This window comes from Nicotiana tabacum, chromosome 20 (assembly GCF_000715075.1).
Source record: "Nicotiana tabacum cultivar K326 chromosome 20, ASM71507v2, whole genome shotgun sequence".
NCBI classification, from domain to species: Eukaryota; Viridiplantae; Streptophyta; class Magnoliopsida; order Solanales; family Solanaceae; genus Nicotiana; species Nicotiana tabacum.
In genome coordinates, this window is record NC_134099.1 from 163,247,124 (window position 1) to 163,319,212 (window position 72,089).

The 72,089-nt window shown below is 39.4% G+C and overlaps 3 protein-coding genes across 3 annotated transcripts; 1 reads left to right on the plus strand and 2 right to left on the minus strand.

Annotated features, from left to right (window-relative positions):
* The first annotated feature begins 27,556 nt into the window (after positions 1-27,556).
* Positions 27,557-29,531, plus strand: LOC107775540 (cell wall / vacuolar inhibitor of fructosidase 1). Its single transcript, XM_016595288.2, has 2 exons — positions 27,557-28,073; positions 29,251-29,531. The coding sequence occupies exons 1-2, from the start codon at positions 27,783-27,785 to the stop codon at positions 29,458-29,460; spliced, it is 501 nt and encodes a 166-aa protein (XP_016450774.1). The 5' UTR covers positions 27,557-27,782; the 3' UTR covers positions 29,461-29,531.
* A 4,888-nt stretch (positions 29,532-34,419) lies between these two features.
* On the minus strand, positions 34,420-36,039 carry LOC107775541 (scarecrow-like protein 18). Its single transcript, XM_016595289.1, has one exon. The coding sequence runs from the start codon at positions 36,037-36,039 to the stop codon at positions 34,420-34,422; it is 1,620 nt and encodes a 539-aa protein (XP_016450775.1).
* Positions 36,040-36,967: 928 nt separating this feature from the next.
* Positions 36,968-39,646, minus strand: LOC107775542 (putative ubiquitin-conjugating enzyme E2 39). Its single transcript, XM_016595290.2, has 2 exons — positions 39,425-39,646; positions 36,968-38,063 (listed from the first exon to the last, which is right to left on the minus strand). The coding sequence occupies exons 1-2, from the start codon at positions 39,438-39,440 to the stop codon at positions 37,054-37,056; spliced, it is 1,026 nt and encodes a 341-aa protein (XP_016450776.1). The 5' UTR covers positions 39,441-39,646; the 3' UTR covers positions 36,968-37,053.
* Between the last annotated feature and the right edge of the window lie 32,443 nt (positions 39,647-72,089).

A 72,089-nucleotide genomic window follows, 5' to 3' on the forward strand; every position in this document is an offset into this window, starting at 1 on the left:
AAGGCACAAGACTACTCAATTATAGAGCAGTTGAGGAAGACCCCGGCCCAGATTTCGTTGCTATCTTTATTAATCCATTCAAGCGATCATTGTCAGGCTTTAATGAAGATTCTGAACGAAGCCTATGTCCCGGACAAGCTCTCAGTGAACCATTTGGAGAAAATAGCGCACAAAATCTTCGAAGTAAACCGAGTGACATTCTCTGACGATGAGTTACCGATAGAGGGTACTGAACACAACATATCACTCTACCTAACGGTAAAATGCGAAGAATCGGTGGTCACTCGAGCACTAATTGATAATGGGTCAAGTGCCAATATCTGTCCTTTGGCCACTCTGAACAAACTAAAGGTTGCTGATGATAGGATCCACAAGAACAGCGTCTGCGTCCGAGGTTTTGATGGGGGCGGTACTGACACAGTGGGTGATATCGTACTGGAATTAACCATTGGTCCAGTCGAGTTCACCATGGAATTTCAAGTGATAGAGATGGTGGTATCGTAAAATCTTTTGTTGGGACGACCCTGGATCCACGCAGCTAAAGCAGTGCCTTCTACACTGCATCAAATGATCAAATTTGAATGGGATAGACAAGAGATTGTGGTACACGGGGATGACGGTACACATGCCGTTAGCGATGCCATTGTGCCCTTCATAGAAACCAACGATAACAAGGGCCCATGGGTTTATCAGGTTTTCGATGCAGTCTCAGTAGACAAAATTCCTGAGGGTGGGGGCCTTCCACTTCCCAGAATCACAGCTGCAACCTTCATGATAGCCTCAGAGATGTTGAACAGTGGGTTTATACCAGGGAAAGGTCTGGGGATTGATCTGCAGGGAATGATCCAGCCAGTTTCCTTGCCTAAGAACTTGGATACTTTTGGGTTGGGATTCAAACCTACCGCAACGGATGTAAAACGGGCCCGTAAATTGAAGAAAAGAGTCTGGGTCCTTCCTAAGCCAATCCCACGCCTGTCCAGATCATTTGTCAAAGCAGGGTGCAGAAAGTTGCCAGTCCCGGAAGTCCTTGGACCCTTGACAGGGCCAGATGGAGATTTAAATGAGGGCTTTGAAAGAATATTCGCAGATGTCAACATGATAGAAGCTGGAGAGGGTTCCAGTAAGGCAGACATACAGTTTGTGGGTCCTAAGGCCAAGGTCAACAATTGGATAGCTACTTCTCTTCCTACTCGGAGGGAGTCCTGGTAGTTGGCTCTGATTTTCCTTTTTGTTTTCTGGATTATTCTACGGTTGTAATCCAGATTCCTTTTTATTGTGTTCAATAAAGTGTGAAACCTTTTTATCCTATAATTCAATAAAACGAAAAGTTTCTTCTTTATTTCTTATTTTATATGTTATTTTTAATTTTGTTTCCTTCGTTTCTTTTTCTGAACAGTTCTTTTCATACTGGTTCTAACGACATGGCATGCACAACGGATCTTCAACCTAGTCTAAAAGATCAATCTGATTCCGAACTAACTATACAAGAGGTCGATTATGATAATGAATCGGAATACGATGAGGATGAAGTCTTCGAGGAGATAAACAGGGAGTTAAGCCAGTTTGAAGAAAAATCCAAGCCCAACTTAAATGACACAGAAGCCATCAATTTAGGGGATGTCGGCGATATCCGAAAAACTAAAATAAGCATCCACATTGCACCAAATATCAGGGAGGAATTGATCAAAACACTTATTGAGTTCAAAGATGTTTTTGCATGGTCATATGATGACATGCCGGGGTTAAGCACAGATTTAGTGGTTCATAAATTGCCCACTGACCCGGCATGCCCTCCCGTCAAGCAGAAATTGGGGAAGTTCAAAACGGATATGAGTGTGAAGATTAAAGACGAAATAACCAAGCATCTGCAAGCAAAGGTTATCCGTGTCACTCGATATCCTGATTGGTTGGCTAATGTGGTGCCGGGGCCAAAGAAAGATGGAAAGATCAGGGTGTGTGTCGATTACCGCAATCTGAACAGGGCAAGCCCAAAGGACAACTTTCCTTTACCCAACATTCATATCTTGATCGACAATTGCGCCGGACATGAGATTGGATCCTTTGTAGATTGCTATGCTGGGTACCATCAGATTCTGATGGATGAAGAAAATGCGGAAAAGACAGCATTTATCACGCCATAGGGAACTTATTGCTACCGGGTGATGCCATTTGGTTTGCAGGATGCTGGGGAAACGTACATGAGAGCAATGACTACTGTGTTTCATGACATGATCCACAAAGAATTCGAGGTGTACGTAGACGATGTGATCATAAAGTCTAAGCGTCAGGAAAACCATGTAGCAGACCTAAGGAAGTTTTTTCAAAGACTTCGAAGGTATGATATTAAGCTCAACCCGACCAAATGTGCATTCGGTGTTCCATCTGGAAAGCTGTTGGGATTCATCGTCAGTCGGCGAGGTATTGAACTGGACCCGTCAAAGATCAAATCTATCCAAGATTTGCCCCCGCCGAAGAACAAGACAGAAGTAATAAGTCTGTTGGGAAGGTTGAATTACATCAGCAAATTTATTGCACAACTCACAGCAACCTGTGAACCCATCTTTCGGCTTTTGAAGAAGGATGCCGCGGTAGAATGGACGGCGGAATGTCAGGAGGCATTTGACCAGATCAAAGGATATTTATCAAATCCACCTGTATTGGTTCCACCTGAGCTAGGGAGACCGTTAATTGTTTATCTAACGGTCCTGGAGAATTCGTTTGGCTGTGTGTTGGGGCAACACGACATTACAGGAAGGAAGGAGCAAGCCATCTATTATCTTAGCAAGAAATTTACAGTATATGAGGTTAAGTACACTTAACTCGAGAAGACATGTTGCGCCCTAACTTGGGTGGCCCAGAAATTAAAGCATTATTTGTCTTCATATACTACTTATCTCATTTCCCGCTTGGATCCGTTAAAGTATATTTTTCAGAAGCTTATACCCACAGGGAGGTTAGCGAAATGGCAAATATTACTAACGGAGTTTGACATCGTCTATGTGACGAGGACAGCCATGAAGGCCCAAGCGCTGGCGGATCACTTGGCTGAGAATCCTATTGATGAAGAATACGAGCCATTGAGGACGTATTTTCCTGATGAGGAAGTAATGAATATAGATGAGTTGGAATTACTTGAGGAACCAGGTTGGAAGCTTTTCTTTGATGGGGCCGCAAATGTGAAGGGTGTTGGAATAGGAGCGGTACTTATTTCTGAAACAGGACGTCATTATCCTGTTACAGCTCAGCTGCGTTTCTATTGTACCAACAACATGGCTGAGTATGAGGCATGCATTTTGGGTCTACGACTGGCTGCAGACATGGATGTCCAGGATGTTTTGGTCTTGGGAGACTCGGACCTCCTGGTGCATCAGATTCAGGGTGAATGGGAAACACGGAATTTGAAACTCATACCATAGCATCTGAGCAAGCGATTTCGGTCAGTGGAGTTCAGACACATCCCTAGAATTCACAATGAGGTTGCTGATGCATTGGCCACTCTAGCATCAATGTTGCACCACCCAGACATAATTTATGTTGACCCGTTGCACATCCAGGTTCGTGATCAACATGCTTATTGCAATATGATAGAGGAAGAAGTGGATGGCGAGCCATGGTTTTATGACATTAAGGAGTACCTCAGGACGGGGATATACCCGGAGCAGGCCACCGGAGATCAAAAAAGAGCCATTCGGTTATTGTCAAATGGATTCTTCCTTAGTGGAGGAGTGTTGTACAAGAACCCCAGATTTGGGATTGCTGAGATGTATAGATGCCAGTCAAGCCACGACAGTTATGACAGAGGTACATGTTGGAGTTTGTGGGCCACATATGAGCGGATATGTATTGGCGAAGAATATTCTTAGAGCAGGGTATTATTGGCTCACTGTGGAGCGTGATTGTATCAATTACATGCGGAAATGCCATCAATGTCAGATACACGGAGATTTAATTCATTCTCCGCTGACAGAATTGCATACAATGTCAGCGCCATGGCCATTTGTTGCGTGGGGCATGGATGTCATTGGACCTATTGAGCCGGCAGCTACCAACGGTCATAGGTTCATTCTGGTGGCCATCGACTATTTTACTAAGTGGGTTGAAGCTAAAATTTTCTAATCAGTAACCAAGAAGGCAGTGGTGGAATTTGTTCACTCCCATATCATCTGTAGATTTAGGGTCCCAAAATTGATCATCACGGATAATGGTGCTAATCTTAACAGCAATTTGATGAAATAAGTATGTCAACAGTTTAAGATTACACACCGCAATTCCACCCCATATCGTCCCAAGGCGAATGGAGCAGTTAAGCAGCCAACAAGAACATCAAGAAGATACTGAGGAAGATGGTAGAAGGGTCCAGACAATGGCATGAAAAATTATCATTTGCATTGTTGGGTTATCGCACCACTGTCCGGACTTCAGTAGGGGTAACCCCTTATTTGTTGGTATATGGAACTGAAGCAGTAATACCGGCAGAAGTTGAAATTCCATCCCTTCGGATTGTCGCTGAGGCTGAGATTGATGATGACGAGTGGGTCAAAACCCATTTGGAACAGTTAAACTTGATTGATGAAAAGAGATTGGCAGTTGTGTGTCATGGCTAGTTATATCAAAAGAGGATGGCGAGAGCCTACAACAAGAAGGTGCGCCCCAGAAAATTTGAGGTGGGGCAGCAGGTGTTGAAACAAATCCTGCCACATCAGGCCGAAGCAAAAGGCAAGTTCTCCCCGAATTGGCAAGGACCGTTCATTATAACCAGAGTATTGTCCAATGGCGCTTTATGTTTAACAGATATCGACGGGAAATGCGTCGACATGGCCATCAATTCCGACCCAGTTAAGAGATATTATGTATGATTTCTTTTGATTGTAATTGTTGTTTGTTTGTGGTTGGCATTTATCGGAGAATGAAATGACGGAGGCAATTCTTTCATATATCCAAACACTTTATCCTTTGCTTCCCTTTTTGAACCTTATTTATTCTTTCATATCCCTCTTTTGGAATCAGTAATTAAAATAAAAGAAAAAGAAAAAGAGAAAAACAATGATAATAAAGACAAAAGAAAAGTCACAAGAAAACAAAGGAATTAGGAATTACGTTTGACCTGATTCCTCAAAGAAGGATACGTAGGCACCTCACGGCTCGGTCATAGTGTAACAAAAAATAAAAATCCCCCAAGCAAGAAAACTGGGGCAGAAGTTATGTTTTAAAGTTTCAAAAGAGGTTTGATTCCAAGAGTTGTAATGTTTCACCCATCAAAGATATTTTTGAATTTTGATAGCCTTTTCTTTTAGCCAGACACGAAAACCCATATTGATGTCTAAAAAAGACCTTCCGATCAGTATCCGAGAAGTTCCAAGTCATGCAAACGGAAGTCGGGAACAAGACTCTCATACCCAGCAAAGAAGAGGATCATAAACCGGAAATGAATTGATAGCCGAAAGAATCCCCAACAGAGAGAGTCATATCGGCAGCGCTCCAATCCCCAGCTGAAAAAAAATAAAATAAAATGAGAGAGTCTTATCGGTGAAAACCTTCACAGGCACCATAAGGCGATGGGAGTTGAGAGAAACGAGAGAGTCTTATTAGTGAAAACCCCTCGAAGGGCACTATGAGGCGACAAGACAAGATTGGCGGAAAGGATCCGCATTTGGTAAAAAGTTGAATGCCTGTTTATCCCCAGCAAAATGAGGCCATCCGAAAGATTGACTAATACAAATAGACTGGGTTGATCAATCCGAAATGCATGACATGATCATTAGGATCGGTTATATCATTCAGATAAGTTTTTTTCTTTCTTTTTTCCCAGCATTTGTTCAGAAAGACTTCTTCTTTTTCTATTTTGAAATCATCACTTTTTCATTTCTTGGTTTAAAGACTTTACCTCCCCAGCAGTTTGTTTTTGAAAAGGATTTCCAGAGCTTACTACCAGTTGCCAAAATGGCGCAAAGCAAAATACAAATAGGACATGCCAAAGATAAGGCGACAAAGCAAAAAGAAGTTGGTCGCAAGACCAAATGATGAATAAGTCTAGATCCCAAGAGGACCAAATTTCCAGGGAAAGTTGGAGAAAAACGGAAAAGCAACAGTTAAAAGGTTATGAGGATCCCCAGCAGATTTGCGAGATACAGGAACAACTCTGACAGATTCTCGACAAAGTTCCGCAATGGTCGGACAACACAGAGCAGGGAAGGAAGAGAAAAGAAAAACCATCCCCAGCAGGAGTATTATCCCCAGCAAATACATGTCCCCAGCAAGTTTTGTAGCAAAAGCAGGAAAAGAAAAAAAAAAGGAAAAACCATCCCCAGCAGAAGTGGCACGACCACTTGCCCCGTTTTAAACTAACAAATTTTTCTTGATTTAAAACAGGGAAAGGAAATATTATTGACAGCAGGAAGCCGGGTCACAAAGAAGATTATTAAACTGGGGCAGAAAATTTTCTCTCCTCACGAAAATTTTCTTGAAATCAGATAACCATTTGGAAAAAGAGAAGATAACACAATTTTCGAAGGAAATAAAATCCCCAGCAGTATACAAGAAGGGAGATACAAGTTTTGAAAGGAGAACAATCTTGGAAGAATCAAGACAACCCAAAGTTGTAAAAGCAATGACTTGTGAATCAATATCATCCCCACCATTATTAAAAGGAGGAAGATAATTCCCCAGCAGTGTTATTCCCGGCAGGGTTCAGGGAAGTGGAAGCACTAATCTTTAAAGAAAATAGTCTTTGAAGAAGGAAGATGACATATTTGTGAAATAGAATATCGGTGTTATTCCCAGCAGTTTTCAGAGGAACAAAACACCAGTTTGGAAGGAAGCAGTTGAAGAAGTCAGGAGCCCGCCTGGAGAATGGAGGTGTTAAAATTTAAGCAATTGTTGAAGTCAGGAGCCCGCCTGGAGAATGGAGGCTGAATTATTTTGAGGAGATTGAAGAAATCAGGAGCCCGCCTGGAGAATGGAGGTGTTACATTTAAAAAGTTGGAGAAATCAGGGGCCCGCCTAGAGAATGGAGATTGAATTATTTTGAAAAGGTTGTCGAAGTCAGGAGCCCGCCTGGAGAATGGAGGCTGAATTATTTTAAGTTGTGGTTAAAGTCAGGAGCCCGCCTGGAGAATGGAGGCTGAATTATTTTAAGTTGAAGAAGGTCAGGAGCCCGCCTGGAGAATGGAGGCTGAATTATTTTTAAGTTAAAGAAGTCAGGAGCCCGCCTGTAGAACGGAGGTTGTTATATTTTTAAGTTGTTGAAGTCAGGAGCCCGCCTGTACAACGGAGGTTGTTATATTTTAAAGTTGAAGAAGTCAGGAGCCCGCCTGGAGAATGGAGGCTGAATTATTTTTAAGTTGAAGAAATCAGGAGCCCGCCTGGAGAATGAAGGTGTTATATTTTTAAGTTGTTGAAGTCAGGAGCCCGCCTGGAGAATGAAGGCTGAATTATTTTCAAGAAGCTATTAAGGTTAGGAGCCCGCCTGTAGAATGGAGGTTGTGTCATCTTTCAAAAGTTAAGATTAAAGTCAGGAGCCCGTCTGCAGAACAGAGGAATACATTTCAAGATCAAACAGAAGTCAGTAATGAGGAGGGGTACAACAAAAATCCCCAGCATAACAAGCTTTAATGTAGGAAGCAATATCCCAGCAGACAGAACAGAATAATAAAACTTGTACTCAGAAAGGCAAAAGGCCAGTGTCATCCCCAACAGTTTTCGAAAGAAAAGTACCAGAGGAGACACAAGCCGACAAGAAAGCAAGGCAACCAGAGCAAGTGGAAGATAGATAAGATTTTGTACTTCCTAGCTTAGTCTAGCTTCTTATTTTCTTTTGGCACGGTGTAATAAGGAGATCGGTAAGCAGTAGCAACAGCGTGCAACAGCACTAATAGCAAAAAAGCAATCCCATGGTAGTCCCAGCTACCAAAACTTCCCGAACTACATTAACCCGATTCCCTTTTAGCCAGGGATATGTAGGAAACTTTTGAAGCAAAGGTTCGGTTAAGTCATTTTCAAAAAAATGCTTCACACGGAGTATTCCAACGGGCAAAAATCGCTCGTATCTGCTCACTTTATCTTTGCCCAAAAACCCTTCGTATTTTCGGACAAAGAGGGGCAGTTGTGAGCACATGATTTTTGCTTCACGAAAACTACTCCAAAAGAAACCAAAAAATAAAACAAAATTCTCTTGATGTACAATTGTTTTAGGATTTACGTGGCAATTTTGGATAATTATTTGTGTTTTGTCCGTAAATATTTACCTTGTTGTAGTTAATTGAAAAATACGAAAACAAAAATATAAAAATACATGTTGTATGCATATTTAGGATTTAATTATGCATTTAGGAATTAATTAAAATCGTCAGTTTGCTCTATAAAAGAAAATCACAAAAATATGCGTTTTATTTTATCTGTTGTCATTGTGTGATTTTATTTAAGGTTTTAATTTGTGTGTTAATTGTGGTAAATATTAATAAATATTTGTGTAGTGTTATTTTTTATTTTTTATTTATTTTTTACAATTTAATTAGGAATTGTTAATTAAAAGAAGAAAATGAAAAGAGTTAAAATATATGGCCAATCAGATCTGGGCCAAAAATTTAGACCCAAAAATCAGGCCCAAACATTCCAAAAGACCTGGTCAAATCCAGTCCGCCTGCAATTAATCCAAACGACGTCGTATTGACGTCTCAAATCTGAGCCGTTTATTTGTTTCAATCAAACGGTCCAGTTCAGCCCCTGCATAATTGAAACGACGCCGTTTTAGGTGTGTTTGATCAGGACCGTTCAATGCTTTTGATCTGATGGCTCCCAGGCCTTCCTTCATGACCCGACCCACTTCCATCTGAGACCGACCCAAACCCCCTGTTTAAACAAAACGGCACCGTTGCCTTAAGTGAAGAGATCCTGGCTATCAATCTCACCTGATCCAACGGCCAGGATCCATTCCCCCCTTTTATATATAAGCCCTCAATCTCACCCCACGCCCCAAACCAAACACCCCCCGGTCTTCCTGTTCATCATCGTCTCTGAAGACGATGCCCCCACCCCAAAAAACCCTACCCGCCCTAACTCCCCTTTGCCTGAAACCCGGCGGCAACGACACCGCCGGCCACCAAAATAACACCTCTGAACCTCCTAACCACCCCCAATCCAAATCCAGTATCCGTTTGTTTCGAATCATCACCAACCTTCTCGAATCTTCAATCGAAGAGTTCGTCTGAAAACTCCACATGTTCCGATGACCACCAAATTAACACCACAGCATCCCCTGACCACCCTCATCATGGATCTGTTAACCTTTTACTTCGAATCTCCCTACAACCTCTCGAATCTTCAATCGAAGATTCGAGCATAACCTAAACCTACCCCAACCCACCCCAAATTGATACCTAACACTCCCCTGACCCCCCTTAGGCCTAAACCAACGAAGGTTGGGTTCGAATCTAACCAGAAACCCTCGAATCCCAAAAACACCTGTGTGAACCCTAGAAATCCAAAAGTTGGGGGTTTGTCCGAATTAGCGGGAGATTGAGGTCAAATAGACCTTAATATAGGTGTTCTCAACTGAGAACACCCTGATTAATGTCCATTCGGCCTAAAATGGTCGAGTCCACTTGAGCCCTAGGTCCTTTATTCATAAGCTTTCAAATATAAGTTTTTCTTTTCCTTCTATTCATATTTTATATATTATTTGTTGTTTGTTTGTTAGTTTAATTGATGTGATTTTATATTTTTCTTTCAGTTTTGTTCATCTCCCACAGATCTTTTATTTGGTCGATTTTTCTGTTTGACTGTTAAACATATCTGTATGATGAACTATGTGTTCAACTGGATTAAAACTCATTAAATGTTCCATGCTAAGTGTCCAAAAAGTTGAAGTCATTTGGTGACTTGTTTAGTCTGTGTTGTTTGTTGATTAGTTGTTACATGTAATAGTTCGTATAGTCGATTAAATAAGTGTCGTCAATTAAAATCGATTAAAAAAATTAGTGAAGCATGATTTTGTTCGTTTCAGTGTAATTACCAGCATGTTTTTCTTCTCTGTGTTTAGAGCTTGTATTGAAAGAAGCTTGCTTCATTGTTTTCTCCCTCTTGATCATCTGATATGAGCTGATCAGGATTGGTTTCCAATTTGATCAACTCATGTCATTTGATTGACACCCCTTATGATCTGATTTTGAGTTGAGCTTAGGATATGAATTGGGATATAACTGTAAACAATTAGGAGATAGTTAGAAATCAGTTTTGGGTTTGAACTTTTTAATTCCAGACTAGTAAACTTAGGGCAATGCAGTAATATCAGGGGTAGTTTGGGAATTAGGATACCTACTAATTAAACTAGGGCTCTATTAGACTAAGTGGAAACATCTCTTAATGGGAATGACATTTATTGCTGATTTTAAGGGGCTGAAAGGTGCACTAATTGTTAAAATAATTAGCACTAGTATAATGGGTTAATTAAGAAATGAAAAGTAGAATATTAAGTGGAGGATGCACTAACTGAAATGCTTATTGAAGAAGCTGTGAATCTGACATAAAAGGGGGAATAATTTTTTTTGGTTAGAGATTGAGAGGAATAATTTTTTTTGGTTAGAGATTGAGAGTTGAAGTGGAGATATAAGCTGAAATTTTCAGAAGGAAATAGGGGAGAGCAGATTTTCAGAAATAAAACAAAAACAGAAATAGGGGCTTTTTGAACCTTAAAAATTCCAGAGTTCGAGAGTTTAAACTGAGGAGATCTACTTTCTTTCACTATTGAAAGTCAAAATCGGTTTGTTATTGTTTAAATTGAGGGTCTAGTGTCTTTATTTGGGAGCTGAAAGAACAGAAATCAGAAAATCTACTGTCATATCTCATTTCTGAATACATTCCGTTTTTGCTTGTGATACTGTCGGGGTTTTGGTATCATTCCTGGGTTTCTGGTATATCTGTTGGGTTTTTCTGAAAATCACAAGTTGGTTTTCCAGTACTACTGAGATTTCTGATTATTGGTTTAGCGATTACAGTTGTGGCTGTTGCGTTGTTGTTTGTTGCACACTTCCTGCTGATCTTCCTCTTTTCTTCTTGTGTCCATACCAGGTACACTTCTACAAACCATTTTGATGTACGCTTTGAAGATGAAATGAGATGGCAGAATTTTAGCATGTTTAGTTATAGAAGTTTTGTATCTTAGATAGACTTCAATTATGTGTTTTATGTTAAATGAATGTTAGACATTTGTATAAGTATGACTGTTTCTTTTATAAGATCATTTTATTAGCAATAAGTGATAAGTAACATTAAATTGTGGACTGAATTCCTTGAAAAGATATGAGCATCAATTAGTATAATATGTGTGTTCAATTTGAGTAAGATGTAGGTTTTTGAACTTTTAAGTCTCGCGTGAGTTTCATAGTTAAATAATGTCAGTTTTGTTAATGCGTGTTATCAAATACCTTAGTTCGGAATCATTTTGGCACATAATCCATGTAGGATATCAATTTAATATTGGTTAGCTAACAAAAATCTAGCTTTGAACTCACGAACATTAGAATAGAAGTAATTCGCAATTTTGTAATGGTTGAATCTTTAAGTAACAAAGACCCGCAAATTTAGGCAAACATAGGGACCCTTAACTTGTAGAATTAGCGGGTTTAGTATATTTGAAGAGTGAATCAATATAGCAAGGCTAAGAACATTAATACAATAGACATGAGTCGAGTACAAAATGAGTTAATATTGAAGTTCAATATTTTTTCGAGAGAGCATTAGCAATTAAAGTTAATTCTAGTTGCCAATATTTGTAAGTAGTTAATACCCATGGTTTGTTCATTTAACAAAATGGGCTTAGGATAGTTATAAGATGTTTAGTTTCTTTTGAAAAATACTACTTGTCAATTTTGTACTTTATTTACAATTTCAATTTTGGTGATGTTTACTTTTCAACAATGGTCGTAAGTTGGTAAATAATAAACAACGGCCCGATTAAGCATGTAATTAATTAGGACTTTTTCTCTTTCATCTTTAGAGACGAACTTAATTAGTAGAATGTAGTCACTCTAGGATTACCCTTCAAAATAAATGAGGCGTGCCTCGCCAAAAAAATAAATTACAAATTGCGGGGCCCTCACAAATGTATATATTAATTGCTTAGAACTCGGGATCGGCCGCTTAGCGAATTTCATGGCCTTTTTCCCAAAATAATAACACGATAGTCTTTTAGGCGCGTGCTTAATAATCTTACCTTCTTAAAATCGGGTGTGCATTTATGCGACCCAAACCCAAATCTCAACGGAGTCAAAATGTGTCAACAACCACGGGTGCATTGATTGCGACATGGTTCGAAATGCATTTTCACGACGTAGCAATTCTCTAATAATAAAAGCGGTTTAAAGTTGATAAAAGCACATGAATTATAATATGTATTAAAATCGGATATCTAGCCATTACAACAGTTTAAGCGACCGTGCTAGAACCACGGGATTCGGGGGTGCCTAACACCTTCCCTCGGGTCAACAGAATTCCTTACTTAGAATTTCTGGTTCGCAGACTTCATTTGGAAAGTCGAATATTTTCCTTGATTCGGGATACAATCGGTGACTTGGGACACCACAAATCTCCCAAGTGGCGACTCTGAATTAAATAAACAAATCCCGTTTCGATTGTCCTTTAATTGAAAAAACTCCCATATACCCTTACTGGGTAGGAAAAAGGAGGTGTAACAATGAGGATAACGGTTTCGCATATTGGACTCAGACTCCTAGGTCACTGCCTCAATAGGCTGACCTCTCCACTGCACACAAACTGAAGGGAAATTCTTCGATCTCAACTGACGAACCTGCCGTTCTAGAATAGTTACCGGCTCTTCCTCATAGGTCAAGTCCTTGTCCAACTGGACAGTGCTGAAGTCTAACACATGAGATGGATCACCGTGATACTTCCGAAGCATGGACACATGAAACACTGGGTGCACAGCTAATAAACTCGGCAGCAATGCAAGTCTGTAAGCCACCTCTCCCACTCGATCAAGAATTTCAAAAGGACCGATGAATCTAGGGCTTAGCTTGCCCTTCTTCCCAAATCTTATCACGCCCTTCATGGGTGACACCCGAAGCAACACTCGCTCTCCGACCATGAATGACACATCACGAACCTTGCGATCGGCATAACTCTTCTGCCTGGATTGAGCTATATGAAGCTTATCCTGAATGATCTTAACCTTGTCCAAGGCATCATGTTCTAGATCTATACCCAACAACCGAGCCTCACCCGGCTCAAACCATCCAACCACCAACCGACACTGCCTACCATAAAAAGGCCTCATAGGGAGCTATCTAGATGCTCGACTAGTAACTGTTGTTGTAGGCAAACTCTGCTAATGGAAAGAACTAATCCCAAGAACCTCCAAAGTCGATAACACATGCTCAGAGCATATCCTCCAAAATCTGAATAGTACGCTCGGACTGCCCGTCCATCTGAGGATGAAATGTTATGCTCAACTCGACCCGTATACACAATTCACGCTGTAATGCGCTCCAGAAATGCGAGGTAAACCACGTATCTCAGTGAGAAATAATAGACACGAGCATACCATGAAGATAAATAATCTCCCGTATATAGATCTCGGCTAACCTCTATGAAGAATAGGAAACTTCCACAAGAATGAAATGCGCCGACTTGGTTAGCCTATCCACAATAACCCATACTGCATCGAACTTCCTCTGAGTCCGTGGGAGTCCAACAATAAAATCCATAGTGATACGCTCCCACTTCCACTGAGGAATCTTGATCTTCTGAAACAAACCACCAGGTCTCTGATGCTCGTACTTTACCTGCTGACAATTCAAACACCCGAGCTACATACGCAACAATATCCTTCTTCATTCTCCTCCACTAATAATGCTGTTGCAAGTCCTGATACATCTTAGCGGCGTGCGGATGAATGGAATACCGAGAACTATGGGCCTCCTCTAGAATCAACTCACGAAGTCCATCCACATTATGCACACAAATATGACCCTGCATCCTCAAAACTCCATCATCTCCAACTGTAACCTGCTTGGTACCCCCCTGCTACACCGTGTCCCTAAGGACAAGCAAATGAGGATCATCATATTGCCAATCTCGGATACACTCAAATAATAAAGAGCGAGCGACTGTGCAAGCTAGCACATGACTGGGCTTAGAAACATCCAACCTCATGAACTGATTGGCTAGGGCTTGAACATCCAAAGCAAGCGATCTCTCACCGACCAGAATATACGCAAGACTACCCATACTAGCTGACTTTCTACTCAAAGCATTGACCACTAAATTGGCCATCCCTGAATGATACAAGATGGTGATATCATAGTCTTTCAATAGCTCCAACCACCTCCTTTTTCTTCAAATTGAGCTCCTTTTTCTTGAACAAATATTGCAAACTCTTGTGATCTGTGAACACATCACATGACACGTCATATAAATGATGCCTCCAAATCTTCAGCGCGTGAACAATGGTTGCTAGCTCCAAATCATGAACTGGATAATTCTTCTCGTGGATCTTCAACTGTCGCAAAGCATATGCAATAACCTTGCCATTTTGCACCAACACTGCACTAAGTCCAATATGAGATGCATCAGAATATACTGTATATGGCCCTGAACCTGTGGGCAAAACCAAAACCAGCGCCGTAGTCAAAGTTGTCTTGAGCTTCTGAAAGCTCGCCTAACACTCGTCTGACCATCTGAATCGGGCGCCCTTCTGGGTCAACCTGGTTATTGGGGCTGCAATAAATGAAAGCCCATCCACAAACCGGGGGTAATAACCCGCCAAACCCAAGAAACTCTGGATCTCTATAGTTGTCGTGGGTCTAGGCCAGTCCTTGACTACCGCATTCTTTTTAGGATCCATCTGAATACCCTCTACTGATACAACATGATCCAAGAATGCAATTGAACTCAACCAAAACTCACATTTTGAAAACTTAACATATAACTGACTGTCCCTCAGAGTCTGGAGAACGACTCAAAGATGTTGCTCGTGCTCCTTCCGATTACGGGAATAGATCAAAATATCATCAATGAAGACAATCACGAAGGAATCCAAATAAGGCTTGAACACTCGGTTCATCAAATCCATGAAAGTTGCTGGGGCATTTGTCAACCCAAATGACATTACTAAGAACTCATAATGCTCGTACCGAGTGTGAAAAGCTGTCTTAGGGATATCGGATGCCCTAATCCTCAATTGATGGTAGCCAGATCTCAAATCAATCTTCGAAAACACTTTGGCACCCTGAAGCTAATCAAACAAATCATCAATCCTCGGCAATGGATACTTATTCTTGATTGTGGCCTTCTTCAACTGCCGATAGTCTATGCATATCCTCATCGATCCATCCTTCTTATTAACAAACAACACCGGCGTACCCCAAGGCGAGACACTAGACCTAATAAAGCCTTTATCAAGTAGGTCTTGCAACTGTTCTTTCAATTCTTTCAACTCTGGCAAGGCCATATGATATGGCAGAATAGAAATGGGCTGAGTGCCTGGAGCCAAACCAATGCAAAAGTCAATATTCCTGTCGGGTGGCATCCCCGACAGGTCTGAAGGAAATACCTCTGGAAACTCACGAACAACAGCTACAAAATCCATAGAAGGAACCTCAACACTAAAATCACGAACATACGCCAAATAAGCCAAACACCCTTTGTCAATCATACGCCGAGCCTTTATATAAGAAACAACCCTGCTGATAGAATGATTGGTAGTCCCTCTCCACTTCAATCGAGGAAAACCCGGCAAGCGCAAAGTCACAGTCTTGGCGTGATAGTCCAATATAGCATGATAAGGGGATAACCAGTCCATCCTTAAAATGACATCGAAGTCTACCATATCGAGAAGTAGGAGATCTACACGGGTATCAAGACCCCCAATAATAACCACACACGAGCGATAGACTCGATATAAAATAATAGAATCACCCACCAGTGTAGACACATATAATGTGCACTCAAAGAATTATGAGGCACAACCAGATAAGGGGCAAAATAAGATGATACATAGGAATATGTAGACCCTGAATAAAACAGAACTGAGGCCTCTCTACTGCAAACTGAAACTATACCTGTGATAACTGCATCGGAAGCCTCAGCCTCAAGTCTGGCTGGAATAGCATAACATCGGGGTTGGGCACCACCACTCTGAATTATATTCCAAGGATGGCCTCCTGCTGGCTGGCCTCCACCTCTAGCTGTCTGACCTCCACCTCTAATGGTCTGACCTCCACCTCTAACACCTCGACCCCTACCTCTGGCTGGCTGAGCGGGTAGTGGAACACTCGGTGCCTGAACCATGGCACAGGAACCCTGATGCTGTGAACTGCTCGGTGATCGAGGGCAAAATCTAGCAATATGCCTCGTATCGCCACAAGTATAACAAACCCTCAGCTATTGAGACTACTGACCCTGACGACCTGAGTAACCACCCTGAAAACTCTGGAGCAGCGGTGTATTGATAGGAGATGGTGGTTCACTGTAGGGAAACTGATCAGAATACTGCATATGAGAACCACGGCCACCTGGAGCACCATAAGAAGCCTGAAGTGCTGAATGAAACGGCCCGGAAAGATGGCCCCTACCAAAAGAATCCCTGCCTCCAGATGAGGAACCACTGAACCTGCCCGAATGACGGGGCCTCTTATCAGACCCCTGACCGCTCCCCTATGATAGAACCATATCAACTCTCCTAGCCACATTGGCCGCATCCTGAAAAGAAATCTCGCTTCCTGTTTCATTAGCCATCTGCAATCGAATCGGTTGAGTGAGTCCCTCAATGAACCTCCTCACCCTCTCTATCTAGGTGGAAAGTATGATAAGAGCATGACGGGCCAAGGTGATAAATCTGGTCTCGTACTGCGTGACGGTCATAGAACCCTGCTGGAGGCGCTCAAACTGCCTCCGATAGTCCTCCCTCTGAGTGATAGGTAGAAAATTCTCTAGAAAGAGCTGAGAGAACTGATCCCAAGTCAAAGCCGGTGACCTAGCTGGTCTAGCCAAACAATAATCCCTTCACCAAGTCTTGGCAGAACCTGACAGACGAAAAATAACAAAGTCAACCCCATTGGTCTCTACTATCCCCATGTTCCGAAAAATTTCATGACAGTTGTCCAAATAGTCTTGGGGATCCTCTGAAGATGTACCGCCATAAGTAGTAGTGAAGAGCTTGGTGAACCTATCCAACCTCCATAAAGCATCAGCAGACATAGCTGCTCCATCACCGATCTGAGCCATAACACCCGACTGAACTACCCTAACTGGCTGAGCTGCTGGAGTCTGAAATTGGGGAGCCATTTGCTCCAGAGTGCGATTAGCGGGAATATGTGCTCCTCCCCCAGCCTGAGAGACGACTGGTGCTACAGGAAGTAAGCCTGCCTAGGCAACACTCTCCATAAGGCCCACTAGATGGACAAAAGCATCCTGGAGTACCAGAGTGGCGATGAACCCCTCTAGGACCTGAGCTGGCCCCGTTGGAACGTTTTGGGCTGGAACCTCCTCCTCGAACTCTACCTAAGGCTCCGTCGATGGTGTTGCTGCTCTAGGCTGAGTCCTGTCCCTGCCTCGGCCTCTGGCACGGCCTCGACCTCATCCTCTGCCCATCGTAGGAGCTGCCACTGGGGGCTCGGGCTACTGATCATCGGATGAAGAAGAACGTGTTCTCGCCATTTGCGAAAAAATAGAGTAGAAGTTCAATTAGCATTGAGAAGTCAAATCGCACAACAGAGAAGAATAGATGTGAAATTATTCCTAGACTCTGTAGCCTCTAGGGTATAAGCACAAACGTCTCCGTACCGATCTCTCAAACGCTACCCAGCTTGTTCGTGAATTGTGAGACCTAAGAAACCTAGATCTCTAATACCAACTTGTCAAGACATGTATTCTCCACCCCCGGGAGTCGTGATGGCGCCTACTCGTGAAAGCTAGGCAAGCCAACCATTACAATTAATTACCTTTTCCCATTTTTAATTTTTTCTTAAATTTCACATAAAAGCTTTCCGAAAACATGCCCGAACTACGCACGCAAATTGAGGTGAGACAAAAATAGGTTTCAAGGCATCGGAATACAGTTTTGACTTCTAAAACAAGAGATGACCTTTAGGGTCATCACAGATAATAAGGGGCATACCTCTATCGTTCTGATGAGTTCCTATCCTTGGTCTAGATGGACCTTCTTTATAGCGGGGGGAGGGCGCGGCGACCAACCTGATATATGGTTGATGCCATTCCCTGTTAGGTCGCGAAATTGAATGATCTTTTCTGGCGTTGTCTTTTAGATCCTTTGTTGATTCGGCTTGTACCAAAGTCAGTTGGTGAGTTGGCCTGTTGAGTTTGTCCCAAGTCGTTGGGAGATACTTCATAAACCGACTCAACAACTTTCTAGTTTCTCTTGAACTATCTCTACTCAGCCGGTTCTGAAAGACTGCCACTGTCATCCCTTCTGATACGTTTGGCAGAGTCATCCTTATTTGGTTGAACCGCGCGAGAAAGTCCCTCAATCCTTCTCCTAGAGACTGTTTAATAGCAAATATGTCAATCGTTCTCGCCTCGGCCTTCTTGGCTCCGGCATGAGCCGTTACGAACTTGTCGGCCATTTCTTCAAAAGTTTCTATGGAACGGGCTGGTAGCTGCGAATACCATGTTAATGCCACTCTAGTGAGGGTTTCACCAAACTTCTTCAGCAAGAAGGAAGACATTTGTTCTTTGGAGAGGTTATTGCCTTTCACGACAGTGACATAATGAATCATATGATCTTCAGGGTCAGTTGTGCCTATGTATATCTTGAGGTAGGGCGGCATTTTGAAAGTTTTTGGTATAGCATGCAGGGTTACACCGTCACTGCATGGCCGTTCTACGAACCTACTGGCGTCCCTTTTCGGCAGCAACTTAGGAGCTCCCAGTACCTTGCCAACCTATTCTTAGTGTTCTTTCATCTAATTTCGGAGCGTCTTGTTTTTATTCTCCATTTCGTCCATCCTTTTCAAGATAGTTGCGAGGGCATTGTCATCTGCATTATCGACGACATTGTGAGTTATACCTGTAGTTGGAGGAGAGGGTTGGTTGCACTGCTCGTCTATTTGTTGTGTTGTGCCAGTCCTTGTGATTTCTGCAGTCGAGCCTGGAGCGGGTTTGTTGAGGATGCTTGTTAGTGTGTCAGTCAGCCATGCCTCGAGGAGTTTTTGTACAGCTAGAGGTGCCACTTCCTCTACAAACATGGAGGCTCCTTTACTATGGGGTTTCATTATGCTACAGTGTGTGGGTGGTGACCCATCCCACCTAGGGGACGCACTGGGAGTCGTGTCCTCACCCATCGTTTCATAGGTTTCTTTGATGACATTCATGAGATTGGTTAGGAGGTCACTTGTTATTCTCGTCCTTTCTTCTCGGTTACCTGCGATGTAGGGTTTTGTATATGCAAAAAAAAAAGATCTTGGGTTTTGTGACGTTAGTGACCTGTTTAATTGTAGATCTAGAGAAAACTAAAATTTTAACTAGGAAAACTCCACATACAGCGCCAAATTATTTGACCAAAAATTATAAATCTTGGTTCAAATAATTAAATTTCTATAAATAAGAGTTAATCTTAGCTTACAATAATATCCTTAGATCTTAGTTTTGAAAAGAGCAACTGATGTCATACAGATTTGGACGAACAGTGGTAATATTGTGTAATAAATGTTCTAGAAATTAGTGGCAATAATGTAGCATTCAATAATAATGAACAATAATAAATGACATTCAAGTAAATAAGAGGAATTTTAACCCAATAAAGGATGGAATACGTGGATCTTTCTCTTGATAGCGAATGATAGACAGATCTTTGAATATTCGAGTTATTTTTGGATATGATGGAATAATCTCGACCAAAATCATAGAGTAAAAGGTAATGTTTGTATGCTAGTAAGTGAGTGCCGAATCTTTTAGTCAAAGTGTCTTTTTTACAATGAATCTCACATGCCCCTCTAATTGTCTTTTTTTCTATTTATATTGGACATATTCCTAAAAAAACCCTAATAGTACAAATGCAGAGAATATCTACTAGAATATTCTCTTTAGTATCCTATCTTGAAAACCAGCCGTTACAGCTCTGTTAATGGTATCCGACCTCGACCTCGGCCTCAACCCTTGCTGACATCTCAACTACGGCTCACGTGGACTTTTCGACCACAAATTCGCTGCTTCTTGGGATATCTCGTCCAAAGACGACTTGGGAACATACTCTAATGACATATTTTGACCCATACAGGGATCAAAATCATAATTTATCAACAATTAAGGGATTAAAAGTGAAAACATACTCATAATAATATGGGCAAAATATAAAATTTGTTGGTCGGACGAAACTAATTACATTCGCTAACAAAGAAGTGTGTGTGGATATATATATAGAGAGAGAGAGTCGTTTAACCCATAACAAGTATAATGAGTTACGTAAGTTGAACAGTTCGGGGTATTATTACTTTTAGCTCACATCAGAAACTATATGTTTGGCAGTCAAAAAATATATATAAAATTTATATAATTTTTGTGTATATATATATATTTGTTATTATTTTGAGATCGGCTATACAATGTCATTTTCTCTTAACAATATGTAATGATTAATGAATACTCATACAATACAATCATACTTTGGGATAATCATGTAAGATTAGATACTAATTCCTTTAATCTTTACCTAATTATTAGCATAAAATATGCTTATTTTAAGTTAACGAGTAACAATCGAAGAGGTTTTGCTTACTAATATTCAATTAGGGAAATAAAAAACGTTTTCCACCTGTAACAATGCATCTTTTGAAATGATGGTTAACAATCAAATTATGTAAAAGTACTTAAAATCAACTTACTTAAGTGTCTAATAAACGTGAATCTATGATCTAGAAGATTTGATATATTATCTATTATCTACTATATATAAGCCACTAAACACTAGTATTATATAAATTATTTATCTGGTTTGTATATAGTTTAAATTTTTCTAATTGTAAATAAAATTAGAATACTAAAGTTTGTGGTTAATTAGTAAATACATCTTCATACTAACCAGATGTTTTATATTCGTACCTCGGAAATGAAATTTCTTTTAGTACGAAGCATTTTACCTCCAAAGTAAAGTGAGACTTTCCGATGTAAAATTAAATTAATCAGACCCTCCGAGAACATTGAATGACCCAGAATTATCTAAAACTTAATTTGTTTCAAGTCCAAAAACGTTCAAGGAATGTACGCTAAAGAGATGCAGGATCTTCAACGATTAACTAGAAGGTGTTTGGAGAGTCAATTTGAGGATTCGTACGAAGAATATCATATTCTGATGCTTGGGAAGGATGTTGCGAGCGAAGCAGTTCGAGAACGCACTTGAGTGCGCGCCCAAAGGGTAGAACCACTGAAGTCATGGCTTCACGGTGCGCGAAGCGCGCAAGATATTGGAACTTTGCTTATTTTACGTATTTCTAAGTCTAGGGTTATTTTATTAAGCAGTTAGCGTATTTTGACATACGAAAACTCCTCGAGGGAGAATTAGACCTCTTGGTTTGTGTTCGGGAATTACGTACTTTCAAGAATTAGGTTCTTGAGGATAATCTTTTTCTCATTTTCTTTATATTTAGGATTGTAGTTCATCGTTCTTTGGAAGCGGTTGGATTAGCCTTGATTGTTGTCTAAAATGTTCAACAATAACAATAATAACCCAGAAAAATCTTACAAGTGAAGTCGGGCAGAGTGTATGTAGACTTTACCCATATCTCAAGAGCTAGAGAGGCCGTTTCCGATAGACCCTCGACTCAAGAAGACGGGTATTTAAGTTTTCTTTTCTACTTGATTATTCAGACTACCTTCGATTATGTTGATTAATTTTATTTTATTTTTAGTTATCGTTCTCTATTATTTTCGCTGCTTGTTTATTTTGAACCGTAACAAATAACAATGCATAGATAAATTTCATTTCCAGCAACCACAAAATCGAGAGAATTCATCTTTCAAATCAAACAGTTATTTGTTACTCTTAATTGGAACAGATGTGAGAGATTGGAGGAACAGGTGTCACTTATGGTGCTCTGCTAGGTATGCTGACACTGACTTTTCTATACAATGTAAACGTTGATTCAATTACTTTGGTGGATAAGACATGTCCACTTGGCCTATTTTCTTATGTCCCAGCGCCGATATGGGAGTATTATGTGAATCTCAGGGGCGAAGTTAGAGTCGGGTTCCGCTGAACTTAATAATTTTTATTTAGATTTTATATTTATTTTAATAAATTTATTAAATATATATAAAATTATTAATTTATAATTTATTAATTTAAAAGAATTACAGTCCCGAACTTATAATGTTCAAATTTTTGTTCCGCCAGAGGCGTATCTAGCACAATGACGGACCTAGAATTTTATGCAAGCGGGTTCAATCTTAAAAGTACATAAATTTAATTATAAAATAGTAGTTGTCAAGTGGGTTCAAATAAAATATTTATACAAAACTTACGCTGCTTTAATCGTAATTTATACATATATACAGTATTATTTTTCGGTAAAGCGGGTTCAGTTGAACCCGCTTGCCACCACGTGCGTCTGCCACTGATCTAGCATTATAGTTACGGGTTCAACTAAACTCATAACTTTCGAGACGGGGCATAAATTTCTACGATTGGAAATAATTTAGTTTTAAATTCTTTATTTTACTCATTTTACTTTTAATGAGAAGTTTTTTTAATCAAAATATCATGGCGTAACAAAGATTTTACCTTTAACCTTTTAAGATCACAAATTTCAAAAATCTTTTTTTTTTAAATTCCGTACCGAATCAAACTACATCACCTAAATTGAAGCGGAGGGAGTATTAGATTTCTTCTCTTAAACCAAAACCAGCGGCCGCTTTAGACAAATTGCGCAGCTCTCAGCACATGGGTGTGGGGCACGATAACAGATTATTGTTATTTATTGAGTAATATTTGTATTTTTCCATCCTGAAAACGACACTAGTTTCACATTGGTGTATTTTGAAATTTGCTAGATAGTAAATTATTACTAGTTACTAGTAGATAATAAAAGATATAACGCAAAATGTCAAAAAAGTATGTATAGTGCAAAACGCTTTTTAATCAAAATTGGGCCACGACAACTTCAAGGTCCTGATATGATCATGCATGAAAGGGAAATGTGTTAGTTCCCATTTATGTGATGATTTTTTAATGTAAATAAGAAATTTAACTTTAAATATTTTGAAACTTATTTCATCAAAAGTTTTAAAAATATTCCATTCTTTTCTAAATTCCATGCCTGGTCAAAAAAAAATATGATACAATCGAGAACATTTGTTGTTTTCCATTACAAGAGGAGCCTTGACATAATTGGTAAAGTTATTGTCATCTTACCAAGGGATTACTGGTTCGAGTCATGAAAACAACATTTTACAGAAATACAGAGTAGAGTGCGGAGTATTAGATCATTTCGAAAAATAAAGACAAATGCCATGTAACTAAACCCGACAAAATCGAACCAATCCAAACCGATATATTTGGTTTGGTTTGATTTTGATAAAATTTGAACCAACTCGGTCCATGTATACCCCTAATTCCAGGAGAAATTTTTGATAATATGTTTAGTAAAAATTAGAAAAATTGACAATATATGAGCTATTTAAATATCTTATGGAAGAATTTTCTTAGTAACACATGATAGGTATTTTTTAGTCTTTTGACAATAATATTACATTGATGTACACTTTTAAGGCTAACCGAATTAATAATTAAACATAAAAATAGATACGAACCTATATAGTGATATGTTCTATTTAATTTTAAATTATTGAAATACCTTTTCAAATTCAAAAAAGATAGAAAAATTTAATAGATCTTGACATATGAATATGGAAGAACAAAAAGATTGACGCATTTCACTAACACTTGATAAGAAAGTGATCATACAACCCATTATTTAAAGTTAATAAATATGGAGCACTTCATATTTAATTAAATATTACATCCCATAAGAGAATCGCAAATATTTCTTGACATTTTTAAAGAAATACTATAAATAGTGTTAAAAGTATATATAAAATTATATATTTATATGGCGGTTTGGTTCGATTTTTTTTACTCAATACCAAACCAAATCAAACCAAATATAATCGATATTTTAATGAAAAAATAATATTGTATAGCCGTTGTAAAAATTATAACCAAAAAAATGTATAAACTTTGTATATTTTTGCATATATATACATTCTGTAGGTGTTATATACAAAAATTATATAAATTTTATACACTTTTTTGATTATCAGATATATATAATTTTTGATGCAGGCTAAAAATAATAATATCTCTTTTTTAATCGAGTTGGTTCGACTTTTCGATTTGATGATCTGGTTTAGTTTGTACACTTCTGCCTAAAAAGGTAATAGAACTCAATATACTTCCCCATGTGCGTGTTTTCAGAAGTTTTAATTGGCCGTCTTACGTTCTATATACGTTTCATGTTAAAGATCTAGCATGTTGCAAATACAAGAAATTTGAAAAAAAAAAAAAGAATAAAATATACATGAGAAATTTACCTCGTACGATTGAATAAGTTTGACGAACAATCTACAAAAAAAAAAAAAACAGAAATTTCCGATGAACAAATTTTGTCGTTAAACAAGAAAAATCTAATTAATTTTAGAGCAACGATAAAGTAGTTTTCATGTAACCTATATGTTGCAGGTTCAAGATGTAAAAGCAGTCACTAATACTTGCATTAGAGTAGTCTATCTACATTACATCCTTTAGGGTGCGGCTCTTTCCTGAAGCCTTCGTGCATCAGAATGCGCTGTGCACCGATCTGTTCATTTTAAGCAATGAAAATTTGGTTAATCTTATTCAAAGACGGATTAGCAAAAAAATGTTGCTATCCCTAAATCCTTTTTTTTTTTTTTTTTTGTTTATTGTCATCTTTAGAAAACAGATAGTGAAGGATAATACGCAAGCATTGCAAAGAAAGAAATGCATTGCACAAAGAAATGCATCGCCAATAATATTACGCAATTTTATCGACCACTAGATGTATTGCATCACTCCATTATCTAATTATTTCATTCAATCAAACAACAAGAGAAAATAATTCAGAGCTTCCAATAAATCAACCCAAAAAGAAGAGATAAGAAAAAGGCAATAAAATGATGCATCCCACTATCATGATCACGATAACGAAAGGAATCATGCACTATCTCTATTTCTATGTTCTATATTATATGATTTTAGCCTTAATGCTATGTTCTTATAACTTTAAAAATATCAAATTTAATATCACACCTTTCAAGTTTCAAGAGTATTTTTAGTATGTTTCAAGAATCTTTCTTTTATTTCTTAAAAAACCTAATGTCTAGTTAAATATTATCGTATGCATAAACAACAATGGATATCTCCACTCTCGCATCAATGAAGAACGTAGCGAAATAGGATATTTGGTTTGAATTGCATAATCAAGTAAATTATCGAGTCTTTAAGCATAAGTTGCGCTCGAAATCATTAGGCTGAGGGCACATCAACCTGGACGTCACACATCACTATATATACAGGGGCGTATGTAGAAATTTTTATAAGTGGTGTCGAAAGTTTTAAAAGAACGAAAATAAATAACTTTAGTTATCATATTTTTAAACAAAAAATAACCCTAGACCATTGATTTTAATCTTAAGTTAGAAAAGGTCCTAGTTCAATTCTACATAATCAGTTGAGGTTTGAACCTCTGACCTATTAGAGCAAAATCAAATACTTAACCAACATGCCAAGAGGCAATTTGTATCAAGTGGTGTCATTTTTTTCTACTTATTCGTTTTCTCACGGTATTGATGCATATATTTAGCCGACGAAGCGGTGTCGCGTGACACCGCTTCGTTGAAGGTGCATCCGCCCCTGCGTCTTGACACGACATGGGTGTGGGATCCGTAGCGGATTTGGTCAACTGCTTTTAGGTACTTTGACCAAAATCTACACTTCACTAACTTTAAATTATTGGATCCACACCTTTTGAAATAGAAGGGCAAGTGATATGTTTTTGGTTTGTGTACAAGTGATATGCTTTTTGGTTTGTGTACACTTTGGTAGTTCCAAGTCTTATCATATAGAGTCTGATTTAATGATCCAAAGATGTTCAGAAGCAGCGTGTCTTCTTTAGAAACTATCTCTCCCCACAAGCCCCACCGAAAAGGAGAAACAGATATGCACACAACGAGGCAGACCTAAGATTTAATTAACGCGTCAGAGGTACCAATATTCTGTTCAATCAGTATTATTTAAAGATTTTTAGTGTTTAGAATGCCGAGTAATTTGAATTAACCATTTTTAAGGTATACAAATATATATACAATCAAACATTTTTATAGCAGCCTCGTTTGTTCTGATATTTTTTGATTGCTATAGTAAACAGGGCCGGGTGGATGCAGCGTAGAGCTACCTTGTACAACTGAATCCAATACTTTTGATGCGGGGCATAAATTTATATGTAAAAATCACTAAAATTGTAATAAATAGTAGATATGAACCCATAACTTTAAAATATAATGCGTTCAATGTTAAAAACTTTAAATATTTAATCCATAGAATGAAAATATAGATACGCCTCTGATAGTGAAATGTTGTTATAGAGAACATATATTATAACATAATATTTAACAGTTATAGTAAAGTGTTATTATATATATGAGTTATTATATAGAGGTTTGAATGTATAAGATTTCTTCTGAAGTTTACGGATCCGGTGACCCTTCATGATTACACGTAGGTCTGCCTCTGCACCCTTATCATAATGTAGCTTGGCCCATGGACCTCATCATTCTTTCACTCATTTCATTGGTCAATAGACTACTCCCTTGAGTATGGGAGTTCATAAAAATCCGAAAAATCAAACCAAACCGACCAAAAAAATTGATACTTTTTAGGTTTGGTTTGGTTATGGTTTTGAAATTTAAAAACCGATCAAATTTGGTTTGGTTTTGGTTTTAATAAAAAAAACGAACCAAACCGAATATAGGAGTAGCTATTTTAAATTTATTATTACATCTATATATATGTATACTTTTATACAAAAATTTTAAAAATTTATATCAAAGTTTCAAAAGTTTTATAGTAAATGTTAATCATTTGCACTTTTAGTACAGTTTTTTACATTTAAATTCTAGTTTGATTGGTAATTTTCTTTTGTTATGTGCAAGAATCTATTTCACGTTAAAAATAATATATTTTTAATTGAGTTCTTAAATTATTCATCACTATTTGATTCAATTATCATCAATATATCTTGTTAAATAATAGATCTCTCAAAGGGCAATTGATTTGATAGTGTTACGTTAAAAATGTGGTCGCCGAAATATGTATTTGGTAGTGTATGTCTTATATTTAAGAAAAAACCCGACAAATAATCCGAAAAACCGAAAAACCGACATAAACCGAATCGAGAAAAAACCGACTTAATTTGTTTTGTTTGATTTTAATATTTGAAAACTAACTTACTTGATTTGTTTTTTTTAGGAAAAAACAGATCAAAACCGAACTATAAACACTCATATTGACCGTTATAGTAAAATGCTATTACAAAATATGACTATTATAGATAGGTCTGAATATACAAAAGTTTTATCGAAGTTTACGAATCCGGTGAACCCTTCGTGATTACACATAGGTCTGCCTCCGTAAGCTGATCTATATAAAAACCAAACCCCTCTACAAAACACACTCCAACCTTAAATTTCTCCATAAAAAAAATCCAACTTTGGTTCTCTCTCTTCTCTTTTCCAACTTCAAAATGAAGAATTTGATTGTCCTAATGATGTTGCTGACAATACTACTACAAACAAACGCCAATAATCTAGTAGAAACTACATGCAAGAACACACCAAATTACCAACTTTGTCTGAAAACTCTGCTTTCGGACAAACGAAGTGAAACAGGGGATATTACAACGTTGGCACTAATTATGGTCGATGCTATAAAATCTAAGGCTAATCAGGCTGCAGTCACAATTTCAAAACTCCGGCATTCGAATCCTCCGGCAGCTTGGAAAGGTCCTTTGAAAAACTGTGCCTTTTCATATAAGGTAATATAAGAAATTTATATAGTACTCCCTTCGCCCCAAAATATATTTTTATATTTAGTAATAATTTAACTTTAAACTTGTCATTTTATTTAATTTTTGTTATTTTACTTAAATGACATAATTTATAATTATACAAGTATTTTCCCTTGTTTTGGACCACAAATTTTAATTTTTTAAGAACTCCATGCTGAGCAAAACATAATTGAAACGAAGAGTGCACCTTTCAGCTCAATTATTTAATAGTGGCAGCAAATTGTGGACAAAAACTACGTATCATGTACTCAAGGAAACATAATACGTTATGGTTATTTCTAGAATAATTAAGAACCGGGATTGTCATCTATTTATAGAAAATATTTAATCATAACATGTTATTACGACAGTCAAACCTCTCTATAACAGCCTCGTTTGTTTCAAATATTTTTGGATATTATAACAAATTCTTGTCATAGAAAAGATATATTATAACAAAACATGAAATTTGGTTCCGAAAAAACTTCGCTTTTTTAGTGAGGTCTTCTTATATAAGAATGCCGTTATAGAGAGGTTTAACTGTAGTTAAAGAAAGAAAGAACCAAACATATACTCAAGAAACAGATTGTGTAAGCGTTATTCTTATACTAGAGTCACATGTATTCAAGGGGTGTCAAGCGAAAAATTACACTGTATAGCTCTATAATTTTTTTACTTATATATATAGATTGATTCCTCTTGGCTTTTTTATAAATTTACTTTTTCATATTTTAATTTTCTTAGTCAAATTTTGGCTCCGTCTGTGTGAGAATGTTTAACTGGGCACGAAAAGTTTAAGAAAAAAAACTTTGAAATTTATGATCTAAATATGTCATAAATATTTATGTGGCTACAAATCTATCTCATTAATTCTATCTAATTATATAAACAATATCTTTTTTAAAATAAATTAAAAGAAAATATTAGGAGTTGTCTCTATTTATAGAGAACGTCAGTCATCACACATCAATAGTTACTGGAGCTTATTTATTCCACATATAACCTAAGTATCATCTTTATTTATTCCTTATATTTTATTTACAACTAAGATTAAGCCACGCTCACCTCAACTTTTATGTGACTGAGGCATAATTATTGCTTTTAAATCAAAGTCAGTAATTTTTTCAAGTTATAATCAATTAACGTAATGTTTAAATTTCAACAGGTAATTTTAACAGCAAGTTTGCCTGAAGCAATTGAAGCTTTAACCAAAGGGGATCCAAAATTTGCTGAAGATGGAATGGTAGGTTCATCTGGAGATGCACAAGAATGTGAAGAGTATTTTAAGGGTAGTAAATCACCATTTTCTGCATTAAACGTCGCCGTTCATGAACTTTCTGATGTTGGTAGAGCTATTGTGAGAAATCTATTGTGATATGTATGTACTGCTCTTATACAAGTGTAACAATATTATCGATCAGGAATTTATTATGAGGTACCTCTGTATTCACACGTGTAACACTCTTATTCAGTTAGTAGTCCACGTCATATAAGCAAATTCGAATTAATCGAAACTTCGGACATAGACAAAGATGGCCGACACGAATGCAGATTTAGAGATTGGATAATTCAAAATATAAATTTTAAAATTTGGGGATACGGATCTTAGTACGGATAGGGATGCAGGGATCCGACTAAAATAATTCAAAAATATAAAAATATCTCTAAATTATAAGAAATTTTACTAAATACTTACGTATAGCTTGTAAAGTGTGAATTTCTTTTTTATTCTCAAGTTGTAAATAAGTAATAAGTAAATGATTGATTTCCTATGTAATATATGCTCTTTTCTTCAAATTTACCCTAGTTTTGGTTCTGGTTTCGGGAATCAAATTGTATTTCGTCTCGAATTTTTCTGTCAGCCATAATCAAAGTATCCAAAATTATTTGATCAAATTATCCAAAATTATTTGATCAAATTTGGTACGGATCTCATACTCATACCGCTTTGTCAGTAAAAATTGCACGGAGCGCCCTATTTGGTCGCCCCCGTTTAACCTAAACTCATTTTTTTAAATTTTTTTAACTTGTACCCACTTTTTTAAAAAAACTTCAGCCCTTTCTCCTTTTCCTTCTCCTAGTGATCTCCATATCTCTCCGGAACTTAATATTGATGTAACAATATCTCTCCTTCTGTGGCTTCACTCAATTTATTAGAAGTCATCTTACTATACATAATTAAAATAATTGTAACGTAAGAAAACCTTTTTGTGAAATGAATATTTTATAGACCGAGGCGATTCGAAATCTTTATTTTCAATCTGCTTCTTCAATGTTTGTCAAAAGAAAAGTCAATTGTATTACCGGAATCCCAATTTAAAGTGTTGCATCTAAAAAGAATCTAATCTTCTTGACATTTATGGAGCTATAATATCCCCAACAGCTAAAATAGTACTAAGTTATCAGATCTCAAACTCTCGCATGCAGAAAGATCATGTGGATAAAGGGTAGTTAATCAATGATTTTTCTGCAGTACTGGTCATGTATATAAGGTATGGTTCCTCCCCCAAAGATAGAAACTTCAGCATTACATACTCAAGGATTTTAAAAACTTCAGCTCTAGAGCTTAAGTTCGCCAGTTACAAATAAAAACTTCAGCTCTAAAGCTGAAGTTCGCTAGTTACAAACAAAAATTTCAGTTCTAGAGCTGAAGTTCGACAGTTACAAAACAAAAACTTCAGCTCTAGAGCTGAACTTCACAAACAAAAAGTTCAGCTCTATAGCTCAAGTTCGCTAGTTAAAAATAAAAAACTTCAGCTCTAGAGCTGAAGTTCGACAGTTATTAAACAAAAACTTCAACTCTAGAGCTGAAGTTCGCCAGTTACAAACAAAGACTTCTGCTCTAGAGCTGAAGTTCGATAGTTACAAAACAATAACTTCAGCTCTAGAGCTGAACTTCAGGCCCGGCTACTAGAATGCTGAAGTTTTGCGTGATTGTCTTTGCTACTTCAGCCCCGTATGCTGAAATTATGCGAAAAAGCGGATACGCTTGCAATTTTTTTTTATAAAACGAACACAAGTTAAAACGTGACACAAAAAGCGGGTATAGATGCAAATGCCCCGTTGTGTCGGAGCAACTTAGGATATCGGACATTGAATTCTGATTACATGGTGGGGATTCGAGTTAATCAAACGCTGATTGGATGTCGGACACTGAATGGACAAACAAAAAAGATAAGTCTCTATTAGAAATTTTATAATTTTTTTCCCTCTCTTTTTTTGTCCTTGGGTTTTCTTATTTTTCTTCAATTTAAACCTTAATAACCTAAAAAGTAATTACTCAGATCGTTCACTTAAAAGTCTACTGCAAATATAGTTGTACAAAATTATTAATTGGTAACATAAAGAAGAGGTTGGGTACAAGCGACTGCAGCTAGTCAAATTATACGAATATTATACTAGTGTAGTAATTTTTACTTTGAGATTAGCAACACTAAAGTCTAAAAGTAAATACGGGAATTTTTTTTTAAATTTAAATATGATCTAACGAGGATCTAATGTTTTAATGAGGACAATGCAACAAATTGAAATTCAGAAAAAAAAAAAAAAAAGATACAGAGAGAAATGTTAGCTAAGTTTTTTGCTCAATGCTAGAACGACTGCAAGTTTAATTGATGGGTGAAGTTTCTTTCTTGAAAATGAAATGACATAGAATTAACAGTTGTACGTGTCACCATCTTATTCGTCCTCTTGATTGAGCCTCATCTAGTCGATCAAGTATTTTTTTGGTTTTCCATCCGGTGTCCGGTACACACATTGGGGCCAGATTAAATTCGGATTCGCACCGGAAAGTCTCACATTGGGAGTAAAGCGCTCCCTAACAAAGGCGACTCCATACCCAGGGGCTCGAATATAAGACCTCTGATTAAGGATAAAGAAGTATTTACCATTCCATCACAACCCTTATTGGTTAGTAGATCAAGTTACTAGTTAGCCTAATACTCTTTTATTTATTTTTATATAATTTAAGTTATATACATAGAATATAATAAATTTTTACATTATTAGTTTAATTTAATTTGTTATCGCTGATTATTTATTAATAATTAAAAATTATCAATTAATGTCATTTAAAAGACTTAGCTGTAATTATTTTTGAATGACGTAATTTTATAAATATATTTTACATCGTCAATATTAACAAAAATTATTGGTGTGTTAAACAACGGGCGGGTATCAATCTATTAATCCACCACCAGTACAATCTACCCACCACAAACCACATATTTTCAAATTAATTTTGTCCATTAAAATTTAAACAAATAGGTTCACACAAAGTTTTATAATATTCGAAATGAAATCCTCACTCATGTCTCTGTCACTAAACAATCACTTGAACATTAATTAAAATCTCAGACAATGAAATAAGACATATGTCTGTATGTAGTGGCGAAGGAAAGATTTTCGCTAAGGGGTTCAAAAAACAAAAGTTAAAAATAATTGTAGTTAGTGAGGATTGAACCAATGACCTTATAAAGGTTTTGAACTCTCTTGATTACTAAGCTATGCTTTTGGATTATGTCAAGGGGATTCAAAATATCAGAGGCGGATGTAGAGTATGTCCGACGGGTTCATCTGAATCCAGTATTTTTGCTGCGCAGCATAAATTTATGTGTAAAAATCTATTAAAATTGCAGAAAATGGTAGGTATGAACCCATAACTTTAAAAATACAATGGGTTCAATGCAAAAACTTTAAAAGTTGAACCCATAAAATCTAATTCCTGAATCCGCCTCTGCAAAACATAACATATACAGGCAAACAATAAATTTTGTCGCCCCCTAAATCCGCCCCTGGTTGTACATACGTTCTCCATTAACCATGCAAATAAGCTTTCATTAGTTATGTCTCAGCACAATTCTCAGCGATCAGCTTTATCCAAATAGCTGGTCAGAAAAATAATTTATATAAAAGCTAAGTTTTCCTTAGAACCGAATTTTTAAGTTATATATATATATTACCTCTCTATAATAGTTTTTTGCCTATAACAACAACAACCATATTAATTGTAAAACACTCTTTGTAAAATTATCCCTCTCTACAACTATATATAATCTTTAAGATTACTAATAATACGGGTAACAAATGAATTGGGGTGAAGTACACAAATAGCCCTTAAAGTGGATGGTCTTGAATTTTATCACGTCGCATGCAAACAAATGTTACCCCTCGCTTGCCTCATTGACAACATTTTTAATTTTTGACCTTAAAATTCTATCCATAGAGCAAGTGGGGTTCAAAATTTAATTTAAAACCACCTCAAAAAGTGTCATATTTTGCAATTTTTCGAATGGATTGTACTTATAAGCCCATGGAAAAACAGAATATAGAGGCCGGCCCAGGAGGTCGTCGGGTCACAGCCCAGTCCATTGAGTGGCGGAAACGAAAAGGGATCTTTATACAAATAGCCGACCAAATTCATTGGTTACTTTTTCTAACCATATACATAGATTATACATTAACTTTATACACATAAATATATAAATTATACATATATTATACATCCACCAATTATTTTTAGTTTAAATAGCTGGGTGGGCGGCTATTTTGTTTAATTCTTCAATTAGGAACCCCGAAAATGTTGGAACCCACTCGTCAAATTAATTCGAATTTGGATCGCGTATGACATATTAAAGGGGAAGGCACTACCTACCAAGAGTTTTTCATCTTAGGGCTCGAACACGAGACTCTGTTTAAGAGTAGAGAAATCTCATCTATCCCCAAATGGAGGATTAAGAAAAACACAAGAATCACAATGGAACATATGACCATTAGCTGTAATAGAAGTTATTTTTAGTTGCTGCAAATACAAGCATAAAAATTATCACATTAAATGGTGTCAAAAAGGATTATGCCATTAGAAATAATAATATAACCACAATGTTTACAAAAATTGATTCATTAAATTCTACAATCTGTGTCACTAAAAACTTGACAAACAGGTATGACAAATATAATTATACTTCATTTTTAGAACAATAAAGCAATTAAAGAACATTAAAATTAAGGAGCAGACATGAACCTTGCTCTGATACCAATTGAAAGTACAGGGGGGGGGGAGGGGGGAGGAATTGTGGTTGAAAAATCTATATAGCTTTCATTACAAGTAGGCCTTTTTAAACTGTTAGAAGAAAATAAAGGAGTTGAACAAAACATCTATTTGATCAAACATAATAAGTAGTACATTAACTATATGTTACGAGTTCGAGCCATGAAAGCAACAACTAGTGTTTGTATTAGGTTTGGCTGTCTGCATAACACCTCTTGGGATGCGGCCCTTCTTCGGACCCTACGTGAACGCGAAATGCTTTATGCATCGGGGTGCCCGTTAATGTTAAAGAGTGAAGAAGCAAGCACCATGAGAAATACTTCTTTTACGAAATTTCCAAGCAGAAAGTGTATTCAGAGGAGTTTCCTTCCACCCAATAACTAGAAAATTTCCATTCATTTCAAGCGTAAAAGAATTCCGAGTACTGAATTTTTCGAGCAGCATTTTCGCTTGATACGACGACGAATTACTCAATTTCATTTCCTCCATTCCAAATCGCTTAAAATACTCTCTCCATAATTCAATTGTTACATGTCTAATAGTCCTTTCCTCTCCTTCAGCTGCTACAATATTCCTTATTCCTTGCCACATAAACTCTGATTCCATAGTCGTTCTGTTTGATTCATTATTTTTCATACAATCTTCAAATAAATCGAAGAAAGCACCGTGGTAGAATAATGCTTCAATAAAACGGTTAACAAAAACTGGAGAATTATGATTTGCCTCAACTTCAGCAATGACCATTATACGCTGATTTATACCTTTAATAAATCCCATCAAGAAATCAAGCTTTTCTTGTTGCATTATCATGTTAGCCAGAAAATGTTGCGCGTAAACTGCAATCGTTTCCTCAGGATCTATATCTAGGTCATTTTTCTTGAGATCCATGATATCTTCTATTATAACGCTCTTGAAATAAAATAGTAAGTTTAAAGACTCAGCAAAACTCATCAGTCGTTTACCTGTCTCCTCGAGTTTAGTCCTTGATTGAGTATTTCCTATAGCAGTTATTTTGAGATATTCAAAGGGAGATTGAGATTCTTGTTGATGAGTTACAAGTGCTTGTATCAAGATTGTCCATTGTACCCCCATTTTAATTTCAAGATCAATTATATGAATCTTTTTCGAGTTTCTTACATTTTCTACTATCGCTTGAATTCCAACAAATTTTATCACTTGACAAAGAGGCATGTCTTGAACTGCAATCGTACATTGATTTATACTCCTTAACGCGTTCTCAAGATCTTGCATTCCATATATCTCCAAACCTTTCGTGCTATTTTTTCCGATTTCTTTATCAACTCGTTCACGTAGGGCACGGGAAAAATAGTAAACAAGTCTTTGAACAGGATTTCCTGTTTTGGAACTAAACTTGTCACATTCATTTAAAAGGTTAATCGCGCGATCATATTGCTTTTGCCACACTTTCTCCGCGCAAAATAAAAGGCATTCGACGAGTTCAACACTTCTAGAATCTTCCTCTGAAATACTTAACAAGGAACTAACAAATGGATGATCAACTGAAGATTCAAAAGATTGAATAAAATTTTGTCCGCCTAAACGAAGAATTGAATCTGTAGACAATTTACCATTATTTGCACATTCAATTTCACTAGTTTGAATAGTGATTTTTTGCCCCTTTAATTTTCTGAATCCATTTCCAAAGTCTTTCAATATGTTAAGTGAAGAAATCGACGAAGTTCTTGACTTCTTGTTATGTATTAAACTCTCAGGTGTGACATAAAGATGATTTTTTGTTTCGTTTTCGACGTCGAAATCCCAATCATCAACTGTATCAAAATCTGAATCAGAAGGAAGTAATTTCTTACTTGTTATGTCTTGTTCATCTTCTTGATTCAATACAATGCCAGTGGAAAACCAACTGATTTCTTGGGCTGGTTCCATAACAATAAAATGATGATAAACTCAGTGTAATCTCACACGTGAGGTCTGCGGAGGATAGTGTGTATACAGACTGATAGTCGATAGACCTCCGGCTTAAGGAATGGCTGGTTCCAAATTACTATGATTTCAATTGCAAAGATTTGGTATCAGTTTTAGATTACTAACGTACTGATAGAAACATAGATTTTTATATGATTTTTTATATTTTATAGTATGATTAAAAAAAAATTGTAGGAACTTTAATGTTATCGATAATCGATGTTTTCTATTTCAAGAAAGACAAATTAAGTCGTATTTATTTCGGTGATAACATTAGATGTTTTCATTGGTGCATGTGTAGGAGTATGAGCATAGTGTATCTTTGTTTTAATAGTAAGGGTTGAATAACTGTATGATTCATTTAAACAATGGAATGAAAAAAAGCTTTGTACGAAACTACTCTTTTTTTTATATATAAAAAGAATGATTAATTCCTCTGTATGCATAGAGATGAATTCAGAATCTAGAGCCAGGTGTCTTTAAAATGAGTATGATATGTATACATTTGAATTTTTTATGCATATGTTTCGAACCAAAAACAATAAATTCAGCTGAACTCACATAGCCAACCATAAATTCGTGCCAACATACACTTTGTATAGTAATTAATTACTGATGGATCCTTAAGAATTATATAAATCACAGCTAAAAAACTTCGAAAAATAACACTCTCTCTATATATATATATAGTGAGTCAACACCACTTAAAAAGATAATACGATTAAAAGCTTTAAAACCCCACAACTCTTGACCTAAACTCATAACCAATAATTTCTTGACCCCATTTAAGAAATTCTCTAACAAGGAAAGAAAATAACTAAGAAAACAACACAAATTCAGACTTCATAACCAATAATTAATCTACCAAAAACAAGGGAAATCTTGAGTATGAGACAGACAATAACAACTAAATCTAAGTCAATGTTCCATTTGGTGCAAACTGTTTCCAGTATATTGAAATCTAAAAACATAATTCTAATTCTCAAATTCAAAAATGTGCTTAATAAAACCTACTATCTTCTGCATAATTCCACCTTTAGACTTTTCCTCTGTTACTTTTGGCTTAACACCACTTGAGTTTTCTTTATTTTTCCTTTTCTTCTTCTTAGCTTGTTCCTTTGGTTTCATCTCCACCTGATTTGGACTTGAAATGCTAAATTTCTTGAATGCTTTTTGTAACTCAACATACATTTTCTTTGAATTTCTCTGAAACTCAGCAGACACATTAACTCGAGACGATGTCTGGTTATCTCCTTGATAACAACCAACAATCGCCTTACCATCACTATAAGCATTAACAGCTGCCAATATAAATTCACCACGTTCACGAAAATGCTCATAGACAAAGGCTTCAAAATTCTTTGGAGGAGTACGAATATGACATAACATTGTCTTGCAAGATAAAATGAACACTTTCTCATTGTAAGCTAACGACGTGTTCTTCCACCTCTCAGACGTGGTATAGTTTTCGTGTCCAGGCTCGTTGAAGTAAGGTCTAGAATTGAGTACTAGCCCCTGAATCGAAACGAGAAGCTGAAGGATTGTAGAATTTTTAGGTGTCCACATTTCCTGATTGCTACCATTCCAAGTATTAATAAGACTCAAACAAACTGTACCATTAGGATACAGATTAGGATTCATATGATAGCCGCGTGAATGATAGTAAACTTTGGGAGGATGCCTCGGGTAATCGGAAGGAAACACGATATCAAAGAAGAAGAGCCCGTCGTGGTAAGGAGTACCAGGAGCACCGATAATTACTGCTCGTAGCAGATCCATTCGTAACTCATAAGCGCGAACATAAATGGATTCAGGAAGATTTTTCTCAAGGATTTTCCATTCTTTCATAATGTTTCTGCAGGTAGAAGTGTTTGCATCTTTGAAACTATTTTTATCCTTTCTGGATTGGTTTGATTTGAGGTAATAGTGGTCTGATTCATCTGAAACTACATCAAAATGTGGGAATTGGATCTTTTGTCCCTCACCTGCTTAACAAATACTTACTATTGAGTTCTCAAAAGAGAGATATTGTAACATGAGCACAAACAGAGTTTTTCAAAAGCAAGCATATCAATCTGGCTTATAAAACAAAAGCAACAACAACATATCCGGTGTGATCGCACAAGTGGGGTCTGAGGAGGGTAGTGAGTATGCAGCTTTATCCCCACCTTTGTGCATGTAGAAAGACTATTTTCGATAGACCCTAGGCTTAAAACTTGCATGCATAATCACATCAGTGTAGAGCAGGGGTGGATTTAGGGGGCAGAAGCAGGATTTCCGCTAAAGGGGTTCAAAAAAAGAAAAAACTTCAAAAATTAAAAAAGATTGTAGTTAGTAGGAATTGAACCAATGACCTACTTATGGGCTATGTCAAGGGGTTCAAAACATAATATATGGAGGGTAAAAATATATTTTGTCATATATATATACAACATAATTTTCCAGCGAAATCTGCCCCGGGGCGGAAGGGGGTTCACCCGAACCTCTTCGCCGGATAATTATACTGCAAATTCTGTTTTGTGCCTCTCTATATATATATATATATATTATATTTTGAATCCAATTAGCATTGTAGCCCAAAAGCGTAGCTCAGTGGTCAAAGGGTTCAAAACCTTTTTGAGATTGCTAGCTACTGATGTAGTGGAAATAACAACAACAAGATAATAGTAAAATCGAATCATAAATAAATCAGGTAGTAAAAAAAATCTAAGAATCAGGAAATACAAAAATATGGCTACCATTACTAAAACAAAACAAAAAAAGATATCTTATTTATATTCATTAAAGAAAGAAAAGACATATTATTCACTCTATCAATTATAACCTAGCCTCTCTATCATAGAACACTAGAAAATCATCAACAAAATTTTTCTCCACAAACAACAAAGAAAAGTAAACTTCCTGTTAAAAAGATAGCTGCAGGGAGAAAACAGCATATACATAAAAAATTTTTATTTATCATCCGTCGGTGTCCAATACCCATTTCAGGTCCCGACTAATTAAGATGCACGTCACATTAGGCTCACTAAAGAGGAAACACTCTCTACTAGGATTTTTTCTATTCTGGCTCGAACTGAGACCCCTTGTTAAAGGCGAATATTACTATGTTCATGTCTTAAGAACAAATGTAGAGGATTCATATCGACCCCAATTAGTTTGAAATTGAGTCACATATTTTTTTGGCTTTCCGCCCGTTATCCGGTATATCTACATTATACCTGACTAATTCAGAGTGTTACTGTTTCCAGGACCCCAACCCGAAACCTCTAGTTTAAGGCCGGTGAGTCATAGTTGATTGAGTTTGAATATGATATTAAAAACTAAAAAGGAAGAAAAGAAAAGGTACCTGAAGCAGTAGCCATGCTTGTTCTTTCTCTTCTTATTCGTCTTCAGTAATCTGATATTAAAGACTGATAATTAAAAAGTATTAATGAGTTAATATTGAGTTATTGTAATTATTGTGTTCCATCTCCATAAAGAGTTCTTGTTCTTCTAGGTAAATTATCGTGTAGCTTTAGAAATCCTAATACACATAAAACTCTACTACGAGTCAAAGTATTAGCTAGGGTTTGTTTAGTTCAAAAGCTTACTCCAAGATTATAATTTTGGGATTAAAATTTGAATAACTTATCCACATTTTATTTGAGACAAATTATACCAAGATTTTGGTATAATAAATATTAATTTAGCTAATAAGCATAACCAAACATGGTATATATTTAATCTCAAAATTTATATCAAAATAGCCCACCTAATACCTTGAATTACAGGGCCACCAAGAGCCCGTTTGGATTGACTTAAAAAGGTAATTTTTCAGTTGAAATAATTTTTAATCTAAAAAATAATAATAAGTTAGGGTTGCCCAACTTATTGCTTTTGGCTTGTTTTAAGCAGTTTTTAACTTATTTTAAGTATTTTTTAACTGTCAAACATTGAAAAGCTAAAAGGAATTTAAAAGTTGATTTGACCAGCTTAAAAGCCAATCCAAACACCCTCTAAGTACAATGTCTTATTATTCTGATTTTAGACTCTCTTTTTGGTCCTAAAAAAAGGAAAAAATAATGGAAAAGGAAAAAGTGGAACAAAAGAAAAGGCAAAAAAGGACCCAAAAAAAAATTGACCTGCTTCATTGACAAGTCTCTCCATAATTCATCGTCATTATTTAAAGAAATTAAATACTTACCTTTTTATTGCCTTTTTTAGATTTCTAAAATTGATTTCTAGCAATTATTAAGAATTTACGAGTCTTTTAAGAAGCAATTGGTTGAAATAAATACGGTTATGCAGTGTCGTGTAAGCTGAGCTTGACCAAAATCACACGCTTTATTTTTGTGCTCAAAATGTGCACATTCAATGAGCATGGATTAGAATCACATAATCTGTTATAGGGCGTGTCACACCTCCTTTTTACATACCCGAGAGGGTGCAAGGGAGTTTTTTCCAATTAAAGGACAATCGAAACGGGATTGGTTTATTTATTTCAGAGTCGCCACTTGGAAGATTTAGGGTGTCCCAAGTCACCAATTTTAATCCCGAATCGAGGAAAAGAATGACTCTATATTATGGTATGCGTACCAGAAATCCGGATAAGGAATTCTGTTAACCCGGGAGAAGGTGTTAGGCATTCCTGAGTTCCGTGGTTCTAGCACGGTCGCTCAACTGTTATATTTGGCTTGATTATCTGATTTTATACATGTTAAAACCTATGTGCGAGTTTTAAATTCTTGACCGCTTTTATTATTATTATTTACGAGAATTGCAACGTCGTGAAAATATATCTCAAACCACGTTACATCAATGCACCCGTGGTTATTGACATATCTCGACTCGGTTGAGATTTGGATTTGGGTCACATAAATGTGCACCCGAATTAAGAAAAATACGTTATTAAAACGCACCTAAAGCAACTAACGTATTGTTATTTTGGAGAAGACCGCAAAATTTGCTAAACGGCATGTCCCGAATTCTAAGTATTTTTAATATATATACATTTAGAGGGCCCGCAGCTTGTATTTTTTATTTGGCGAGGCTCGTCTCATTTTTATTTATTTATTTATTCTTTTTTTCTCTTTTTTTTTAGAAAAAGGACAAGGCTAAAATGACTACATTTCTTTGCTACTTTGCGGGGTCATGGGTTGTAGATTAAACTTATTTGATGAAACGAGTATTTTTTCGCGGGATTAAATTACTACTATGATTTTAACATTACTACTACATGTACAAACAACCATTAAGACAAACATTTAGATAACAATAATCTGAACATGGAGAAACAAAATGCCGAATAACTACTTAACATGACGAAACAAAGGAAATACATTCACGACCAAATTTCGATATCATACGGAGTTAATTAACAAGAAATAGCAATTTGCAAACATCATATGAATATGTCTCGCTCATTTGCATACTATTCGCATGAACTAGGATTGTATTTCAAGAAAACACATGTACATGTTACTAAACAGCAAATATGAAGGACGCGACAGAGATGACCTACTTGATATTATCGTCCGATGCATTGGACCTGCGACGAAACCTCGGACAACAACCTCGACGGAACTCAAGCCGGACCTCACTGAACGAGGAACAACGACGAAACCTCGGAACAAACTTGACGAACCGGACCTCGACTCAACTTTTGGGCTTTGGACTGGAACTCGACTTCGACACCGCAGGGCTGCTTGGCGTGAAGCTGACGGACTGTTTGGTCGACGACTGTGGGGTCGACAGGCAGTCTTTAATGGCCGGAGGCGTCGCTGGACATGGGGGCGACGGACAACAGTGGTCGTCGGAGCAGTGACGCCGTGAGGGAGTAGTGGTGCGACTGGTTTTTGAGGTTACGATAGGGAGGTGACGGAAAGGTTTTGGAAGGGCGACGGGCAAGCAACAACAGTTGCTGTTTGACAGAGGCGGAGGCGCGGGTGTCGACGGGTCTGTTAGTGAGGAGGGAGCAGCTATGGAGGTTTAGGGTTTAATTGGTTTGGAGGGGAGGAACTTGACGCAGCAGCAGCAGCGACAGCTGCTCGTCGGGGCTCCGGTGGTTGCGATGGAGTTTGGGTGGGTTGTTTGGGCAGTGGTTGACGCGGGGAGCTTAGAGGTGGTAGGCTATGTAGCGGGGTCTGTTTATGGTGGTTTCACTGGAGGGGTCGTGACGGAGAGGGTTAGCTAGGGTAACGACGTGAGGGAGTGGGTTCCGACGTCGGGGACTGCTGGAAGGGTCGTTGACGGAGAGGGTTAGCTAGGGTTTCTTCTTCTTCTTCTTGAGGAAGAAGAAGCGTGAACAGTGGCCTCTTCTTAATTTTTTGAAAATTTTTTTTTCTTCAAAATGTTTCATCCGTGTTTTGTAATGGGTTTGCCCAAAAAAATGAGCCCACGCGTGGTGGGGTTCGAGATTTGTGTCCCCCACGCGTGGTGGGGTTCCCCATGTGTCCTGGACTCGGTTTATTATGGGCTAGGTCCGAAATTAGGCCTAAAACCGGGTAGTTTGAACCCGAATATTATTCTTTTGCCCGGACCCGAGAAATAGGAAAACGTTGCTTAACTAGTCCTATGTAAGCAAAATAACTACCAAAAATAAGACTAGTATTTAAACAAAACTATATCTTTTTAAATATTTTTCAAGATTTAAAATAGCTACAAAATATTAATAAACTATTTTTTTGTAATTTTCGTTTTTTTTATATATAAAGATAACATATGAAGTAATATTTTGTATTTTTTCAAAATTATAATGACTGCAAACATTAATAGAACTATATATTTTTTTGTAATTTTCGAATTTATATAAATTACAAAATAAAGTGCATTTTTTGTATTTTTTCAAGTTTATGAGAAATACATAAACTAAAATTTATATATGTATTTTTTGTGATTTTTCTTTTTGCAACGAAATAAAGTAAAAATAGTTAAAATGGCTATATTAGACCCAATTACATATTTATGCTAAAAAAAATGTGAAAATCCTCGGGGAGGGTCAAAAATCACGTGCTTACAGCTGCCCCTCTTTGACTGGAAACACGAAGAGTTTTCCGATAAAGAACGACTAGACGTGTTTTTGACCCGACCATTATTTTGAGGGATTACACTGAGGAAAGGAAGGGAATGTGACCGAGCCCTGGTATCTGAGCTGCCTACATATCCTTGGTTATACAGGAATCAGGCCACGTGTAGTTCGGAAATGAGAGAGATGGTGAAGTGTATCGAGGTGGAGAGCCGATCGAGGTGCCGTTCCGTTGAGGTTCCGGTCCGCGGTCCTGTCGTTACATCAAAATGAAAATGAGAAAAACTAACTAAACCTATCAGCTGCTAGTTACAAGGATTCCTATCTATAACTCTTCTGAAACTTGATCTTGAGTCTTGAATGGTGCTTCATACAGACTTTGGATTTGAACCTTGACACTTGCTGGTTGTAGGTGCTAGTTCTTGAGCAGACCACATTTGTTCTCCACTTTCTTATTTTTCTCCTTTTTTGTTTTTCTCTTTTCTTGTTCTTCTTCTTTTCTTTTTCTTTTATGTTGTGTCCAGCTTTTGTCGACCATCTCAGATGTTGACTCGCATTCTTGAGGCGAGCTTCTGCTATTTATAACTTGGTTGAATGCTGGGGATTTTTGTTGTAACCTTCTGCTTTCCAGTGGGTCACTACTTGATCTTGAAAATTGTTCCTCCGTTCTACAGGCGGGTCCCTGACAATCAAAACAAACAAAACAAACAAAATTTCCTAACCAGTTTGTACTGGGAAGATTTGTGAGTCGTTAGCAAATTTGTAACTCACTTACCCTACTGATGCAATGATGAGAGTAAACTAAAGACTAGGCTAGGATGTGCATCTCCTACGGGTAAAACCAAAACTCTTGCTAGCAAATGTGTCTGCTAAAATAAAAACCTCAATGACTCAAACCAGAAAGTGCTTCTTCTATGGTTGAATCGGAATGAGCTAAACCAGGAATTGCGTCTCCTAAGGGTGAAAACTTCAGTGACTAGAACTAGGAAGTGCGTCTCCTATGAATAAAATCTCGATTTAGGAAGTGCGTCTCCTAAAAAACTTGAAAGACCTCGATTAGGAAGTGCGTCTCCTACGGGTAAACTTCAAAAAACTATACTAGGAAGTGCGTCTCCTATGGTCGAACTTAAAACGAATCAAACTAGGAAGTGCATCTCCTAAGGGCGAAATATCAATTCCGGAAGTGCGTCTCCTGAAATAAAATATAATCTAAAAAGCCAAACTAGGAAGTGCGTCTCCTTAAGCAAAAGTATAACCTGAGCGAACCAGACTAGGAAGTGTGTCTCCTAATAATGAAAACTTAATTCAGGAAGTGCGTTTCCAGTGAATGAAATTAAACTTAGGAAGTGCGTCTCCTAGGGGTAAAATAGTCTTAGGAAGTGCGTCTCCTATGGGTGAAACCTCAATGATTTTGAACTAGGAAGTGCGTCTCCTATGAAAATAATTTAGGAAGTGCGTCTCCTATGCGTGAAATCTTAATTTAGGAAGTGCGTCTCCTATGGGGTAAAAGTAAACTTAGGAAGTGCGTCTCCTATGGGCAAAACTGTTCTTAGGAAGTGTGTCTCCTATCGGTGAAACTTCTTAGGAAGTGCGTCTCCTATTGGTACAACTGAACTTAGGAAGTGCGTCTCCTATTGGGAGAAATAAGCTTAGGAAGTGTGTCTCCTATGGGTACAATGAACTTAGGAAGTGCGTCTCCTATTGGGAAAAACTGTTCTTAGGAAGTGCGTCTCCTCTTGGTGAATCTTATCTTAGGATGTGCGTCTCCTTAGGAAGTGCGTCTCCTATTGGTGAAATTATTTTTAGGAAGTGCGTCTCCTATTGGTAAAACTTAACTTAGGAAGTGCGTCTCCTACTGGTAGAACTTATCTTAGGAAGTGCGTCTCCTATTGGTAGAACTGAACTTAGGAAGTGCGTCTCCTATGGTAAAACTGAACTTAGGAAGTGCGTCTCCTATTGGGTACAATAAACTTAGGAAGTGCGTCTCCTATTGGTAGAACTGAACTTAGGAAGTGCGTCTCCTATGGTAAAACTGAACTTAGGAAGTGCGTCTCCTATGATAAACTGAACTTAGGAAGTGCGTCTCCTATGGTAAAACTGAATTTAGGAAGTGCGTCTCCTATTGGTACAACTATTCTTAGGAAGTGCGTCTCCTATTGGTGAAACTTCTTAGGAAGTGCGTCTCCTCTTGGTGAATCTTATCTTAGGATGTGCGTCTCCTTAGGAAGTGCGTCTCCTATTGGTGAAATTATTTTTTAGGAAGTGCGTCTCCTATTGGTAAAACTTAACTTAGGAAGTGCGTCTCCTACTGGTAGAACTTATCTTAGGAAGTGCGTCTCCTATTGGTAGAACTGAACTTAGGAAGTGCGTCTCCTATGGTAAAACTGAACTTAGGAAGTGCTCTCCTATTGGTGAAATTATTTTTTAGGAAGTGCGTCTCCTCTAGGTGAAACTTGTCTTAGGAAGTGCGTCTCCTCTTGGTGCAATAAACTTAGGAAGTGCGTCTCCTCTGGGTACAATGAACTTAGGAAGTGCGTCTCCTATTGGGAAAAACTGTTCTTAGGAAGTGCGTCTCCTCTTGGTGAATCTTATCTTAGGATGTGCGTCTCCTTAGGAAGTGCGTCTCCTATTGGTGAAATTATTTTTAGGAAGTGCGTCTCCTATTGGTAAAACTTAACTTAGGAAGTGCGTCTCCTACTGGTAGAACTTATCTTAGGAAGTGCGTCTCCTATTGGTAGAACTGAACTTAGGAAGTGCGTCTCCTATGGTAAAACTGAACTTAGGAAGTGCGTCTCCTATTGGGTACAATAAACTTAGGAAGTGCGTCTCCTATTGGTAGAACTGAACTTAGGAAGTGCGTCTCCTATGGTAAAACTGAACTTAGGAAGTGAGTCTCCTATGATAAACTGAACTTAGGAAGTGCGTCTCCTATGGTAAAATTGAATTTAGGAAGTGCGTCTCCTATTGGTACAACTATTCTTAGGAAGTGCGTCTCCTATTGGTGAAACTTCTTAGGAAGTGCGTCTCCTATTGTAAAACTGAACTTAGGAAGTGCGTCTCCTATGATAAACTGAACTTAGGAAGTGCGTCTCCTATGGTAAAACTGAATTTAGGAAGTGCGTCTCCTATTGGTACAACTATTCTTAGGAAGTGCGTCTCCTATTGGTGAAACTTCTTAGGAAGTGCGTCTCCTCAGGAAGTGCGTCTCCTATTGGTGAAATTATTTTTTTAGGAAGTGCGTCTCCTCTGGGTGAAACTTATCTTAGGAAGTGCGTCTCCTCTTGGTGCAATAAACTTAGGAAGTGCGTCTCCTATGGGTACAATGAACTTAGGAAGTGCGTCTCCTATTGGGAAAAACTGTTCTTAGGAAGTGCGTCTCCTCTTGGTGAATCTTATCTTAGGATGTGCGTCTCCTTAGGAAGTGCGTCTCCTATTGGTGAAATTATTTTTAGGAAGTGCGTCTCCTATTGGTAAAACTTAACTTAGGAAGTGCGTCTCCTACTGGTAGAACTTATCTTAGGAAGTGCGTCTCCTATTGGTAGAACTGAACTTAGGAAGTGCGTCTCCTATGGTAAAACTGAACTTAGGAAGTGCGTCTCCTATTGGGTACAATAAACTTAGGAAGTGCGTCTCCTATTGGTAGAACTGAACTTAGGAAGTGCGTCTCCTATGGTAAAACTGAACTTAGGAAGTGCGTCTCCTATGGTAAAATTGAATTTAGGAAGTGCGTCTCCTATTGGTACAACTATTCTTAGGAAGTGCGTCTCCTATTGGTGAAACTTCTTAGGAAGTGCGTCTCCTATTGTAAAACTGAACTTAGGAAGTGCGTCTCCTATGATAAACTGAACTTAGGAAGTGCGTCTCCTATGGTAAAACTGAATTTAGGAAGTGCGTCTCCTATTGGTACAACTATTCTTAGGAAGTGCGTCTCCTATTGGTGAAACTTCTTAGGAAGTGCGTCTCCTCAGGAAGTGCGTCTCCTATTGGTGAAATTATTTTTTTTAGGAAGTGCGTCTCCTCTGGGTGAAACTTATCTTAGGAAGTGCGTCTCCTCTTGGTGCAATAAACTTAGGAAGTGCGTCTCCTATGGGTACAATGAACTTAGGAAGTGCGTCTCCTATTGGGAAAAACTGTTCTTAGGAAGTGCGTCTCCTCTTGGTGAATCTTATCTTAGGATGTGCGTCTCCTTAGGAAGTGCGTCTCCTATTGGTGAAATTATTTTTAGGAAGTGCGTCTCCTATTGGTAAAACTTAACTTAGGAAGTGCGTCTCCTACTGGTAGAACTTATCTTAGGAAGTGCGTCTCCTATTGGTAGAACTGAACTTAGGAAGTGCGTCTCCTATGGTAAAACTGAACTTAGGAAGTGCGTCTCCTATTGGGTACAATAAACTTAGGAAGTGCGTCTCCTATTGGTAGAACTGAACTTAGGAAGTGCGTCTCCTATGGTAAAACTGAACTTAGGAAGTGCATCTCCTATGGGTAAAGACGTGGAATGTATTCCCTTGTTATACAGGTGGGCGCCTAATGGTAAAGACACAAAATGTATTCCCTTGTTATACAGGTGGGCGCCTAAAATATGAAATGCACAGACAAAAGTATTCCTCTCGTTATTCAGGGGGCGCCTGTCAAGAAATTTAAAGACTGAAATGTATTCCTCTCGTTATACAGGTGGGCGCCTGGCAGTAAAGACATGAAAAATGATATGCCTGCATTATACTGGTGGGTGACCTAGAACAGAAATGAAAAGACAGAAATGTATTCCCGCATTATACTAGTGGGTGACCTAGAACAAAATAAAAAGACAAAAATGTATTCCTCTCGTTATTCAGGTGGGCGCCTGTCAAGAACCTTAAAGACTGAAATGTATTCCTCTCGTTATTCAGGTGGGCGCCTGTCTTCATCAATAATTTTGAAAATAACATCCTATTTGAGGGCGGATGAACCCAAACTATCCTATTCGAGGGCGGATGAACCCAAAATATCCTAGTTGAGGGCGGATAAACCCAAAATATCATATTTGAGGGCGGATGAACCCGACATATCCTGTTTTGAGGGCGGATGAACCCGACATATCCTGTTTTGAGGGCGGATGAACCCAAAATATCCTATTTGAGGGCGGATGAACCCGAACTATCCTATTCGAGGGCGGATGAACCCGACATATCCTATTCGAGGGAGGATGAACCCAACATACCCTGTTTGAGGGCGGATGAACCCGAACTATCCTATTGGAGGGCGGATGAACCCGACATATCCTATTTGAGGGCGGATGAACCCGACATATCCTGTTTTGAGGGCGGATGAACCCAAAATATCCTGTTTGAGGGCGGATTAACCCAACATATCCTATTCGAGGGCGGATGAACCCAAAATATCCTATTCGAGGGCGGATGAACCCAACATATCCTATTTGAGGGCGGATGAACCCGACATCCTGTTTTGAGGGCGGATGAACCCAACATATCCTATTTGAGGGCCGATGAACCCAACATATCCTGTTTGAGGGCGAATGAACCCAACATATCCTGTTTGAGGGCGGATGAACCCAACATATCCTATTTGAGGGCGGATGAACCCGACATATCCTGTTTTGAGGGCGGATGAACCCAACATATCCTATTTGAGGGCGGATGAACCCAACATATCCTGTTTGAGGGCGGATGAACCCGACATATCCTATTTGAGGGCGGATGAACCCGACATATCCTGTTTGAGGGCGGATGAACCCGACATATCCTATTTGGGGGCGGATGAACCCAACATATCTTGTTCGAGGGCGGATGAACCCAAAATATCCTGTTTGAGGGCGGATGAACCCAACATATCCTGTTTGAGGGCGGATGAACCCGACATATCCTATTTGAGGGCAGATGAACCCGACATATCCTGTTTTGAGGGCGGATGAACCCAACATATTCTATTTGAGGGCGGATGAACCCAAAATATCCTTAAGACTTGAAAATGTCTTAACGCGAAAACTTGGTGGGGATTATTTACTTACCTGTTGGGGGTAAAATGTTATCAGCTGGGGGTACCTGACTTCCAGAAAATTTTCTAAATGGAAGGAAAATTTTCTGCCCCAGTTTGATAATATCCCTTGTGGCATGCGTTTCTGCATCAATGCCATTTCCTTTACCTGTTTCAAATCAAACAAAATTTGTTAGTTTAAAACATGGTGTTTGGCTGTGATACTCCTATTGGGATGACTTTCCCTTTCTCTTTCATTACGCTGTGTTGCACAACTTGTTGGGGACGATTTTATTTGCTGGGTACAATCCCTTTCTGCTGGGGATATCCCTCTTCTTTCTGTTCATGGGCCTTGGCCTTGAGGCTTATAACTTTTGATAAAGGCAATGGTATCCCTCTTGACACTTGTCAATCCTTCTGTCAATTCCCTTTTGCTGGGGATATCTTTTGACATTCGCGTTTGTTCCCTGCTGACTATACCACTTGGATGTACTAGTCAGATCTCATTTTGGAAAGCTGATGGCCTATTTTGAAGTCAATTCACACTTGTTCTGACCAAACCGACTCTATTGGGGATTTTTCTATGAAAGGAAAAAGATAAAAGGGAACAGAATAAAAGGACAAAAGGAAAAAAATGACCTTTTAACAAAAAACTATAAATAAAAATCTATCAAACGCAGATACCGACTCTAATGGCCATGACATGCATATGCGGCATGTCCTCCGCCGTTAATCATCTTTTGAGATCTTCAATTGGCGATTCCCCATCTGATTCTCAATCTTATTCGACTTGTAGTGCCCGAAGGGTTTTCACTATCAAGTCTCTCTCATTTTTGGTTCTTTTCTCAGCTTCCATCGCCTTATGGTGCCTGTGAAGGTTTTCACCAATAAGACTCTCTCGTTTTTATATCTCTCTCCAGCTGGGGATTTGGAGTGTTGCCGGTATGACTCTTTCTGTTGGAGATTAGAGTCCTTACTGCTGTGGAACAGAATGTTATGTTCGTCGGTAAGACTCTTCATTTGTCTGACTTGACATCTTTTGAAGACTGATCAGAAGGTCTTTCTTTGGACCGTAATGTGGGTTTTGGACAAGGTTAGAAAGAAAGGGTATAAAAGGCTCAAAAATACATTAATTCTGGGTTATTAGTTACAACCTTCGGAATTAGATTTATTTACAACAAACACAACCTTTGCCCCAGTTTCTTGCTTGGGGATATTTTAATTGATTTTTTTTTCATTTTTCAAAACTATGACCGAGCCGTGAAGCGCCTACGTATCCTCTTTGAGGAATCAGGTCAAACGTAGTTCCCAATTCCTCTTTTTCATTTGACTTTTTTTCGTTATCATTTTTCTTTTCTCTTTTTCTTTTCTCATTTCTCCTTTCTTTTTGTCGTTTTTTTTTCTCTCCTTTTTTTCTTTTATTCTTCTTTTCCCATTTTGTTGTTTTCTTTTCTTTCCATTCGTTGCTACTAATTCCGAACGAGGGGTATGAAAGAAAATAAATAAGGCTCAAAAGGGGTAACGAAGGATAAAGTGTTTGGGTAGCAGAACAAAATGCCTTCGTCATTCCAGTCTTCAAAACATGCCAAGCGCAAACAACACAATTTAAACTTGTAGTCCCTTCTGATGGTGCTGGACTTGACAATTATGTTAAACGTCTGTTTGTTCATTTGTCACTTCTAAAGCACCGTTAGGTGACACTCTCTTTCTCATTATTATGAACGAACCTCATGCCAATTTGGCGAATCTTGCTTTTAAACGGTTTTCTTTTTGTTTAACTTGCCCCAGTTCCACATGACTCGAGCTCTGAATAATCTCACACCGTTCTTATTTCCTTTAAATGGTCTGATCACCTTTTCGGGGTTTTATGATTAACTTTAAATGCTAAGCCCAAACTGTGCGCGCATGTCATGTCACTAGAATCGGCGTTGAATAAAAAATGATAAAATGACTAAACAGAAAGATGAATGGGAATAATCAAAGACTGAATTTTTTGCATTGGTCTGAACAAATGGTTTTTTTTTTTAAAAACAAAGCAAACCGGAATAAAATCCTAACAACCTGGACAAAACTTAAACAAACCGCTATGACAAAACGGAAAGATAGGCGGAAAGATATTGACACAAAACAAATCCGAATTACAATCCTAATAATCCGAACAACGGAAATGACGACAAAATAGACCAATCAAAGATCCTCTCCGGTTGACCAAAAATGGAATGTCTTTCCAACTATCCAAGCACGGCATCTCGGGCTGACCCAAAATGGAGTATCTTCCAACTGCAAAGCATGACATTTTAGCCATTGATCTCCATATCAACACTGCCAAGGCCATCCCCAACTTCAGTGTTATCAACATTAATCAACAAGTTCTCAAGATGATTCGCCTGCTCCATGTCACTGTCGTCGATCACAATTGCCCCTTCCTGAATCATTCTTTTGATTTCCTTTTTCAAAGAACGACAGTCTTCAATGCTATGTCCTTGGACATTAGAGTGGTACATGCATCGTACAGCAGGATTGAACCCCTTTGCATATGGATCTGGAGTATAGCCAAGGAGTGGCTCAATCAGTCCTGAAAGCTTTAGCTTTTCAAATAAACTTGTGTAGGACTCCCCAATTGGCGTGAAATTGTTTCCTTGCCTTTGTTTCCCCCATGCCCCTGTTTTCCAGGGTCGTTGGGTGCTTGAAAGCGTTGTGAAGGCAAGAATGCATTATGTGGTGCTGGCTTTCGCCATTGGGGGTGACCTGATGGTTGACCCTGCGACCGGGCCTTGTTCGGAGGATAATACTGAGGCGGATTATATGGAGCTCGGGGGCAGGCTTGGGCATGATGGGCTGAAAAGAGTGGCTCTGATGGTGGGTAGTAGGGTTGTGGAAGGTTGTATGGAGTGTGTGGATAATTTGGATGACTGGGTTTGGGCTGGTAATGAGAGGAAGGACCTTTGAATTTGGACTCAGTACCTGCTTCGACTGATGCGACCTCGAGCGCACCTCCCGTGCCGCTTTGAATAACCTGGGTCGTTGCCTTGAGCGCTGAGTAATTTAGGATCTTGTTAGACCTTAGGCCCTCCTCTATCATGACCCCTATCTTTACCACTTCATTGAAGGATTTCCCAACCGTTGTCACCAAGTGACCAAAGTAAGTTGGATCCAGTGTTTGCAAGAAGTAGTCTACCATTTCTCCCTCTTTCATGGGAGGATCAACTCTGGCCGCTTGTTCTCTCCAGCGGAAACCAAACTCACGAAAACTTTCCCCAGGCTTCTTTCCGGTCCTCAGCAATGTGAGACGGTCAGGGACTATCTCGAGATTGTATTGAAAATGGCTTGCGAAATCCTGCGCCAGATCATCCCAAGTGTACCATCTGCTGGAATCCTGCCTGGTATACCATTCTAGCGCCGATCCACTCAAACTTTGGCCGAAATAAGCTATCAGCAGCTCATCTTTGCCACCTGCCCCTCTCATTTTGCTACAAAATCCCCGCAAATGTGCCATGGGATCACCGTGCCCTTCATATAAATCAAACTTAGGCATCTTGAATCCAGCCGGGAGTTGGACATCCGGGAAAGGGCATAGATCTTTGTAGGCCACGCTGACCTGGTTGCCCAATCCGTGCAGGTTCCTGAAGGACTGCTCCAGGCTTTTGAATTTCCTCAATACCTCATCTTGTTCTGGGGCTTTAACCGGTTTTTCAATTTCTGTCGGTGCCTCCAAATGTGGATTGTAGGCATGTGGTTCGGAGGCATGGAATGTAGGCTCAAGGGGATAGTATTGCGTATCGGGAGCCTGAAGTAATGGCTCGCTGTTTGATCTTTGCAGGGTGGCTGATGTGGGTCCCATATAAGTCGGAACATTTGGTATTGGGAGAGGTTGATGGGGCGGTGGAGCTTGGGAATCATGGGGGCTTCTCTCCTGAAGACAACGGTGATTCGGGAGGCTAGTTGAGGGGCCAGAGTGAAGGTATTCCGGCATATGCCCTAGTGGCTCAGGGGTCTTTTGTGCTTTGGCTAGAGCTAGCTGCATTGCATTCATCTCTAATCCCATCCTTTCTATTTTTTCCATCGCTTCCTTTAACAACTGGCTCATCGGCCTTTCTTCCTCGGTACTATTCTCCGAAGTAGTCATGCTTGTTGCTACCGGTCCTTTGGATCTGGTTTGGTAAGGGTGTGTTGCCAGAACTCTTTAACAACTAACCGTCTGGTTTCAGACAACAACAAGCTTTGCTAGCGTTAGAGTTTAACAGATTTGACCACAACACATAGAGGATGTAATGCTCCTAGGCAGTTAACCGTTTCTACATGCTTTGCTTCAAACAACATGCGTCATCCCGGCTTGCTCATTTGTCCCCTTTTAAAGCACTTTGGGAAACCCTGTATTTTATTTTATTTTGTATTTTCTTTTTCTCTCTTTTTTTCTTTCTTTCTTTATTAAAAACGGTCGAATCTTATGGGGATTGCCTACGTATCATGACCCCGCATGAATCAGACCTTGCGTAGTTCGGACCAATAAAAGCTAAACAATAATTCACATTTTTTCAATTTTAAAACAAACTAGGTTTCAAAGGTTTGAAGATGACCTGCAAACTTGAAAATCAAACAACCCTCATATTCTAATCAAAAGATTTACAAACTCAAAAACAAAAGGCTGCCCCCTTTCTCTGTTTGACAAATGCAACCGAACGGTTATTTTTGCAAACGTGGCCCCTTCCAAATCCCACATGAATTCGAGGCCGAGGAGGATTATTTTATGACACTTTTACAAACTTGTCCATTCTTTTACGAAAATAACCTTTCGACAACTGAAAGATACTCTAAGGCTATTTCGGCAAGAACGGTTTAAGACGCGGCCGAAGCTGGGTCGGCTTATTTTGACCAAAAATCCGAATGGTATTCACCTAACTGCTGACTCTTTGTTTTTTTTTTTCAAATTACAATGAAAACGTGGAGTTGCAAACACGGCCCTTCAGCGCCTCGGGGACGAAGATTTTTAAGGCTGTGTGGGTCAACTAGACCAATAATCCTAAACATGACCCAAAAAGTGACTGTTTATGCAAAGTCAGCCTTCAGGCGTCCCTTTCGGGAACATTCGGCTATTTATGACAAAACAGAATCACCCGGCTTATTTATGACTCTTTTTATCGTTTTTCAAATTAGAAAACTCAATATTGCAAACACGGCCTTTCAACGTCTCAGAGACGAAGATTTTTTAAGGCTGTGTGGGTCAACTGGACCAAATCTTAAAAAAATGACCCGAAGGTGGCTGTTTATGCAAAGTCAGCCTTCCGGCGTCCCTTTCGGGAACATTCGGCTATTTATGACAAAACAGCATCACCCGAACTCTTTATGACAGAATTGAAATTTTGACATGTTTTTTTTTTAATTTGTTTTTGGCTATTTTAGCAAAAGGTGGGTTGGACATCACCCGACTTATTTATGACATGTTTTTTTATTTTATTACTTATTCGTTTTTGGCTTTTTTAGCAAAAGGTGGGGTTGGACCCGATGAGGGTTGCCTACGTATCTCACATCCGGTGAGAATCAAACCCGTGTAGTTCGGGCAATCAGGAATAAGTAGATGAACTAACTCCTCTTTTTTTGTGAATTTGTGAAAGAACTACTTTAAAAGAATAACTGAAGTTTTTTTTTTTTTTGGATTTTTGCTTGATCTTCTTTTTTGAAAGAAATACTTCTAAGATATATTTTTTGAATTTCATTTGCTTTTTTTTTTTATTCTAAAGAAGAAGAAGAAAGTATTTTTCGGAATTTTACTTTTAATAAAAGAAATGCTTCTCAAAATTTTTTTGAATTTTGAATTTTCTTTTCAATTTTGAAAGAAGAATCAAAATATTTTTGGATTTTTTTTATTATTATATATATATATTTATTTTTTTAAAACAATTAGAAAGACTTTCTAAAGAAGTCATTAATGGAAAATATTTTTGGATTATTTCGGCATTTTCATAAACAAATAAATAAACCTATTTTAAAAACAAGACTTTTTTTTTATTTAGAAAAACAAGACAAAACAATGATGATTTTTTCTACTTTTCCTTTGCTTTTAATAAAACAAACTAATAAGGCATATATATTTTTTATTATTTTCTCAAAATTCCGGCAGAGTTTCGACACTACTTGGACATTTGCTTTTTTTTTTCCTAACAATAAGTAGTCACATCTCTACACTGTTATGTTCTCCTCTTTTCCACTATTTTCTAATTTGTGGATGATGATGAAAACATACATAATCTTTCTTTTGAATTTTCAATGTTTTTTTTTCAATGTTTTTTTTTATATATACATATATATTTTATTTTTTATATTTATTATATTTTCAAAAATGTGGCATGGGGGACATAGGGAATTTCAAGACTTCTTGGATTCCGCAAATGTTCCCCATGTGCTTTTCCCAAAAATGAAGCGTGGGGGACATAGGGAATTCCAAGACTTCTTGGATTCCACAAATATTCCCCATGTGCTTTTCCCAAAAAATGAAGCATGGGGGACATGTGGAATACCAAGGCTTCTTGGATTCCACAAATGTTCCCCATGTGCTTTTCCCAAAAAATGAAGCGTGGGGGACATATGGAATACCAAGACTTCTTGAATTCCACAATGTTCCCCATGTGCTTAATTAACATAATAGCATGCTTATCTAAAAAATCGTGCAACTTTCTTATTTAACGTGATCAACATGATAAGGAGTGTCATTTGTCCGCAAATATCATTGGTCCGTCAAATGACCCATTCACCCTTGAATAAATACAACATGTAGCACATAGGATGCCAAAAGATGGTCTATTTATTTCGGGTTCACCAGTCCTAGCCAGACCCAACCCCTGTGTTGAGTCCCCTAAGTCAAATGCACATGATGCAAATAAACGTTCCTACTAGGGATCCGGTACATGGCTGAGTTATTCTAAGTGTGAAACCTGAGGTTGATTGTTCTAAACCTGGCTTACCCAAACGGACAGTTTGAGCCGAAGCGGGGGCAACGTACCGGGAGCACGAAAGTCTGCCCGGCCTAGTTACTTGTCCCAACTCCGTCTTATTTGGTATGACTTTAACAGAAAGGTGGGTCACGCGCACGTGTACACCATAAATTCAGAAGACTCAGAAAGAAGGGGGTTTCGTAACAGTTGTATATATTCACAATTCAAATAATATTAAAGCGGTAAAAGCATCATTTAGCACATTAGGCATATATCATGTAAAAATCAGATAATAAATAAAGCCAACTATAACAATTATTCTAAGCTCGAATTCTTAACCCTGAACCAGCGGTTCTAGGTGTAAGTCCCCAGTGGAGTCGCCAGAGCTGTCACACCTCCTTTTTACATACCCGAGAGGGTGCAAGGGAGTTTTTTCCAATTAAAGGACAATCGAAACGGGATTGGTTTATTTATTTCAGAGTCGCCACTTGGGAGATTTAGGGTGTCCCAAGTCACCAATTTTAATCCCGAATCGAGGAAAAGAATGACTCTATATTATGGTCTGCGTACCAGAAATCCGGATAAGGAATTCTGTTAACCCGGGAGAAGGTGTTAGGCATTCCCGAGTTCCGTGGTTCTAGCACGGTCGCTCAACTGTTATATTTGGCTTGATTATCTGATTTTATACATGTTAAAACCTATGTGCGAGTTTTAAACTCTTGACCGCTTTTATTATTATTTTTTACGAGAATTGCAACGTCGTGAAAATATATCTCAAACCACGTTACATCAATGCACCCGTGGTTATTGACATATCTCGACTCGGTTGAGATTTGGATTTGGGTCACATAAATGTGCACCCGAATTAAGAAAAATACGTTATTAAGACGCACCTAAAGCAACTAACGTATTGTTATTTTGGAGAAGACCGCAAAATTTGCTAAACGGCATGTCCCGAATTCTAAGTATTTTTAATATATATACATTTAGAGGGCCCGCATCTTGTATTTTTTATTTGGCGAGGCTCGTCTCATTTTTATTTATTTATTTATTCTTTTTTTTTCTCTTTTTTTTAGAAAAAGGACAAGGCTAAAATGACTACATTTCTTTGCTACTTTGCGGGGTCATGGGTTGTAGATTAAACTTATTTGATGAAACGAGTATTTTTTCGCGGGATTAAATTACTACTATGATTTTAACATTACTACTACATGTACAAACAACCATTAAGACAAACATTTAGATAACAATAATCTGAACATGGAGAAACAAAATGCCGAATAACTACTTAACATGACGAAACAAAGGAAATACATTCACGACCAAATTTCGATATCATACGGAGTTAATTAACAAGAAATAGCAATTTGCAAACATCATATGAATATGTCTCGCTCATTTGCATACTATTCACATGAACTAGGATTGTATTTCAAGAAAACACATGTACATGTTACTAAACAGCAAATATGAAGGACGCGACAGAGATGACCTACTTGATATTATCGTCCGATGCGTTGGACCTGGGACGAAACCTCGGACAACAACCTCGACGGAACTCAAGCCGGACCTCACTGAACGAGGAACAACGACGAAACCTCGGAACAAACTTGACGAACCGGACCTCGACTCAACTTTTGGGCTTTGGACTGGAACTCGACTTCGACACCGCAGGGCTGCTTGGCGTGAAGCTGACGGACTGTTTGGTCGACGACTGTGGGGTCGACAAGCAATCTTTAATGGCCGGAGGCGTCGCTGGACATGGGGGCGACGGACAGCAGTGGTCGTCGGAGCAGTGACGCCGTGAGGGAGTAGTGGTGCGACTGGTTTTTGAGGTTACGATAGGGAGGTGACGGAAAGGTTTTGGAAGGGTGACGGGCAAGCAACAACAGTTGCTGTTTGACAGAGGCGGAGGCGCGGGTGTCGACGGGTCTGTTAGTGAGGAGAGAGCAGCTATGGAGGTTTAGGGTTTAATTGGTTTGGAGGGGAGGAACTTGACGCAGCAGCAGCAGCGACAGCTGCTCGTCGGGGCTCCGGTGGTTACGATGGAGTTTGGGTGGGTTGTTTGGGCAGTGGTTGACGCGGGGAGCTTAGAGGTGGTAGGCTAGGTAGCGGGGTCTGTTTATGGTGGTTTCACTGGAGGGGTCGTGACGGAGAGGGTTAGCTAGGGTAACGACGTGAGGGAGTGGGTTCCGACGTCGGGGGCTGCTGGAAGGGTCGTTGACGGAGAGGGTTAGCTAGGGTTTCTTCTTCTTCTTCTTGAGGAAGAAGAAGCGTGAACAGTGGCCTCTTCTTAATTTTTTGAAAATTTTTTTTTCTTCAAAATGTTTCATCCGTGTTTTGTAATGGGTTTGCCCAAAAAAATGAGCCCACGCGTGGTGGGGTTCGAGATTTGTGTCCCCCACGCGTGGTGGGGTTCCCCATGTGTCCTGGACTCGGTTTATTATGGGCTAGGTCCGAAAGTAGGCCTAAAACCGGGTAGTTTGAACCCGAATATTATTCTTTTGCCCGGACCCGAGAAATAGGAAAACGTTGCTTAACTAGTCCTATGTAAGCAAAATAACTACCAAAAATAAGACTAGTATTTAAACAAAACTATATCTTTTTAAATATTTTTCAAGATTTAAAATAGCTACAAAATATTAATAAACTATTTTTTTGTAATTTTCGTTTTTTTTATATATAAAGATAACATATGAAGTAATATTTTGTATTTTTTCAAAATTATAATGACTGCAAACATTAATAGAACTATATATTTTTTTGTAATTTTCGAATTTATATAAATTACAAAATAAAGTGCAATTTTTGTATTTTTTCAAGTTTATGAGAAATACATAAACTAAAATTTATATATGTATTTTTTGTGATTTTTCTTTTTGCAACGAAATAAAGTAAAAATAGTTAAAATGGCTATATTAGACCCAATTACATATTTATGCTAAAAAAATGTGAAAATCCTCGGGGAGGGTCAAAAATCACGTGCTTACAGGGTGCCTTCCTAATATTCCTTGGAGGGATGCAACCGCGGTTGTTGTTTGCTAACTGAGGTCCCCTCCGTACGCTAAACTAGATTGTCAGTGTCGTACGGAAAAATCAATATCGTGAACAATTGAGAGAACTGAAATGAGCAATTGTGAATGAAAGCTGATGACTGTATTGATGAATGAAGGCTATTACAAAATGATGCGGTGTCGAGGAGGAGAGATACCAGTACAAAGATATGATTGCTTGAAAATGTTAATTGTTTGATCCCTCCTAATAATGCTTAAAAAAATAAACCAAAGTTACATGACTTGACCTTAGCTAAGTTAGAGAAACACACTGAATGAAAATGAAGTAAAACTACTCTACAATCACAATGAAAAGGACTTAGTTTACAACAAGGTAGAAACAAGCCTGTTGGCAGCAGCTTTATCTCTCGGGTCAGGGTCTGCGCGCAGTGTTGTTGGTGCGCGCGACACTTGTTGTATTTGCTTGCGGTTGCGATGGTGTGACGACCCGGCCAGTCATCTCATGAGTTACCGCCCCATTTCCCCCATTTCTGCTTCTTTATGTTTTGTTTATTTGTGTTATGTGGTATCGGGTTGGTCGAATCGAATCCGAAATGATTTTGGTAAGGTTTGAGACATTTAGTCTCTTTTAAGGAAGCTTAAGTCGAAAAAGTCAACCGGATGTTGACTTATGTGTCTGAGGGATCGGATGTGAGTTCCGGTGGTTCGGATAACTTCGAGAGGTGATTTGAGACTTAGGAGTGTGATCGGAATGAGTTTTGAAGGTTCGGAGTAGATTTAGGCTTGAATTGGCGAAGTTGATAATTTGGTGATTTCCGGTTGGTAGGCGAGATTTTGATATAGGGGTCGGAATGGAATTCCGAGAGTCGCAGTAGTTCCGTTGGGTCATTTGGGATGAATGTGCAAAATTTCAGGTCATTCGGACGTGGTTTGGTTGGGTTTTTGATCAAAAGTGGAATTCGCAAGATTTTAGAAAGTTTGGCTTGAATCCGATGCGTTTTGGTTGATTTGATATTGTTTTGAGGTGTTTTGAAGATTGATACAAGTTTTAATAAGATATTGGAATATGTTTGTACTTTTGGTTGAGGTCCCGAGGGCCTCGGGGTGATTTTGGATGTTTGACGGGGAGTTTGAAACTTTGTTGCAGCTGCTGAATTTGCTGCTTCTGGTATTTTCGCACCTGCAGATTGGGCACCGCAGGTGCGACGCCGCACATGCGGAAGAGGAACCGTAGAAGCGGATTATTGAGGAGTTGTCACCTGCGAAGGCGCAGGTGCGGAAGGTTGATCGCAGGAGCGATTTTAGCCGTTAAGTGAGGAACCACAGAAGCAGTTAGTTGGCTGCATATGCGGTACCGCAGAAGCTGTAATTTGGCCGCTGATGTGAAATGTCTGGGCAGAAAGTATAAATTGTGGCCTTCGCGAATTTTGAGCTATTTCACCATTTTTATCTCGGCTTTGATGCTTTTTTTGGACGATTAGAGCTAGAAATTATGGAAATTAATGGTGAAAATTGGGAAAACTAGGGCTTAGTATTGGAGACCTTTGATTGAGGATTTGATAGACCATTTGAGGTCGGATTTCAGAACTTTTGATATATATGAACTCGTGGGGAGATAAGGAATCTATTGATGTAAAAAAAATTTGAATTCCGAAATGTGGGCCCGGGGTCGGGTTTGGGTAATTTCGGGATTTGTGTCATATATTGATTGTCTTCGCTTGGGCTTCATTCCCTTAGCCTATTTTTGACGTCCTCGTTCTGATTTTGGATAGATTCGACATGAGTGGATGCCGATTCGAGGGGCAAAGGCGTCGCGAGCTAGATATTTGACCAGTTCGAGGTGAGTAATGATTACAAATGATGTTCTGAGGGTTTGAAACACCGGATTGCACATCGTAGTGCTATATTGAAGTGAGGCACACACTTGATGATGAGCGTGGGGTTGTGCACTATTGGAGATTGTGACTTGGTCCGTCCCGATTGATGATTTTACCACGTAGTTGACTGAAATCTATTTGCTATCATCATTATTTGGGTTGAATGCCATATTTGGGCTTCGTGCCAACTATTTGAATCCTTCAGGGATTTTTATTGATATTTCCTCACTGTTTTGACTTTATACTTGAACTCAGTCATGTTATTTTTCCATTGTTTTCATACTCAGCCATGCTTATTCAGTTTAATACCTAAATGATCTCTTAATTGATAATTGGGCTGAGAAACACTGTTTTACTATTGCCCGAGTGACTTGTGAGGATTTTTGATTGAGTAGGGCCGAGGGCCTATGTTGTGAGGAAACACTGATATTGATTTGAGGCCGAGGGCCTGAAATGTGTACGCCACGAGGTGACTTGATTGATATGAGACCGAGAGCCTAGTGATGATGCCACGAGATGACTTGATATTGCGCTTGGGCCGTAAGGGGCCCCTCCAGGAGTCTGCAAACCCCAGTGAGCGTGGGTACCCATTGTGATATGAGATTGAGCCCGAGGGGCTAGTACTGTTCTGAGATGCTACCGGAAGGGTGAATTTGTTGATACTGTGCCCAAGGGGCGAACTTCTGTGTGTTTATTTTTCCTTAATTGCCTATCAATTACCTGCTTAATAGTTGAAAAAGGTCTTTCATGAAATTACATTTGAGTTAAAGGGTTTTCATCTATCTTTCACTGATTTACTATTTCATTATAGTATGTTTTGTGCCTTACGTGATTTCTTACTTTCAATATTTAATTACATTTGTTACTCACTGAGTTGGATTACTCACTTTACTCCCTGCACCCTATGTGCAAATTCAGGCGTAGCTGGTCCTGCTCCCGAGTGTTGATCATTTCCGACTCAAGCGGATCCGAGTAGTCTCTAGGTAGCTATTGGCGTTCGCAGCCCACAGCTCTTCCCTATCTTATTCCTTCCTGTTTTTGGTTTTCTGTATTGGACTTTGTAGTTGCTTTGGAATATCCCATGTTGTTAGATGCTCGTGACTTGTGACACCCCGGTATTGGGCTGTGTTTAGGCTGTATTCCGCGTATTATTCTATCATTTGCTTAAACATTGGTTTATCTATTCATGTTTAGACTGTTTCTTAACGATTAACTGTTAATAATTGGAAAATGAGAAGTGTCGGTTGGCTTTGTCTTCATGAGAGGCGCCATCATGACCGGGTCCGGGTTTAGGGCCGTGACAAGTTGGTATTAGAGCCTAGGTTACATAGGTCTCACGAGTCATGAGCAGGTTTAGTAGAGTCTCGTGGATCGGTACAGAGACATCTGTATTTATCCTCGAGAGGCTGCAGAACCTTTAGGAAAAACTTCATATTGTTGAAAATCTTGTCGTGCGAATTTGTTGATCCGAGTACTAAACTTCTATTATTTTATTCTCTCACAGATGGTGAGGACACACGCTACCGGTCAGGATGGACGACCACCAGTACTACCAGCTATGGCCACTAGAGGCCGAGGATGCGGCTGTGGTCGTGGTAGGGGTAGAGCAGCTAGGGCAGCACCTGCAAAATCCACCATTTGCCCCAGTTCAGGATCAGGTCCCAATTTTGGACGCTCCAGCAGTACCAGCTCAGGCACCAGCTGTGCCCATTGTTATTCCGGGTCTTCAGGGGGCCTTGGCTCAGATCTTATCAGTTTGCACTGGCCTTGCTCAGGCGGTTTTAGCCACTACAACCGCAGCTACTTCTCAGTCCGGGGGAGGCAATCAAACTCCCGCCGCTCGCACACCTGAGCAGGTCGTTTAGGGACTTCAGATGACGGGGGCGCATCCAGCCCAGCCGGTTGCAGCTGCTCAGGACTATGTAGTTCCTGTCATGCCAGAGGACGAGCAGTGTAGGTTGGAGAGGTTTGGTAGACTTCAGCCTCCGACCTTTAGTGGTGCAGAGGGCGAGGATGCCCAGGGCATTTTGGACAAGTGTTAGAGGATGCTTCGTACAACAGGTATTCTGGAGACCAGCAGGGTCACTTTCACTACCTATCAGTTTTTTGGAGTTGCCTTCACTTGGTGGGAGGATTTTGAGAGGCGTAGGCGTATTGGTGCAGCACCCCTTACCTGGCAACAGTTCTCCATTCTCTTTCTGGAGAAGTATGTGCCGCAGTCCCGCAAAGAGGAGCTGCGCAGACAGATTGAGTGGTTGCGTCAGGGGGAGATGACTGTGTCACAGTATGAGTTAAGGTTCTCCGAATTAGCTCGTCATGCCATCTGGTTGGTTCCGACAGATCGAGAGAGGATTGGAAGGTTTGTTGATGGTCTCACTTACCAACTTTGTATTCTCATGACCAGAGAGAGGGTGACTGGTGCTACTTTCGAGCAGGTTGTGGATATCGCCCGTGAGATTGAGTCTGTTTGTCGCCAGGAGCGAGAGGAGAGGGAGGCCAAGTAGCCTCGAGGATCTGGTAGTTATACTGGTGCTTCATTGAGAGGTCAGTTTCAGCACGGCAAAGGCTGTCCATTCAGGCAGGCTCAGCCAGCTTGCCCAGGTTATCGTGGGACGTTGTTGGGTCATGGTTATCACAGTTCTCAGCAGGGCCAGTCATCACTTAGTGTCGTTCCAGCTCAGAGTTCGACCCGTGCTCCATCAGTTCAGGGCTTTTCTATGCCGAGTGCATCTGCTAGTCACTCTGGTGCGAGGGGTTCCCTTTAGTCCCCTTCTCCAGCACTTGGGAGTTGTTATGAGTGCGGAGAGATGGGTCATATGTGGAGGCATTGTCCTCGTCGCCTTGCTAGTTCATCTCAGCAGAGGGGTCAGTTATCGGCCTCACCGCCAGTTACTTCACCACCACCCGCCCAGCCAGCTAGGGGTGAAGGTTAGTCAATTAGGGGTCCTCCAGAGGGGGAGGTTGATCAGGTGGCGGTCAGGCCTGTTTCTATGCTCTTCTAGGCAGACCCAATGCTATTACTTCAGATGTTGTTATTACATGCATTGTCTTAGTTTGCCACAGAGATGCCTTTGTATTATTTGATCCCGGTTCCACCTTTTCTTATGTGTCATCATACTTTGCTCGTTATTTGGGTATGCCCTGTGAGTTTCTTGCTTCACCTGTTCATGTATCTACCCCGGTGGGTGATACTGTTGTTGTAGACCGTGTGTACCAGTCGTGTGTGGTGACTATTAGGGGTCTGGAGACCCGTGTGGACCTTTTATTATTGTGTATGGTAGATTTTGATGTATTGGTCTTGGATTGGCTATCTTCGTGTCGTGCTATTCTGGACTGTCATGCTAAGACAATCACATTGACTATGCCAGGTGCCACGGATCGAGTGGCGAGGTGTGACTAATTATGTTCCTAGTAGAGTGATCTCTTTCTTAAAAGCCCAGTATATGGTTAGGAGGGGTTGTCTTTCGCATCTAGCCTTTGCGAGGGATGTCGGTGTTGAGACTCCCAATATTGATTCTATTCCAGTTGTGAGGGATTTTCCTGATGTGTTTCCTACAGACCTGCCGGGAATGCCATCGGACAGGGATATTGATTTTGGTATCGACTTGGTGCTGGTCACTCAGCCCATTTCTATTTCATCGTATCGTATGGCACCAGTGGAGTTGAAGGAGTTAAAATAGAAGCTTCAGGAACTCCTTGATAAAGGGTTCATTCGGCCTAGTGTGTCACCTTGGGGTGCGCCGATTCTATTTGTGAAAAAAAAGGATGGCACTATAAGGATGTGCATCGATTATAGGCAATTGAACAAGGTAACAATTAAGAACAAGTATCATTTGCCTCGCTTTGATGATTTATTCGACCAGCTTCAGGGAGCGAGAGTGTTCTCCAAGATTGAACTCTGTTCAGGTTATTACCAGTTGAAGATCAGGGACTCGGATATTCTTAAGATGGCTTTTAGGACCCGATATGGTCATTATGAGTTCTTGGTGATGTCTTTTGGGCTTACCAATGCCCCAGCAGCATTTATGCATTTGATGGAACAGCGTGTTCCGGCATTATCTCGGCTCGTTTGTCATAGTCTTCATTGATGATATTATGGTGTATTCGTGTAGTTAGGAGGAGCACGCAGAGCATTTGAGAGTTGTGTTGCAGATATTGAGGGAGGAGAAGCTTTATGCAAAATTCTCCAAGTGTGAGTTTTGTCTCAGTTCAGTGGCTTTCTTGGGGCATGTGGTGTCCAGCGAGGGTATTCAGGTTGATCTGAAGAAGATAGAGGCGGTTCAGAGTTGGCTCAGACCATCCTCAGCCACAGAGATTCATAGCTTTCTTGGGTTGGAAGGCTATTATTGCCGGTTTGTTCAGGGATTCACATCTATCACATCGCCCTTGACCAAGTTGACTCAAAAGGGGGTTTCATTTGTATGGTCAGACGATTGTGAGGAGAGCTTTCAAAAGCTAAAGACAGCTTTGACCACAGCTCCAGTGTTGGTTTTTCCATCAGCTTCAGGTTCATATACCATGTATTATGATGCTTCGAGAGTTGGTATTGGCTGTATTTTGATGCAGGAGGGTAGAGTTATTGCTTACGCTTCTCGTCAGTTGAAGCCCCATGAGAAGAACTGCCCCGTTCATGATTTGGAGTTGACTGTCATAGTTCACTCGTTGAAGATTTGGAGGCATTACTTGTATGGTGTGTCTTGTGAGGTGTTCACTAATCATTGTAGCCTCCAGCACTTGTTCAAGCAGAAGGATCTCAACATGAGGCAGCGAAAGTGGTTGGAGTTTTTTAGGGATTATGATATTACCATATTGTATCGTCCGGGAAAGACCAATGTGGTAGTCGATGCTTTGAGCCGAAAAACGGTGAGTATGGGGAGTTTGGCATATATCCCAGTTGGGGAGAGACCTCTTGCAGTTGATGTTCAGGCCTTGGCCAATCGGTTCGTGAGGTTAGATATTTTGGAGCCCAGTCGGGTATTGACATGTGTGGTTTCTCGGTCTTCCTTATATGATCGCATCAGAGAGCGCCAGTATGATGATCCGCATTTGCTTGTCCTTAAGGACAGAGTTCAGCATGATGATGACAGAGATGTAACCATTGGTGATGATGGGGTGTTGAGGATGCAGGGCCGGATTTGTATGCCCAATGTGGATGGGCTTCATGAGTTGATATTGGAGGAGGCCCATAGCTCGCAGTATTCCATTTGTCCGGGTGCCGCGAAGATGTATAAGGATTTGAGGCAGCACTATTGGTGGAGAAGAATGAAGAAAGACATTATGGGATTTGTGGCTCAGGTGTCTCAATTAGTGGGAGAGGATCACTATGGACTTTGTTGTTGGACTTCCACGAACTTTAAGAAAGTTCGATGCTATTTGGGTGATTGTGGACCGGCTGACAATGTTCGCGCACTTCATTCCTATGTGTACTACCTATTCTTCAGAGCGGTTGGCGGAGATCTATATCCGGAAGATTGTTCGTTTAGATGGTGTCCCCGTTTCCATCATTTCAGACAGGGGCACTCAGTTTACTTTGTAGTTTTGGAGGTTTGTGCAGCGAGAGTTGGGTACTCAGGTTGAGTTGAGCACAATTTTTCACCCTAAGATGGACGGGCAGTCCGAGCGCACTATTCAGATATAGGAGGACATGTTGCGTACTTGTGTCATTGATTTCGGAAGGTCATGGGATCGGTTTCTACTGCTCGCAGAGTTTACTTATAACAACAGCTACCAGTCGAGTATTCAGATGACTTCATATGAGGCTTTGTATGGGAGACGGTGTAGATCTCCAGTTGGTTGGTTCGAGCTCGGTGAGGCTAGGCTATTGGGGACAGATTTGGTGCAGGATGCTTTGGAGAAGGTGAAGGTGATTCAGGAGAGGCTTCGTACAGTGCAGTCGAGGCAGAAGAGTTATGCTGACAGGAAGGTTCGAGATGTGTCCTACATAGTTGGTGAAAAGGTTCTGTTGAAGGTTTCGCCCATGAAGAGTGTTATGAGATTTGGGAAGAAAGGGAAATTGAGTCCACGGTTCATTGGGTCTTTTGAGGTGCTTCAGAGGATTGGGGTGGTGTCTTATGAGCTTGCTTTGCCACCCATCTTGTCGAGTGTGCATCCGGTATTTCATGTTTCTATGCTCCGGAAGTATATTGGGGATCCGTCTCATGTTTGGATTTCAGCACGGTTCAATTGGATGATGATTTAACCTATGAGGTGGAGCCAGTAGCTATTTTGGGTCGTCAGGTTCGAAAGTTGAGGTCAAAGGATATAGCTTCAGTGAAAGTGCAGTGGAAAGGTCGGCCCGTGGAGGAGGATACCTGGGAGACCGAGCGGGAGATGCGGAGTAGATATCTGCACCTGTTTGAGGCTTCAGGTATGTTTCTTGACTCGTTCGAGGACGAACGTTTATTTAAGTTGGGGAGGATGTGACGACCCGACCAATCGTCTCATGAGTTACCGCTCTGTTTCCCCCATTTCTGCTTCTTTATGCTTTGTTTATCCGTGTTATGTGGTATTGATAACTAGGGATTTTGATGCATTTAATACTCCTTATTGCTTATGTTTTGATTAGAAATTTCTACAAAATAATCCCAAAAGGCTCACAAGTTGTGCTTGATTGCAGGTTTGATCAACAAAGTGACAAGATGTTAAAGATCAGCTCAAAAAGGAGTGAAACTTGCTCAAGTACCAAGACAAGACAAAGCTCCGGCAAAACAGGCCCAATGCGGCCACACACCATTCTGTGCGGTCTGCACAAGTGAAGTTCGGAAAAGATGATTTCCAGGCCAACAGGTAATGCAGCCTTATGAGATTTAATGCGGTCCACACTGAAGTCACTGCGGCCGCACTTGATTTAGTGCGGTCCGCAGAGCCAAAGATCATAGAGGTGCCAGTTTTGGAGATTAAAGCCAATGCGGTCCGCGCTCCATTTCATGTGAACCGCACTAGAAGCCACCGCAGCTACACTCGATTCTGTACGGTCCGCATTGCCCGAGTTCAGAGAGCTGGAATTGTATGTCAAGAGCCTTAGTGCGGCCGCACGTGATTTTGTGCGGTCCGCACTAGCCTCGCCGAGGTATTTTTGTCTAGATCTTTCATCTTAGTATAAATAGCTTCTTTTCCTCTTTTTAGGTCATCAGATAGTTTTAGCTGAGAGCTGCGCTCGTGACTTCGAATATTTTAGCTATTTTGGGCAATTTTATCTTCATTTCAACATTGAATCTTCTAGTTTATCTTAGTAATTAATCAATATGAGTTTTTCTTCATCTATTTCTTGTTTTTCTTCTTTAATTATGAGTAGCTAGACCCATAAGCTAGGGTTGTGGCTCAACCCTAGTGTGGGTAATTGACGGGTCTTGTGTTTTAGGGCTAGATTGATTATGGGTGTTTGATATTTGGGCTAATTTTATGTTTAATTGCTGAATTAGTGGTTGCAATTGTGTTTAGTTAACTTGAGTTCTTCTTGAGAAAGAGAGCCTAGGTCTCTAAAATTGGTCCAACAAGGAATTGAGGCGTATTCAAGATATTGATAGCCCCAATTAAAGGGTTAAACCTTGAGAGAGTAATACCAACTTGAACCTTGATTGCTTGTGCAAATTTGCAAACTCATTTGGTCTTGAGAAAGTCAATTCGGGCAAAATCACTCGAACTACCGAGAGGTGTAGAGTGGATAAAATTGTGCAAAGGTTATATCATACTCCCCAAATATGTCAATCATGCCTTAGAATCAAGTACCCGTCAATTGACCACCTAGGTGAAAGTCACTACCCTAGTGCCTTTTAAATTATTTGAACAACTCACAATAGTTTACTCTTAGCTTATTCTAGTTTAATTTAGCATTGTAGTTTGATAAAATTAGAAGTAAAACAAACACCCTAAAATGTTTAGAAGTGCAATTTGGAACACATACACAACTCTAAATTAGATAGATACCCGACTCCAACTTCTAGCTCTCTGTGGAAATCAATCCTGACTCTAAATCAGGTAAAAGTTGCTTCGACCCTCTCTCACTGCTCAATAGTAGTGCAGGGTAGGCCTCGATCACTTTTTGTCGCCGTTTCCGGGGAGCTAACGGTTTTGGCTATCTATCTAGCTAGTTTTGTGTATTGTTCTTCTTTCCTTCTTTGTTACTAACTTGGTTGTGTCACAACTTAGGTACCAAATGGCAGCGAACAATGCTAATGACCCTCTTGAAAATGTGATTGCGGGGGAGGAGGTAGATGATGTCAGAGATGATGAGGTGCCTCTTGTACTTCAAGGACAACGTAGAGGCTGCCAGGCCAATGCTAATGTTAATGACAATATTCCAGAACCTCCTCCGCCACCTCCAAGAGTGGCTCCCAGAGTGCTTCTGAACCAAGGGTATGCAAGTGCTATTTTCCCACCCCGAATCCGGGCGGGCAATTTTCAAATAACCAATGTGATGTTGACCTTACTAGAGCAGCGTGGGTATTTCACGGGAGCTACAAATCAAAATGCTTACAAACATCTCAAGGGGTTCGCAAATACATATTGAGGGAGCAAGCAGACTAATGTGTCTGAGGATGCTCTTAGGTTGAGACTCTTCCCATTCTCACTTAGAGGGAAGGCATTGGATTAGCTCAAGCAACTTCCCAATCATTCCATCACTACTTGGGATGAGTTGGCGGACAGGTTCATGCATATGGTGGCATTGCGAAAGGAGATATTGGCTTTCAAGCAAGAGCCCACGGAACCTTTGCATGAGATTTGGAAGAGTTATAGAACAATGGTGAAAGAATGCCCCAACAATGATGTGACCGAGTCGATGATCCAACAAACCTTCTACCGGGGTATTAATACAACAAACCAATGTATAGTGAACCAACTTGTTGGGGGAAACTTTATGAAGCTGTCGTATGATGAGGCATGTGATATTCTTGACGAGATGGCTAACACTTCTTCTGCGTGGCAAAGTGGAGACAATGTGCCCCAAGGTGACCCCATGGTCACTCATTTGCATAAGGAATTACATGATCATGGGCAGGCTATAGCTGAGCTGACAACTACTATGAACCAACTCACAAAGGCACAGTTGCAACAAGTTCAAAATCCTCGCCAAGTGAATGCCATGGAGAGTTTCAATATGCTTGTCAACAAAAGAAGGCAAAGAGGGAAACAAAACCAAGGGAATTCTGAGCAATTTGACAATGATTGTGGTGGATTTCAAAATGATGGTTATGATGAACAAAGTGAAGAGGTTCAATACGTGAATAATTATCAAGGCCAACGGGGTAACTCTGCCAACCAACAACAATGGAAACCTCAAGGCAATTGGGGCAATCAACAATAAGGCAATGGTAATTGGGGGAACAACAACCAAAACAACAACTGGGGCAATCACAACAATAATCAAAGCAACCAAGGAAATTGGAATGGTAATAACAACAATTGGGGTGGCAATAACAATTAAGGTGGATGGAACAATAGAAACCAAGGAAACCGAGGGCAAGGCTTTCAAAGGCTCCCAATGTACCAACAACCGAACAATCCACCCCCATTTCCATCCCAAGGTCCTAGTTATTCTAGCAATGATATGGGTAGAATTGAAATGATGTTCGAACAGATGATGAAGAAGAATGCGGATTCGGATGCTCAATGGGCTTCCCACAATACCTCTATTAGAAACTTAGAGGTGCAGTTAGGCCAAATCTCTCAGTCCTTGAATACACGCCCTAAGGGTGCTCTACCAAGTGATACGGTAATGAACCCGAAGGGTGGGAACAATCATGTGATGGAGGTAACTACAAGGAGTGGACGAGGCGGTGATGTGAATGCCTCCAAGCAAAAGCAAGTTTTGAGTGATGATGTTGAGTTGCAAGAAGATGACGTTCCTTTGGTGGTTGAGAATGTGATTGATGAAAATGTGAATGAAGAAGTGAGGATTGATATTCAAGATGTCGAGGTGGAAACTCAAAATGATGTGAACTCGTCTAGGGAACACATAATAGATATGCCGGAGCCGGTTGTGCCTAAAGCCAAGGTTCCTTTGCCAAGGCCACCTCCACCTTATCCTCAAAGGCTCGCGAAGCAGAAAAATGAGAATCGGTTAAAAACGTTCATTGACATGATGAAGAGCTTATTCATTAATGTGCCTTTGGTGGAGGCTCTTGAACAAATGTCGGGCTATGCTAAATTCATGAAGGACTTGGTTACAAAGAAGCGGTCCATAGATTGTGAAACTATAAAGATGACTCACCAAGTTAGTGCTATAGTGCATTCAATGGCCCCGAAGCTTGAAGATCCCGGTGCTTTCACCATTCCTTGCACCATTGGAAGTGCAGATTTTGCCAAGGCTCTATATGATTTGGGGGCTAGTATCAATTTGATGCCCTACTCAGTTTTTAAAACCTTGGGTATTGGGCAACCTAGGCCGATTTCCATGAGGTTACAAATGGCAGATAGATCGATTAAGAGACAATTGTGTATTATTGATGATGTGCTTGTCCGAGTGGACAAATTTATCTTGCCAGCTGACTTTGTGATCTTGGACTGCGAGGTGGACTATGAAGTTCCTATCATATTGGGAAGACCTTTCCTTGCTACGGGGAAGGCCTTAGTCGATGTGGAAGCAGGGGAACTCACCTTCTGGGTAGGTGATGAAAAGGTGGTCTTTCATGTGTGCAAATAAATGAAGCAGTCCAACAGCACCGAGGTGTGCTCTTTTGTGGACCTCATCACAACAGTGATCATTGATGACACCAGTGCAATGATCAATGTGGAGGACCCATTGGAGGCCGTATTATTAAACCTTGATGTCAATGATGATACAAGCCGAGTTGAGTGTGTGAATGCTTTACATGGGATGGGCTCTTATTCTTATGAGCCTAGGAAATTATCTTTGGATCTCGAGAATAGAAAGACTCCACCTACAAAATCGTCAATTGAGGAGCCTTCGGTGTTGGAGTTGAAACCACTGCCTACACACCTCAAGTATGAGTTCTTAGGCTCAAATTCTACTTTTTCAGTTATTCTTTCTTCTTGCCTTACTAACATGGAGGTCGATTCCACATTGGCGATGCTTCAAAAGTGGAAAAAGGCAATTGTATGGACTTTAGCTGATATTCGAGAGATAAGCCCCACATTCTGTATGCACACGATTATTCTGGAAGATGATGCAAAGCCCTCCTTGGAGCATCAAAGGAGGTTGAATGAGGCAATGCAAGAAGTTGTGAAAAAGGAGGTGATCAAGTGGTTGGATGACGGGGTT

What these genes read in the sequence shown, in the direction of transcription:
- LOC107775541 (XM_016595289.1), bottom strand. Translation starts at nt 36,039, where the DNA reads ATGGAACCAGCCCAAGAAATCAGTTGGTTTTCCACTGGCATTGTATTG.
- LOC107775540 (XM_016595288.2), top strand. Translation starts at nt 27,783, where the DNA reads ATGAAGAATTTGATTGTCCTAATGATGTTGCTGACAATACTACTACAA. An exon ending in ACTGTGCCTTTTCATATAAG is followed by an intron (nt 28,074 to 29,250) that starts GTAATATAAGAA and finishes AAATTTCAACAG; the next exon opens with GTAATTTTAACAGCAAGTTT.